Source organism: Bufo bufo, chromosome 2 (genome assembly GCF_905171765.1).
Source record: "Bufo bufo chromosome 2, aBufBuf1.1, whole genome shotgun sequence".
Classification (NCBI taxonomy): domain Eukaryota; kingdom Metazoa; phylum Chordata; class Amphibia; order Anura; family Bufonidae; genus Bufo; species Bufo bufo.
This window is the reverse complement of record NC_053390.1, coordinates 80628761-80700849: the sequence shown is the minus strand read 5'-3', so window position 1 is coordinate 80700849 and position 72089 is coordinate 80628761.

Below are 72089 nucleotides of genomic sequence, written 5' to 3'. Positions count from 1 at the left end.
TTAATAAAATGTTTGGTAAAGACAGAGTAGAAAACGAAACATCCATGCTTCGCCATCAGCTGGTCAGCATGTGGGTGACTGTAGTAGTGAAAATAGCTTTTGCAGCACAGTTGGCATCACCCGTCCGGCTAGTAGTAGTAGTAATAGCAGCGGGCCACAGTTCTTCCCCGCTTCTAGTAGGCACCGGAAGCTTATTGAGGACAAAAAGTATGTAACTGTGGATGACTTACTCATCCTCTAATTCATAGCAGGATGATATTGATATTCAAAAGAAAGGGCTGGGCACTCGCTATATCTGGTAGCCGTGGTACTTTATTTAATAATATAAATAAAATTTTATATTAAAAACATATATTAAAGTTCAAATACATACACAACACTCATTAAAATAGTACCTACAATCTATAATCACTGAAACACAATGGTATTCAAAAGACCCAATACATATAAATATATAATATCGGATATTACCAATTGATCACATGCAATAGAGTATTATCAATAAATCGCAAGAATTGGAAAAAGAGTATCCGATAATATCCAAATATTCGACCCAAGTTTTTAGTCCAATGTCTGAACTCTATTATGTGCAAAAATCGCAAGGAGAAAAAATCTAATAGTTCTCGAATATTCAATTGAAATAATCGATCCAATATCCTGGGCTCTTATACAAGAGCTAGTAGCCTGTCCAATTATAATCGTAGGCTCGATTATTTCTAAACAGTTCAAGGTAGCAACAGTGTCTTCCAAAAGGATTAATTGTCGATTATATTTTTCACCGTAGAAGATTATTCCATTTATAATTATTTAGTCTACTCACGTATTGGATATGCTTAGGCGGCTCCGATCAACAGTCTGCTGCGTCCCGCGTGGTAATCAGAGTATGCTCTCCGCTATGACTTACATGTGTGAGTATCGACTTCAAAGTGGAATAGTATACGATGTCTCCCAATGGATTTTTCTGAGGGATTTCGACAAACTGTCCTTTAAATGAACACTCCAAGTTCCTCCCTTACTGGCGCCAGAAGTTTCTTTATGGTCCACGACTCTGCAGATACACACGATAGACCTTCAATGTATTGTCTCCAAGGAGGATCGGAACTGCAAAGGTTGGTGGTCCTTGAGTTGAGTCGGGGGGTCCAGTACCAGACGCGTTTCGGGGCTCTTAATGGCCCCTTCCTCAGTGGTTGACCTCCCCTCACTAATGCCTCTCCTTTTATAGAGGACTTCAGTAATTAGTAAAAATTGGGAATAGATCAGGTTTTCCTCAAATTCTGTAGTGGATCAGGTTTTCCTCAAATTCTGTAATGGATCTCGATTCTAGGGTCACTTTAAATCAAACAATGTTAATATCCACAATAAAGGCAATATAAGATGGTATCCTTAATAGTATTCTTCACTGTGCATACTCTTTACATATTTGAATAGTATTATACCAAAAACGCACCAAAAATAAAAAAAACGCATATGCGGTATTGGTGCGTTTTTGTTGCGTTTGTATCAGAAATCATAATTTAAGTTATATTAATATGTAAATACCTCATAAATGTATACAGAGATTTGCAAAGTTATAGACGTCAGATATTTGATCCCATCATATTGGACTATATTATATAAACTTATTGTGATCTACAGATGATTTCTCAAAAAAAACGCATATGCGGTGTTGATGCGTTTCCATTGCGTTTCTTCTAAAAAACACTAAAAATATTATACAATGCATAAATAACCCAAAATTATATACTTACATACATTAAAAATATATATAAGGCATAAAATCTATATTTGTAAATATACGAAGATTGATGTCTCCATGTCCATATTGTGGGGAGAACTGGATACTTAAAAACAATATATTTATAAAAATTATTCATAAAAATATATTAAAAAGTCTCCATAAAGAGTTTTTTTTACAAAGATCCAAAAATATTCTTAAATTCCATTTAACAGTTATATATATATATATATATATATATATATATCTCTTGTAGTGGCTTTCTGTATCAGATTCAAATTTTATTGTAGTGTATTAAGGGTGAGCGTCAGCGGCAGAGAGGGACCAGCCACCTTAAATATGGCACGGTCCCTAGTCGGCCGATGGCGCTCACCCCTACAGGAAGCCAAACAATTCAAATTCAGAGTTTAATCCCATTGGGAGGAGTGTGTCAAATTCAAAAATCTTTTGAGTTTCCGCTCTTGACATCCTTGCTATGTGATCACCTCCCCTCCAATCTCTATGTATCTTTTCAAGGGCTGCAAACTTAAGGCCTGAGGGATCTCGATTGGGAGTGATTTTCGAAGGGCTTTTTAATCTTACCAATATGCTCCGCTATCCTTTTCTTTAATAATCTTTGTTCTCCCAATGTACTGTAATTTACAAGGGCATTCAATGACATATACAAGATCACTTGTGTCACAGGATAAAAATTCTTTGATCATATGTCTATATCCGTTTGAGGTCGAGATTATTTCCATTGTCTTTTTAGGAAAGGACGTGGACTTGCAATTATTGCACTGTCCACACCTGAAGAAACCCTTGATATCAGCCCATTTCTGTATCGTTTGTACTCCTTTTGATGATATTGATATCACCTCCCGGTCTGACACTGACTTTTAGCCAGGGCTCAGTGCATTCCTTCTTTTCTTTCTCCTTGTGACCCAAGAGAAGCCTTTCACTTGCATCATCTCTGTATTCACTGCCCCCTCCTAGTGTGGCGCCTTATTTTTTTCTAAAAAGAGTCCACAATAGTCTCCCTGTTGATGAGTTGTGTGAAAACAGTCAGCTTTTGGACTGCCATGAGGAGGAGTTTAGGCAGTTGAAGGGGACCTGATGCATAGCTTTGATGGTGTTGGTAGTAGTAGTAGTAGGGGCACTTGTAGCCACTGTGATATTGCCAGGGGAAGTGCTAGCTGTGGCAAAGGGTTACTTGGGGGAATACAGAGGAGTAAATTAAGAGGGGGGCCAGGGAGCCCAAAATGACATATCAGTCTGATAATAGTTTATGGGAAGCTGAGGACTATGATAATGATTGTGTGTTGGACAGGACCTTAGAACTGGATCAGGGTGCTGAGGAGCAGGTGACATCACAGGAGGAAGGTTGTGGCTGCAGAGGCAATAAAGAGCAGAGGCAACATACTACCCAAATGTCCCAAAAGCTGCCAGGCCTAGATCTGGATGTATTGTGGTCAGCTCAGAAACTGGTGATGCCACTGAAATTGTAAATGCAGGCTCAAAGTGTGCCAGATCTAGGCGAAGCTTGTATCTACTGTATGTCAGTTTTTTCAAACATAGGCACTAGTGTTGAATGAGCATGCTTGGCCAAACACCAGTTCGGCTCGAGCATCGATATGCTCGGCAGATCCCGAAGTTAGGCTGAACACCGCATGTGATCGTGCTCGAGTCAGTGTATTTAAAGGGAGTCTGTCACCACCATATGGACTTATACAGTGCTTACATTGTCCTATAGAACACCTATACATGAATGTAATGGTACCTTTTTTCTTTAGACTTGCAGAAGCTGGAAAAACTAAGTGTAATTCATATGCAAATGAGCACACGCAAGTGCCCAGGGGCGGCGTTTACTGTGTTGGAGCCCAGGCTGCTCTGCCTTTTTTCATTGATTCCCCGCCCCAGCCTCTGCATATGCCCGCCGTCCTATTCCCTTGCGTCATCCTTCGGCCCGGCCGAGATCCTGCGCCTGTGCACTGCCTCGCCAGGCCGGAGCATGCACACTTTGATGCCCATTGTGGGCACAGCATCGCTGTAACTACTGCGCATGCGCCGGAAAATGCCACATTGCAGCTGGTTTTGCCACAACAGAATGGCTTAAACAGAAGAAAATACACCTTCTGGAGTGGCCCAGTCAGAGTCCTGACCTCAACCCGATTGAGATGCTGTGGCAAGACCTCAAGAAAGCGATTCACACCAGACATCCCAAGAATATTGCTGAACTGAAACAGTTCTGTAAAGCGGAATGGTCAAGAATTACTCCTGACCGTTGTGCACGTCTGATCTACAACTATAGGAAATGTTTAGTTGAAGTTATTGCTGCCAAAGGAGGTTCAACCAGTTATTAAATACAAGGGTTCACATACTTTTTCCACCTGCACTGTGAATGTTTACATGGTGTGTTCAATAAAAACATGGTAACATTTAATTCTTTATGTGTTATTAGTTTAAGCAGACTGTGATTGTCTATTGTTGTGACTTAGATGAAGATCAGATCACATTTTATGAGCAATTTGTGCAGAAATCCATATCATTCCAAAGGGTTCACATACTTTTTCTTGCAACTGTAGCTGAGTGGTTAAGTGCCTTGCCTCTAATACAGAAGGTTGTGTGTTTGAATCCTGGCAGAAACTTTTCAGAAATACAGGCTAAATTAGATTTAAATACACTGGGGTGTCCCCAAGCACTGACTCCATATACAGACATAGCTATATATGGAGTCAGAGCAGGGACTCCTAATCCGAACTAGAGTCCCGACACCCTCCCCTAGAGCAGGGCGTGCCTGGGGTTCTCCCATTGACTTCCATTGTGCTCGGTAGAGCACCCGAGAATTGCGAAGTGTTCTACTTGAGCACATGAGCACTTTTATGCAATATCAACACTAATAGGCACCACAGCTGTATTGGAGCACATGAATTGGCATCACCAGATACAATGTCAAAATAGAACTGGCCACCTGCAATTGAAACAAGACTGTCCTCTTTCTCCTGGATGTATTTGCGGCAGTCAGGCCACATCCACATGTGGTATAGTGTCCTTGTCATCATTATCATCGGTCACTGCTTCTCCAAATTAGACCACTCTTCTTCCTCCTCTTCTTCAGACATCAATCTGACCAAGAAACAACTGTATGAGTCCAGCAATCCATTGGTGTGCAATGTGAACTCCCAACTGGCCAAGTTGCTGGTGGTGCAGTTTCTGCCGTACCAATTAGTGGATTCCGCTGTGAACTCATGGCATGCACTCAGCCTCAATATAACATACAGTATATAGCTGCCATTATTTCTCCAGAAAAGTAATTCCTGCCTTGTACTGTTAGGTGGCAAGGAACGTGGGCTACTCATTGCAATTGTTGCTGTTCAGCAAGGTGCATACCACCATCAGCACCTAGAGCAGCTGTTACAGACAGGGACTATACATGCAATTCACTGCTCAATGTTTTGCTTGGCAGCGGCGACGTAGCACTGCAGCAACGAGGCCAGGCCCTATTGACTCCTTCACGTTTGTGTCGGTCTGGTTCCTTACCTAATATAAATTAGAGATGCTTGGCAAATACATTTTGTATAAAATTATTTGAGCCCGTCTGCCGCACGTCAAGGCGATCTCTGTAAGACGGGTTCCTAACACAAAATTCTACCTGTTATGTGCCATAATGGCTACCATACAATTGAGGGAGTGTAGGTTCCACATGCATGCTGGGCCTGCTTAAACTTCTGTCATCTTTGGTGCCAAAATGGCCTCCATTCTATGCAAGGAATGCAGGTACCAACATGCATGCCGAGCCCACTCCACACCTCTCCTGGTGCCAAATGGCCACCAAAGAATGCAATGAGAGTCCACACTATACCTCTCCTTGGGCCAAATGGCTTCCAGGGAGAGCAGGCTAAGCTATATACTCACACTAATTAAAATCAGCCTATGGGGCAGACGAGCTGGTCAGGAGTGCACGACTGAGGTGTCAGCCACACCTCCAGTACAAACTGCAAAGAAAAAGGGGGTCAGTCAGCACATCCCAATGCGCAGGGGCACGTTGCTATGGCTGAAAACAACACTGTAAAACAAAACATGCAATGCAACAGCTCTCTGCAAACCAAACAAAGTAAAAAAATGCATTATAATTGCTAATGCTATACTTATAAATTAGAGATGCTTGGCAGGGGGGAGTGTCGATAGCCCGCCCACGACACTTAGCAGGATCTGCCAGGAGATGGGCCTCACGGATGTGTGGCAGTTTCTGTATGGGAAAAAAATCGCCTTCTCCTGTTTTAGTAGATCTTGCAAGGCTATGTCCAGGATAGATCTGTCCCTGGCGAGCTCAGAATTCCTGGAACAGATACAAAAAATGAAGTACGAGCCACATGGTATCTCTGATCACACTCCAATGTTGTTGTCGAAGGGCTGACCCAGTGTCTTTAGATGGTAGAAAACCATTCAGGTTAAATCCACACTGGATCCATTTAGTTGGTGACCAAGAAAGGATTGGGAAAGACATCTTAGAATTCTGGGCGCTAAACTATGGATCCACACATGTACATTTCGTGTGGGATTCCCTGAAGGCTATGATAAGAGGGATATACTGTATGAGGATCAGAAGAAAAAGGACAGAATATGCTAAGACTGAAAAGGAACTGGCAGAAAGGGTTGGGGAGTTGGAGGCAGATCTGGCTAGACAGAATGTGGAAACTGTTCGACTATCATAAATGGAGGCTAAGAGGAAATACCAGACTTTCCTATATGAAAAAGCACAACATAAGTCTTTCTTTGCGGGACAGCAAGCCTTTCTTGAAAAGGGTAAAACAGGTAGAATGCTGGCATCGGTGATTGCTAATCAAAAGATCCAAACTCCAATAAAGCAAATTAAGCTGCCTTCCGGTGTCTTAATTAATAACCATATAAATATTAAATCAGCCTTTACAGAACATTTCACTAAGCTATATCAGTCAGATCTTGGAGTTGACGACGGAGCCCTGGCTCTCTTTTTAGATAGCATGGCTCTTCCTCGTCTTTCCGATCCAGACTGTTTTAAATTAAACCTACCAATTACCCTCGATGAGCTAGAGATGGCTGTCGATAGTATAAAAAGTAATACGGCCCCGGGCAGAGACGGCTTACCCTTTGAATTCTATAGAGTACATCGTAAAACGGTACTCCCTCTCCTCCTTCAAACGCTTAATGAATCTTGGAGTAGTGGCTCACTCCCTCCTTCTTTGAGGGAGGCTTCTATTTCTTTAATCCTGAAGAAGGATAAAGACAAGAATGAAATTGGGTCATATCGCCCAATTTCATTACTTAACACCGATTACAAGATACTAGCCAAACTGCTTGCTAACAGGTTGAGGGGGGTCATTCATTCCCTGATCCACCCGGATCAGACGGGTTTTATCCCAAACAAAATATACAATCCAATATTCGTAGGGCCTTTCTTAACATCTATACTGGGGACGGGGAGGACCGCTCCATCCTGTCTCTGGATGCTGAGAAGGCCTTTGACAGGGTGGAGTGGCCCTTCTTGTGGGGAACCTTGGACAGAATGAACTTGGGTGAGCACTTTATCAAATGGATACAATTGCTCTATCGTGGATCTACTGCTAGTGTTAAGATAAATGGTATTGACTCTGAACAGTTCCCCTTACAGCGAGGCACTCGGCAGGGATGTCCCCTCTCACCTCTGATTTTCACCCTGGCCTTAGAACCCCTTGCATCCAGAATTCGACAATCTAATCAGATTGCTGGCTTTGGAGGGAGAGGAGAGGAAGATAAAATCAGTCTGAAGCGGACGATATTCTTGTTTTTTTGAAGCAGAGGTGGAAAGCAGTTCCACCTGTCATGAGTATCTTGGAAGAATATGGTTCACTATCAGGATATAAAGTAAATTGGGATAAATCCGAACTCCTCCCCCTTGTTCGACCACCCCCCGATAGCTCTTTAGGCATTAGGCCACTTGGACCTACTGATTCTATCCGATATCTGGGTATTAGAATTTGTGCGGATTTGACTAGATATAATCAGCTAAATATTATCCCCATGATTAATAAGGTGAGGGAGAAGATCCGCATTTGGCAAAAGTTGCCTTTGTCACAGGCAGAAAGGATTGCATTGGTTAGAATGGTGGTCCTCACTATCGTTCTTTACCCCCTGACAGCGTGTCCGATATGGATCGATGATTCATATTTCGGGCTGCTGGATAGACTGTTGAATGAGTTAATCTGGGGGAGGGGAAGGGTTAGGTATAAGCAAAAATATCTTTGGCTGGGGGTCTGTCCCTCCCCTACCTTCAGGGATACTATATTGCAGCTCAGATAATGTGGTGGGTGGGACGGGGGGGGGGGGGGGCCCCCAGTCTGCCTTATTGTTAAATATTTTGTTAAAGGACTTCAAGGGGCCATATGGGGATATTTTTTCAATTTTGGAGACTGGTCACCCAGGGAAAAGAAAAAAACAGTGCTTAATCAGCGACACGTTAATTATGGTTTGGAATAAGATAAAAAAAATTATTGGGTGTAATAGGCCCTACTCACTTTACCCCACTTTGGCACAATCATAAATTAAAAGAATTTATGTTAATTGTAGATTATAAATACTGGAATTCACGCGGTATCAACCGTTTAACTCATATAATATCACATGGTAATATCTCCCCCTTAGATGAATTAATAAAGGGCCCAACTGTCACGCCTTTAGATAGATATAGATATGCACAAATCAGGCACGCATTTATGAGCACTCAGGATAAATCCCTTTTGACTATTAGGGCAAATTCCTTTTTGGATTATTGTTTTAAGTTTAAGGATACACAACTTACACTTTCTCAAATATATCGCAGATTGCGGGACTGTCTTGGGGAAATAACAACATTCAAAAGTGAGAGAGGCTGGGAAGGTGAATTGGGCGATGGGAGTTGCCTAGATTGGGATATAATATACCAAAATATAAAAAAAGTATCGATTTCCCAAAAATATACATTGATGCAGTTCAAGATTGTACATCGCCTATACTACTCCCCAGCCTTCCTCGACAAAATATATAAGGAAAAGAGGGATGTGTGTTGGAAGTGCTCAGCAGAAAATACTGATCTGAGTCATCTACTATGGAATTGTCCAGAAATAAGTCGTTTTTGGATCAGTATTTATGAGGAACTGTACAGAAGACATAAGATCAAAGTGAATCAATGCTTTATGCAGGCAATACTGGGTCTTTTTTCCCCTATTGATTTAACTCCCTCCGAGATACGTATTTGCTTGGAGGGGTTCATGGCCGCAAAGGCCTTGATTGTTAAATATTGGGGCACAAAAAATAGCCCTACCTTCTCTGAGTGGAGGGCTTTGATGGATACCATCGACTCCTATAGAAGAATAGCAGGAAAATAGAGTGACTTTGAAAGGGTGGGTTCTCCGCTCCAAAAATCCCGGTTACAGATAGAGTAATATGGGGGTGGGTAAAAAGGGTTAATTGTATTAGTCTGTGTATAATTATATCACATTATTTATCATTCTCAAACTGTATGTTATGGAATTTTAAACACTTGTATTAGAAAACAATAAAGAAGAAATTAAATTTTAAAAAATAAAAAATAAAACACACTGGCTTGCAACTGGGATTATATCACAGAAAAATATTAAATTGAATAAAAAAGAGATGCTTGGCAAATACATTTTGTACAAAATTATTTGAGCCCGTCTGCCGCCTGTCAAGGCGATCTCTGTAAGACGGGTTCCTAACACTAAATTCTACCTGTTATGTGCCATGATGGCTACCATACAATTCAGGGAGTGTAGGTTCCACATGCATGCTGGGCCTGCTTTAATTTATGTCATCTTTCGAGCCAAAATGGCACCAAAGTTGCAAGAAAAACTATGTGAAACCTTTGGAATGATATGGATTTCTGCACAAATTGGTCATAAAATATGATCATCTAAGTCACAACAATAGACAATCACAGTCTGCTTAAACTAATAACACAAAGAATTAAATATTACCATGTTTTTATTGAACACCATGTAAACATTCATAGTGCAGGTGGAAAAAGTATGTGAACCCCTAGACTAATGACATCTTCAAGAGCGAATTGGAGTGAGGTGTCAGCCAACTGGAGTCCAATCAATGAGATGAGATTGGAGCTGTTGGTTACAGCTGCCCTGCCCTATAAAAAACACACACCAGTTCTGGGTTTGATTTTTACAAGAAGCATTGCCTGATGTTAATGATGCCTCGCACAAAAGAGCTCTCAGAAGATCTACGATTAAGAATTGTTGACTTGCATAAAGCTGGAAAGGGTTATAAAAGTATCTCCAAAAGCCTTGCTGTTCATCAGTCCATGGTAAGACAAATTGTCTATAAATGGAGAAAGTTCAGCACTGCTGCTACTCTCCCTAGGAGTGGCTGTCCTGTAAAGATGACTGCAAGAGCACAGCACAGACTGCTCAATAAGGTGAAGAAGAATCCTAGAGTGTCAGCTAAAGACTTACAAAAGTCTCTGGCATATGCTAACATCCCTGTTAGAGAATCTACGATACGTAAAACACTAAACAAGAATGGATTTCATGGGAGGATACCACAGAGGAAGCCACTGCTGTCCAAAAAAAAACATTGCTGCACGTTTACAGTTTGGACAAGAGCACCTAGATGTTCCACAGCAGTACTGGCAAAATATTCTGTTGACAGATGAAACCAAAGTTGAGTTGTTTGGAAGAAACACACAACACTATATGTGGAGAAAAAGAGGCACAGCACACCAACACCAAAACCTCACCCCAACTGTAAAGTATGGTGGTAGGGGCATCATGCTTTGGGGCTGCTTTGCTGCATCAGGGCCTGGACGGATTGCCATCATCGAAGGAAAAATTAATTCCCAAGTTTATGAAGATATTTTGCAGGAGAACTTAAGGCCATCTGTCAACCAGCTGAAGCTCTACAGAAGATGGGTGTTGCAACAGGACAACGACCCAAAGCATAGAAGTAAATCAACAACAGAATGGCTTAAACAGAAGAAAATACGCCTTCTGGAGTGGCCCAGTCAGAGTCCTGACCTCAACCTGATTGAGATGCTGTGGCATGACCTCAAGAAAGCGATTCACATCCCAAGAATATTGCTGAACTGAAACAGTTCTGTAAAGAGTAATGGTCAAGAATTACTCCTGACTGTTGTGCACGTCTGATCTGCAACTACAGGAAACGTTTGGTTGAAGTTATTGCTGCCAAAGGAGGTTCAACCAGTTATTAAATCCAAGGGTTCACATACTTTTTCCACCTGCATTGTGAATGTTTACATGGTGTGCTCAATAAAAACATGGTAACATTTAATTCTTTGTGTGTAATTAGTTTAAGCAGACTGTGATTGTCAATTGTTGTGACTTAGATGAAGATCAGATCACATTTTATGACCAATTTGTGCAGAAATCCATATCATTCCAAAGGGTTCACCTCCTTTTTTTTGCAACTGTAAGTGTTCAATTAAGCACATTTTAGTTAGTCAATATCAGAGTACAGTCAGGGGCTGTGTTTCTTAAAAAAAATAAAAAATTGCAATTTTTCTACCGGTTATAAGTGTGCATGCAGTATAAGCATCAATACCAGTGTTTATTATTATTTTTTTTTCCTGATGGCACAGTTTGTTTTTAAACAGGCTGTTTGTTAACACCAGCAGCCATGCATTTACCTATAGCTATATATGAGTCACTCTGACATTATTAATTACAATTGCTATCATTGTTTAAAAGAGCTGAAAGGGGTGGGGGCAAGAGAGAAAAATAAAATAAAAAAGAGAAAGACAATAGAGAAAAAATATTAGTCCTAGAAGAACTCCTATTGTCATATGGCAATTTTCAGGCCAGTTGGCACAGCATTGATTTGGTTGGAATTGATTCGGACCTTAATCATATATGTATTTTTTTTTTTTATCAATTCTTTAGAATTGTAACCAAAACTAATTTCAAGAAATTCACTCAAATTCATTTCTAGGTGTCATGCACTTTATATAGCCATCAGCCAACAGCTATTTCTCCTGACTGCCCCCAAGACACATTTTGCACCTTATATAGCTACACTCTTGTTTTCTGCTTTGAACAGTTTTTAACCTCTAGTGTATTATTATTATTATTATTATTATTATTATTATTATTATTATTATTTGTGATGAGTAAAATTTTAAAAACTTAGACTCGCGAACTTTGACAAGAAAATTTGATTCGTAAAGAATTAATTCTTCGCAAATCTCTATAAATCCTGTATACCTGTACATCAAGATGGCTGAGGTAATGTATTGAGCAGGCTGCTGCTTTGAGCCCATTCCATAAGCAGCAGGTGCCGGTTGTATCATACAGCAGACACCCAGTCCCAATGACGGGTTAAAAGTTGCCACTGTAAAAGTAAAAAAATAAAAAATTTAAGTTTAAATCACCCCTCTTTCCCAATTTTGCATATAAAAATATATATAAACAAAAAACAAACATATTAGGTATTTGCTCATCAAAAACATCTGAACTATTAAAATATTAATAAAAATTTGATGTACCATATTTTTCGCCCCATAAGACACACGTTTTCCTCCCCAAAAATGGAAGGAAAATGCCCCTGCGTCTTATGGGGCGAATGCTGACAGTTTAACATCGCTGGATGCGATGTACGGAGCGGGGGCCGGGGGAGGGACTGAGAGGAGGAGCTGGGGGCCGGCAATAGCGGTGGGGCGGTGCGGTCACTGTACTATAGCCCCGCCCCACCGTTTCGGTATACTAATATAAAATGTATTATTGAATTAAAAGTTATTAAACATGCCCCCCTCACTCCTAATAGTACCGTATATCCTAATTTATTCTGTATAATGCCGGCAGGCAGGACGGGCGGGCGGCAGCGTAACTCCCTGATGTCACGTGCCTGCGCCGCCTGCTTTATGAATGAAGCAGGCGGCGCAGACAAGTGACGTCACTGAGGGATGCACCGGCCGCCCGGCCCACCTGCCGGCATTATACAGCATAAATTTGGATATACAGTACTATTAGTAGTGAGGGGGGCATGTTTAATAACTTTTAATTCAATAATACATTTTATATTTGTATGCGGCGGGGGCGCGGCGGCGGAGGCGGGGCACACGGAATCTGTGGATGGCACAGTTAAGGGGTGGGGGTCTGTGGATGGCACTGTTATAGGCTGGGGGGGGCACTGTGGATGGCACTGTTATGGGGTGGGGGGTCTATGGATGGCACATATATAACAGTGCCATCCACAGATCCCCCCCTGTAACAGTGCCAGCCACACATCCCCCCCTGTAACAGTGTCCATCATCCACAGATCCCCCCATAAGTGTCCGTTATCCACAGATCCCCCATAAGTGTCCGTTATTCACAGATCCCACCATAAGTGTCCGTCATCCACAGAACCCACCATAAGTGTCCGTCATCCACAGATCCCACCATAAGTGTCCGTCATCCACAGATCCCCCCATAAGTGTCCGTCATCCACAGATCCCCCCATAAGTGTCCGTCATCCACAGATCCCCCCATAAGTGTCCGTCATCCACAGATCCCCCCATAAGTGTCCGTCATCCACAGATCCCCCCATAAGTGTCCGTCATCCACAGATCCCCCCATAAGTGTCCGTCATCCACAGATCCCCCCATAAGTGTCCGTCATCCATAGATCCCCCCCATAAGTGTCGGTCATCCACAGATCCCCCCATAAGTGTCCGTCATCCACAGATCCCCCCCATAAGTGTCCGTCATCCACAGATCCCCCATAACAGTGTCCATCATCCACAGATCCCCCCATAACAGTGTCCGTCATCCACAGATCCCCCCATAACAGTGTCCGTCATCCACAGACCACCATTAGTTCCAAACCCACCAAAAGCATACCTTTTGGTTAAAAAAAATAAAATCTTATTTTCCTTCCCAAAAACCTAGGTGCGTCTTATGGGCCGGTGCGTCTTATAGGGCGAAAAATACGGTATGCTGATCGCCCGAATGGAAAAAAAATTTAAAAAGCGTATTTTTTGGTCAATCGCCCCACCCTCAAAAAACTAAATTTGAATAACAATGATCAAACCACATACAAACGGTATCACTAATCATTAATAATTATTCTTTATCAATTATTGGAATTAATATAATTATTGTGCTGAATTCTAAATTATGCAGTTGAAATGAATGTAACATTTTTTTAGATTTTATTTCTAAAATAAATATAATTTGCAAATACTTTTCTAGCTGCCACTTCTGATATATAAAGGTCAAGTAAATGGGCTGCAATATCAGACACAACACATAAACATTAGTACCCCTGTCTCTGAGAAATACTCAAACCCTTTGGCCCCTTTCACACAGGCGAGAATTCAGCGCGGGTGCAATGCATGAGGTGAACGCATTGCACCCGCACTGAATCCGGACCCATTCACTTCAATGACCTTTGGCGTCACCAAATGTCCTTTTGCAGGTCCTGAAAGAAGAGGATGCCGGCTGCGTGATCAAGTGAATAAGGTAAGTTAATTTTAGTTAATTTTTTTAACACCTCAATCTACATTTTATTAGGCATTCTGTATTAAGAATGCTATTATTTTCCCTTATAACCATGTTATATGGGAAAATAATAAAATATACAGAACACAAAACCCAAACCCGAACTTAAGTGAAGAAGTCCGGGTTTGGGTCTGGGTACCACAGTCAGTTTTCTATCACGCGCGTGCAAAACGCATTGAACCCGCGCGATAAAAACTGAACATCGGAATGCAATCAGTGTCAAAACTGACTGCAATTGCGTACCTACTCGCACAATTTTCCGTGATCGCAGATGCAACGCATCCGGACCTAATCCGGACACGCTCGTCTGCAAGGGGCCTTTCTACTAATTTCATTGAACCCTATAAGTGGGTTTGGAAATGTCTGATCACGGTAAGAACAAGTTGAACAGTCAAGACCATTAGGATTTTAGAAGTTTAGGAGATCTTCATACGGAACTAAATGATTTTTAATGTTCATAAGGACAAAACCCAACTGGGACTTTTTTTTTGTTATCATTTGAACATACAACATTCACATCACCCTAAATGCCATAGTATTTCTATTCACAACTGTCCACACATGACCTATTATGTCATTTATTTTTAAACTGACAGCCCAACACTTACCTAGCTGCTTTTACATTTCCTTCAAATGACTTTACCTAAAACCTAAAGCCGTTCCATATACTGTTGGCATAGCAACTACAAGGAACTCTCGCCGCCATCATGTAATTTTACACTTTTTAACATACTAAACAGCAACATAAAAAAATGGACATTTAAAAGGAACTCAAATGAAATTCAAAGCATGCCAGGGTCCAGGATAACTGGATAAAAATCAGTTAAAGAAGACCTGTAACCTCTCCTGAAATGTCTGTTTAGTAAGTTCGGCACTTGCATTCTCCATGGAGCATCTCTTCGTATGACCCTATGTTGTGACATTACTCTTTTTTCCTTCTAGAAGTTTATGGTGGAATTGCTAGCATTTTGCAATGAAGATCCAGATTTGGGATGCATCTCTTCATAGTGTGAAACAATCTAATCAGTGCTGCCAGTGTTATACTGTGCAGGGACACACCCAAAAAATGGTGACTATGGCATGTGGGCTGGCTTCCCCTGAAAGTAATGTGATCCTGGGTCCCAAACGGCTCCATCATGCCAAATTCTGGGGAGCTGTTTGTTCCCTGTGCCTTCTGAGCCTGTGGCAGGGCTCCATAGGAATGCATTAAATCTCCCATAGACTGCAATAGTAATTAACTGCATTCTATGGGAAAAGCAATCTAGTGATCACATATTTAAGACCACATGAGGGAATTAAAAAAGTGTTAACAAAATTACAAAATACCCCAAAAATACAAAATATATAAAAATTTTAATCACACCCTTTCCCCATAATAAAAGTAAATAAACAATAAAATTAATTTACACTGCTACGTCCCAAAATGCCCATGCTATTAAAAAGCTAATGTTTTTATCACATACAGTGAATGACGTTTTTTCATTGCTTCACCTCTCCTAAACAAATAATAATAAAAGTGCTCAAAAATACATACACACTCTAAAATGGTATCAATAAAAACCATAGCTTACCTTGTATCACCATATTCTGACCCCCATAACTTTTCATATCTTTGGGTTTCTGGGAAAGATAGTAAAATTTGCTCTCCTTTCAAAAGATAAATAAAGGTAAGGCTGTCTGATATGCAAATTACATACATACATTTTACCCAGAAACCCATAGGAGCAGTTTCTGACTTACAATATTCCTCACACATACTAGGCACTCTCCATAATGGAAAAAAAAAGAGTAGCCCCAGACCCTAACAAAGGCTAACTAAGCATTATGCCTCATTCACAATGTTTTGGTCAGTAATTTCCATCATTGACTGTGAGACAAAACCAGTTGTGGCTCTAGACACAGATCAGGTGCAGATCTTTCCCGTATTTCTGTGGAGGCTCCAATCCTGGTTTTGGCTCACAAACACTGACGTGTTAATGAGGCCTTACTCTGCTAAAGGGTAATCAACACTAAAGACCTGTGTGTAGATGAGAAGCTGGCTTGGCTATTATCCAAGTTATACTTTAAGGCTTGTTTAAAGAGCTAAGCATTAACTTTCGATAACTATATTAGGTAAACACTAGGTTTTCCTTTACATTTAGAAAAAAAAGTACCGTATTTTTCACCCTATAAGATGCACCTCCCCCCCCAAAGTGACGGGAAAATGTCAGTGCATCTTATGAAGGGAACACTTTAGAGCACTTCCATTATGGAAGCACTCATTAGTTCAGGAGGACCGGGGAGCAGTAAATGCAGTGCTCCCCGTGTGGGCTCTGTACTGACCACTTCCTTGTGTTACCCTACAGGCACCACACACTGTGCTGTGACCTGCACACAGCAAAAGGATGTCAACACACTTTGTGACCTCACGCTGTGCAACGGCGGGTCACAGCATAGCAGGGCAATATGCAAAATAACCAAGTAGCCACAGTTATGGGTCTTCAACACAGTGAAAGCCAGATATCCCTCCAGGGAAGAAAAGCCAAACAAAAGAGTGTTCTGTTTTAGAGATCACTGAATCCACCATATTAAGGGATCTCTATGTCAAAATCCAACTAGACTGTTACGAGTCTTAAAGATGTGACAAAGGAAAATGCCTAAGATAGTTATCCATCTGCAGACAGCTTTTTAAGGGTGTTGTTGCCCTTCATCAGTATGGAGTAAGATTCTGGCTAACCAGAAGCAATACCTAGGAGACTACTCAAACGAAACAATAGCTGATCTTGGGGAAACCAGCAACAAAAAAATACTGCGGAGCCTCATTTAAGAGTCTCAGTGTAACAATCCAAAGTTCCCTGGAAAACTGTAATATATAAAATAACCGTGGAGCCCAAGCATAGCATGGCAGGAAGAGCACTGGATCTCCTGAGTGATGGCATAGTCCAGAACAGGAGAGGTGAGTTGATTTATTTATTTAGTTTGTCTGATCTGAGGTCTGATTAACATGGGGGTCTAATCTGAGGTCTGATTGGGGCTTTTATTAATATAGGGTGTCTGATTGGGGGGGTCTGATCTGAGGTTTAATGGGGAAAAAAAAAATCCTTTATAAATATTCCTTTATATTTTCCTCCTCTAAAACCTTGGTGTGTCTTATGGGCAGAGGTATCTTATAGGTTAAAAAATACACTAATTTGCATATCTTTTTCTCAAGGGAATGTCGGATGGCAAGTTCTGGCTCAGAGTAATGGTGCAGAACCCCAAACAACCATACAGAGTTTAAACAATGGTGGATTTATTAAAAGACAGCAGTACAGTCCAGACCAGAAATCATATGCAGGTAATCAATCCAAATAATAACTTGTGCAGGAAAACTCACAAGGGACAGCCAGACCAGGCCAAAGTTCATATGCACAGAAATAGTCTGTGTAACGTAGTACCTAGGGACGAGCCATTTCCAGGGTCCGATCTGAGGTCCAACACGAGACAATCTGTTCCGCATAGAAGTTTCCCACAAGCAGTCTCTAGAGATGGATTGAAGAAGTCAGAGGTCATGCACAGGTAGTCTGAACAGCAACATACGCCTGGGTTGTCAAAACAACAGTGGGCTCTGACCAGCCAGGGATATCACCTCTTAAACACCTGCTTGCCAATCACAGAGTGCCATGTGTCTATTCCTCATAGGCCATATGATTATCCTAATCCCTGACACTTGGGCGGCCTTGGCTGGTCATTGATCACTTAACCTATGCCTGCCCTCTAATCTACTAGAGTTTATGTACATGTATATTCCCTGTCATCGGCCGGCGTAGCGCATAAGATACGCATACGTTCGGCCACGCAACCCTTTGCGAACCTCCTCTCAAGTGTGCACGCGGACGCTCAAGCGGCCCAGCATGGATACGCGATCGCGTCGGCACGGACGCCGAAACCATGTCTGCCCGCAAAGGAGTCTGAACAGAAGAGTCCGCAGGCACATGCGTGACCTGTCCCGCTACTCCAATAGGGTCCCCCACAGGCCTTCCTGGGTCCTGGGGGCCCCAGTGGACCGCGAAACAGGAAAGTGTCTTACATTCTGTCTGTCTTTTGCCCAAAAATAATCTCAAGAAATTTGGGGCAAATTACAAATTGTTTTGCTCATCTCTAGGCTAGATTGTTGTTTGATAGTATTCCGGTTGTTTCAAGTTATCCCCTATCCACAGGAGCTTTACTTGGCTATCTCTGGAACTCCCATAGAAATGAATGTAGCGGCCACTCCTGTCATTTCAGGGGCGCTGAACAGGGATAGGGAATAACTTGAAATAGCTGGAATACCCCTTTAAGGGATATCATCAATCTTTGCAATTATTGATGCATTATTGCTGTGAGAAAGGTTGAACTTAATGGCCGTGTTTATTTTTTTCAGGTTATGTAACTATGAAGGCAATGTTGGTAACTTTGTAAGGCAATGTTGGTAACTACTAGAGAAGTAGAATCACCAGCTAGGTACTGGATCTGCTGGAAATTAGTGTGATTATCACTCCACTCTTTTAAATATCATCTCATATCATAACCAGAAATCAGTGTGTATATGTTGTTGTGTGTAAGATATTTGAAATTAAGTAGTGATCATAAATTCCCAAATCTTTCTTAATGTCTTGTCCTGTAAAAGACCACAGACAGCAATACATTACATAAGTTTAGGCTTGAGCACAAACCACAGATCAAATAATGTGAAAAAGGAGTCCCTGTAGGTCCACCATATGACCCCCCAGATACTTTGTTTCAGCCCTTATAGCAACATATTCTGCAGAACATGAAATGTTGCAGAGCAGAATACCTATGTAATACAGTACAGATTTGTAAAACAGCATTATGCATGAGGCCTTATCAATAATGAAAAGTTAAACAATAAAAGATGAACGGACTAGGGGGGACACTTGAATAGGATATTGGTTATTCTTTAACCTTTTAGTGATCTGCCTATTTAAAGGCCTTAAACACCTGGGATTTTTCTATATATATATTTTTTTTATTTGAATAGCTTTTATTATTTTTTTATTTTTTTGGGGGGGGGGGGTGTAAAAAAAGTAATTTTTAATTTTTAATGCAGAAAAATAATTTTCTTTTTTAATTTTTTTAAACATTGTACTTAACTGGTTTTAAATTTGTATAGTTCCACTGGGGGTTTGGACACTTATATTACACTGCAAAACATCTGCACTTCAGACAGGCATCCTATTAGGCCCTGCCTCTCCCATGTACAGGACAGACCTTGGAGCCATTTATAGGCCCTCAGGTACAACAGCAACTATCCTGCATCACCCCGGTCACTTCTCAAGAAGAAAGTTGGATAATAGGGTACCAATGGCCCCCTCATCCTGGAGTAGATTTGTCGGGTCCCCCCCCCCCCAGAGCTGAGACACACTGTTCATAGCTATTATCAGAATTCCTCATAATAAGTCTTCAAAACCAGTCAACTCCTTCAAGATATCAGCTGTTGCAGCCTAAGACTATAAGGTATTGCCACCTACTGGCCATCTAAAAGCACATGTTGCAAAAACAGTGCAGTCAAATTTATTATTTTATTTTATTTTATCCAACTAAGCAACCTGATTGGATAACTGAAGCAAACAAGAAGTGACATCAATTTATCTCAAATTCACAAAATGAAGAAAAATTGACATCAATTGAGATACAGTTGCAAGAAAAAGTATGTGAACCCTTTGGAATGATATGGATTTCTGCACAAATTGGTCATAAAATGTGATCTGATCTTCATCTAAGTCACAACAATAGACAATCACAGTCGGCTTAAACTAATAACAAACCAAGAATTAAATGTTACCATGTTTTTATTGAACACACCATGTAAACATTCACAGTGCAGGTGGAAAAAGTATGTGAACCCTTGGATTTAATAACTGGTTGAACCTCCTCTGGCAGCAATAACTTCAACCAAACGTTTCCTGTAGTTGCAGATCAGACGTGCACAACGGTCAGGAGTAATTCTTGACCATTCCTCTTTACAGAACTGTTTCAGTTCAGCAATATTCTTGGGATGTCTGGTGTGAATCGCTTTCTTGAGGTCATGCCACAGCATCTCAATCGGGTTGAGGTCAGGACTCTGACGGGGCCACTACAGAAGGCGTATTTTCTTCTGTTTAAGCCATCCTGTTGTTGATTTACTTCTATGCTTTGGGTCGCTGTCCTGTTGCAACACCCATCTTCTGTTGAGCTTCAGCTGGTGGACAGATGGCCTTAAGTTCCCCTGCAAAATGTCTTGATAAACTTGGGAATTCATTTTTCCTTCGATGATAGCAATCCGTCCAGGCCCTGACGCAGCAAAGCAGCCCCAAACCATGATGCCCCCACCACCATACTTCACAGTTGGGATGAGGTTTTGATGTTGGTGTGCTGTGCCTCTTTTTCTCCACACATAGTGTTGTGTGTTTATTCCAAACAACTCAACTTTGGTTTCATCTGTCAACAGAATATTTTGCCAGTACTGCTGTGGAACATCTAGGTGCTCTTGTCCAAACTGTATCATATGCCAGAGACTTTTGTAAGTCTTTAGCTGACACTCTAGGATTCTTCTTCACCTCATTGAGCAGTCTGCGCTGTGCTCTTGCAGTCATCTTTACAGGACGGCCACTCCTAGGGAGAGTAGCAGCAGTGCTGAACTTTCTCCATTTATAGACAATTTGTCTTACCATGGACTGATGAACAGCAAGGCTTTTGGAGATACTTTTATAACCCTTTCCAGCTTTATGCAAGTCAACAATTCTTAATCGTAGGTCTTCTGAGAGCTCTTTTGTGCGAGGCATCATTCACATCAGGCAATGCTTCTTGTGAAAAGCAAACCCAGAACTGGTGTGTGTTTTTTATAGGGCAGGGCAGCTGTAACCAACACCTCCAATCTCATCTCATTGATTGGACTCCAGTTGGCTGACACCTCACTCCAATTAGCTCTTGGAGATGTCATTAGTCTAGGGGTTCACATACTTTTTACATCTGCACTGTGAATGTTTACATGGTGTGTTCAATAAAAACATAGTAACATTTAATTCTTTGTGTGTTATTAGTTTAAGCAAACTGTGATTGTCTATTGTTGTAAATTAGATGAAGATCAGATCACATTTTATGACCAATTTGTGCAGAAATCCATATAATTCTAAAGGGTTCACATACTTTTTCTTGCAACTGTATAAAAAAGGATACACCTATTCTGTGATACAGCCCAATATACTGGAGGAGAATTATTAAGACTGGTGTTTAGTACACTGACCTTAAACTGTGCTGTGTTGGTGTGAGATGCTCCACAATCATTAAGATTATTAATTGTGATGCATCTCAAGCAGCCTGTGCACGTGGACCAACCCCTTCCACCCACATTTTACAAAAGTGACAAGAGTATTGGGAAGGGGGGAAAAGTCACTAATGGTCGAGCACACTGGGACTTGTTACAAAACTCCAGAATTTTCTATGCCAGAAAAGTTGTGTAGATGGTTAATAAATCTCCCTCACTGAGGGCTCATTCACACATTCGCATGGTCGCAAACAGCTGTCCTTAAAACAATGGCACTGGCCTTGTGAACTCTGTGCGGCGGTGTGGACGAGTTGACATGAATGGGTCAGCGATCCACAAAATATAACAAAAGATGGACATGTCCTATCTTTCACGGTGCGGAGGCACGGACCTCAAAGCTCATGGAAGGGCTTCTGAGTGTTTCCATGGGCTTCTGATTCATGCCTCCGCCCCACAAAAAATAGAACTTGTCCTATCTTTTGTCGTATCTTGCAAATCACTGACCCATTCAAGTCAATGGGTCCGTATCCACAGCATGGAGTTCACACTGTGGGTGACCATGTTTTGCGGACCGAAAAATAGCATAGGCAATGCGACCATACGGTCGTGTGAATGTGCCCTTAGGATATGAAAAAAAGAACAGGTACTGAACAAATACAGTATCTCACAAAAGTGAGTATAAACCTCACATTTTTGTAAATATTTTATTTTATCTTTTCACGGGACAACACTGAAGATATGACACTTTTATACAATGTAAAGTAGTCCGTGAACAGCTTGTATAACAGTGTAAATTTGGTGTGCCCTCAAAATAACTTAACACACAGCCATTAATGTCTAAACCGCTGGCAACAAAAGTGAGTACACCCCTAAGTGAAATTAGCCAACAACCTTGGCTGTGCTTTTGACACTTTTTGAGTACTTTTCCTTTTGTGGGCTATTACCTCAGCGCCTGTACAGAACATATCCCTGAGGCAGGCACCGGAAGTGCAACAGAGGGCGCCTTTGTGAGATTTGGAGCTGCATCCACTGTCACGGCAAGGGAGAAGGGAGGAGAAGATATTGGAGGAAGGCGGTGTACTTGGGCACTTTGAAAAGAAAAGTCAGCCCAGCTGGGCACTTGGCAGTCAATCTGCACACAAATAAAAATTATTTTCTTGGACATTCAATGACCAGTAAAATGTCATACCAGTATGATTTGTTACCTACGTGCTGGTAGTTTTATTATTAAAAAGTCAGTGACAGACTCCCTTTAAAGGGAATATGTCATCAGAAAAGTAGCTATTATTTTAATCACCTTTTTATGTTTAACATATTTGTACCAAATTTTTCATTATGTTATTTTAAATTTTCCAAGTCAATATCTATATTTAAACAAAAAACATAAAATCCTGCAGTTTTCACACTGGCCCCTAAGACTAATTAAAAGGCATCACTTCTTGGTCTGTACAGATCACTTTAATGCAGTTATCTGGTTATCTATCATTCTAATCCTGCCTGTAATAATATCACCTCTGTGTATAGATAAGACAAGATCCTCCATTCACAATAGGTGATTGTCAGAGGTTATCTATTCCTTCCTTGTACAATGACCTCTGCACAGGTCACAGATCATGCCTAGAAAACTCTCCCATAAAAGTCAATGAGGTCCCTTCCTGACCATTGTGTCTTTGGACATTTTCCTGATGCTATCTAAATGCTGTTAAGAACAGCTCAGGCAAGATGGCCGCACTATAATAATGTTCAGGAAAAAGAATAAAAAAAATCTACAATCAGAAAATAAAAACAGATTAGAATTTTAGAAAATAAAGGAGATGTGCTATCTGATTTTAACTCGTAGATAAAATGTTTGGTGACACATTTCATTTAAGGACTATAAGAAAGCATGAATATCAGGATCTCTTTCTTTAATATCACTCAGTGGTGGATCATAAGACAATAGAAGATGACAAAAACAGATCTAATAATATCCAGTGCTAACCAATGCTTAAGTCTCTGTGGAACTAATACTGCACCCATGGAGGTTTAATAAGTAGAGTTGAGCGAATCGAATCCAAAAAGTGGAATTCGATCCGAATTTCAGGATAAATTTGATTCGTCGCGAAGCCGAATTTCCTTGTGCTTCGTGGTAGCGAATCAATTTAACCTGAAATGGTGTAAAAAAACAAAAAATAAATCATACCTCCTCCATTTGCTTGTGAGGGGCCAGCCACCCCCATCTTGATTGAAGATATCAGCCGAAATCCTGTGCGTAGTGATGTATGACATCACCACATCAGCCGGCGCAATGACGTCATCTCGGGCTGCGCGAGATTTTGCGCCAGATCTTCAAGCAAGATGGTGGAGGCGGGCCCGTTGCGAGCAAATGGAGGTTGTAAGTATGACTAAGGCTACTTTCACACTAGCGTTCGGGGCTCCGCTTGTGAGCTCCGTTTGAAGGCTCTCACAAGTGGCCCCGGATGGGATCAAGTGACCCCGGATGCGGATCCGCTCAGAATGCATCAGTCTGGCAGCGTTCAGCCTCTGCTCCGCTCAGCAGGCGGACACCTGAACGCTGCTTGCAGCGTTCGGGTGTCCGCCTGGCCGTGCGGAGGCAAATGGATCCGTCCAGACTTACAATGTAAGTCAATGGGGACGGATCCGTTTGAAGTTGACACAGTATGGCTCAATTTTCAAACGGATCCGTCCCCCATTGACTTTCAATGTAAAGTCTGGACGGATCCGTCTGAACTACTTTCACACTTAGAATTTTTTTTAAACTATAATGCAGACGGATCCGTTCTGAACGGATCCAAACGTCTGCATTATAGGAGCGGATCCGTCTGTGCAGACATCGGACCCGCTCTGAACGGTAGTGTGAAAGTAGCCTTAATTTATTTTTCTGTTCATTTTACACAGTTTTTACTCTCAGATGCCGCGATCATGTATGAAAGCAGCATCTGAGGGGTACAATGATGGGGGGCGGCATTATCGCAGCTCACTGTCATTGCACCCACTATTTACAAAGAAATGTGCATCGTGACAAAGTAATTTGGCACAAAGCAATTTTGTTATTTATTTGGTGAAGCAGCCAAATCGAATTTTCCAAATCTTTGCTCATCTCTCGTAATAAGGGGCTGTATAGAGGCGCCACAGAGCTTGCAAAATAAAACGTAAAGATAGAAATATACATACAGTATATAATTTTTGGCACTGGCAGATGTTATTGATCCAGGATTTATCCAGACGGGGACAAAGTGACGGTTTTATGCAACAAAAGGCACAGTGTCATGTCAGCTGAGTTAAATCTTGTACAAAGTGACAGCCTTACAAAAAACCCTTTCAGGCTTAATTTTCTGCTTCATATTTTTTTGCCATCAATACATAAGTCAGTGCAGTAGGTGACACAAATTAGGTGGATAGAGCAAGCGCCCGGGCAGCCTGCCCCCTCTCCTCCCCAACTCTTTTCCTGCACTTGACTTCTTTCAGCTAATGTACTGGGCTATGAAAGAGACGAGTAGCTTATAGCAATTGTCCTTCTCTATAGGAAAAAGATGCATCCTTTATTGCTATTATTTCTATGTTTTTCTTAGGTTGCTTTTTTTTTTCTTTTTTCTTTTTTATGCTGGGAGATTAAACAAAAAAGAAAGTCCCCCATCTGCTAGGTCATGCCTACAAGACGCATTCTGTCTGGTCTTAAAAGCCGAAACAGCCTTGCCTGTGGGATACCCATAATTATTATGTGAAACAGCCTTGTGCCTGTTGTAGCTTATTGTTCTCCTAACACAAGCCTGAATGAGAACAGTGGCTCCAGGCTGTGAGTTGATAAAGTGCAACTTTTCGATTTTGCTCCAGTATTATGCTGGATCTGTGAGTGACATCTTTGGCCTTCCTTTGGGCTCAGCAGATTGAATCTGTCAAGCTGAGTTAAACAATGAATAAAGGACATAACCTTAGCGGAGCCTGTCATTTTTCCTTACTAATTCAAGCTACATTTAATCAATGGGAAGTCATTTCTTGTTTGTTTAAGTCTTATATACAACAGATACCAAGAATCCTCCTGAAATTTGTCTCCGTCATGACCCTTTAGCCTTTCTTGGCCTTCGGAACAATAAGTAAAGCTAAAAGGTTCACAATGAAATTACAAGGTGACAAACCTTGTGTGAGGTCTATAATATTTCTGCTCTCGCTAGCTGAACTCTAATAACCTGAAAGATGGAGAAGATCTAAATGTAGGCGTGGACTAAAGTGATGTTCACGGGAAAGCGAAGTGCGTAATAGCTATGACATCCAGAGAGAAGAAACTAAAGAAATAGTATTGCTTTTGTAAGTTTTAGAGAAAATTAAATTGAATCCTAGTGCCTTACCCCAGAAAAGCTTGTAAAAGAAGGCACTTATAGACTGAATGATTATGGTCATTGACAGAAATCTTCATCTAAACTAAAATACTAGATTAAATCAGAAAGCATAGAATTCATAAACACATCCCATATTAATACACTTAAAGTGGTTAAATTTAAGTGCATACCTAAGTTGAGCACATGTTAAATCCATGAGGTATCAACCCCAATAGATACTCAAAACAGTAAGCATTATACAGTTGTGGAACCCCAAAACCTCACATACCAAGCCAAAGCTCATCTATCGCAACGTCACAGCTACCCCACAGAGATCTAAACTCCCAACCCATCCATCCCCTCCAGGTAGCTATCAACTACCTTGTCCAACCTTTGTGACTACCCAAGCTGATCCAAATAGTGACCTACCACACAGAATAGTGGTATGCTCACTGTGATCATGACCCTGAGGACAAGTGGCAGTAATGCAGTTCTTACCCTAATCATCACATTATATGGCTCTTATGTCATTGATTCAGTCCACTTCCTGGAGCTAAATAATCTGTGATGACATATTCCAGTAATGGTAGACAAATTCTGGTGTCCAGTACACTGACAATATTCAATACCTGATGGCATTTCAAGGTGCAGCATATTCAGATAACACACCGCATTCCTCTATATATGCGTTACTAATTAAAGTTTCTAGAAAGAAAAAAAAATGCACAAATTATGGCACCATAAAAGACTATATTGCACACCATATTACTGTTAGTATTGTCCATATTGGTGTCATAAAATGCACTTAAAGGGATTCTGTCACCTCGTTTTAAGTTATAGAGCTGCGGACATGCACGGCTAGATCGCCGCTAGCATGTCCGCAATATACCGGTCCTATAGGGCTATGTCCTTTTATTTTGTTTAAAAAATGATTTTAGAGATATGTAAATGAGCTTTGTAAGGTGCCCAAGGGGCTGTACTAACCTTCTTGGTGCCCAGCCACGCCCCTCTAGGCAGGAGCCCAGCACCGCCTGCATCCTCCAAATCTCCTCCTTTCTTCACAGTTAGATTGCCGTAATCTCGCGATGCGCGAGCTCGCGCATGCGCAGTTCCTTTTCTGAGGCTGATGCCATCACAGGGAAGGAACACTATACCGGCACTGCGCATGCGCGAGCTCGTGCATCACGACATTACGGCAATCTAACTGTGAAGAAAGGAGGAGATTCGGAGGACGCAGGCGGTGCTGGGCTCCTTCACAGGGGGGCATGGTTGGGCTCCAAGAAGGTTAGTACAGCCCCTTGGGCACCTTACAAGGCTCATTTACATATCTCTAAAATAATTTTTTAAACAAAATAAAAGGACACAGCCCTATAGGACCGGTATATTGCGGACATTCTAGCGGCGATCTAGCCGTGCATGTCCGCAGCTCTATAACCTAAAACAAGGTGACAGAATCCCTTTAATTTCCCCCAAGAAACACTATTTAATCTATGGGTTTATATATTGCCTTACTTATACCAAACCTGATGGAACATGCTTCATGCTACATATAAAAATGATATATAATGCTTGTTTTTGGCGTAGAGTAACATCCACATATACCAACAGCCTGGCAGCCACAAATCTTAGGTAAACTACTGTATAGAGTTTATTGCCACATATAAGTGAATTTATTAAAATTAGTTTTGGGTCCGATTCATTTGAAAGGACCATGTGATTTCATTTAAGTACCAATCACTTCTACCTCAATCGAAAATGCTTTGAATGTCTGAAATAGACTTTCACCCTGCCACCCCCCCCCCCCTCTCTCTCTCCTCATAAAAATTATCCAGAATTTAATCTCAAGAAATTTTGATTCTAACAATTGTTATGAAAAATTTGGGTTGAATTTTGAGTCACTCATCTCTAGTGCCAAACCATCCATCCATCAGGTTCTGAGACTGATTTCTCCCTGAATAGCATTCTGGCACCAGGCCCCTCACTAATGTTACACTATAAAGTAAAGATGCAAATTCATTCATTAGAATTGATATTCAACCTGAATTTTTGAAAAGCGTTCTGATTCGGTAGAATAGAGAGAGAGGGAGAGAGATCTACTATAAAACCAAAGAATAAGGCTCCATTCACACGTCCGCAAATGGGTCCGCATCCGTTCCGCAATTTTGCGGAACGGGTGCGGACCCATTCATTTTCTATGTCAATGGAATGGATGCGGACAGCACACAGTGTGCTGTCAGCATCCGCATTTGCGGAGCGCGGCCCCGATCTTCAGGTCCGCAGCTCCGTAAAAGATAGAACATGTCCTATTCTTGTCCGCAGCTTGCGGACAAGAATAGGCATTTCTATAGGGGTGCCGGGCGGGTGTGTTGCGGATCCGCAATTTGCGGGTCTGCAACACACCACGGACGTGTGAATGGAGCCTAATACTGATTATGGATTTTGTGAGCAGGATATTTGTGTCTTACCCCAATCTTAACCCTATCATGACTGAGCCTAAAAAAGGCCTGAATGGCCAGGCAACTTTTTATGATTTTGTGCCTGTGGTGGTTTAGGGACTCTAGCTTTTTTAATTTATTTTACTACCAAAATATTTTTAGCATTTTTTTTTACCTGACACTTAGGACTTTTTATTACTTTTTTCCATTTTTTTTTAGGTTTAATTAGAAGGAAAACCGCAAATTTTTATTAAAAAGTGTTTTTTTTTTGTTAATTATAGCTTTTTATTTCTTAAATATTAAAACTGACACAAAAGTTAATTGCAATGGGTTCCCCATTTTCTGCCAATCATTTTCATATGTAATACATATAGGTTTGAGTGAACGGGGCGACTATGGTGAAGGTTTGTTAGCGACTGCATTTTTAATTAAAAAAAAAAATTATTTGCATTTCTTCTTCTTATTATTTTTTTTTAACTTATATTTTAATTTATTTTTGGCACATAATATGGCCACCAGGAGGTCCTTAAAAGACCTCTGGGGCATCCACAGGAGCCCCAGTTATAGAAGAAAACAGCCCCCTGTGGGGGCATGACACACAGGCAGAGCTGATCAGGGTCTCCTTAGACCCTGCAGCTCTGCTCCTGCCCCTGCCCCAGACACCCCCGGCGGTCACGTGGCTCTGCCTCTTCCTGCTCTCCCCCCTGCTCTCGTGCAGTGCTGTCCTTCCAGCACAGGAGAAGGCAGAAGCGGTAATAAACCACTCCTATCTCCTCCTCAGGGTCCATGCTGTGGCTAGATTGCAGGAGCAGGAGCTTTAATCCCAGCACTGATCAGCGCTGGGATTAAAGAGCTTCCTGCAGATAGGACATATATAGCCAGTGGGCAGTCGGGAAGGGGTTAAAGGGTTTCTGTCACCCCACAAAACTCTTTTTTTTTTTTTTGGATAGTTAGATTCCTTATAGGGCGATATAGGAGAATATAATAGTCTTACTTACTTTCATGCGGCCGATTCTTTATAAAACAAAGTTTTATAATATGTAAATGAGGGCTCTACCAGCAAGTAGGGCGTCTACTTGCTGGTAGCCGCAGCAGCAATCCGCCCCCTCGCCGTGTTGATTGACAGGGCCAGCCGGGATCTCCTCCTCCGGCCGGCCCTGTCAGTAATTCAAAAATCGCGCGCCTCTGGTCATTCGGCACAGGCGCTCTGAGATGAGGAGGCTCGTCTCCTCAGTGCGCCTGCGCCGATGACATCACCGAAAGAGAAGACGTCATTGGCGCAGGCGCACTGAGGGAGTGCTAAGGAGACGAGCCTCCTCATCTCAGAGCGCCTGCGCCGAATGACCAGAGGCGCGCGATTTTTGAAATACTGACAGGGGCGGCCGGAGGAGGAGATCCCGGCTGGCCCTGTCAATCAACACGGCGAGGGGGCGGATTGCTGCTGCGGCTACCAGCAAGTAGACGCCCTACTTGCTGGTAGAGCCCTCATTTACATATTATAAAACTTCGTTTTATAAAGAATCGGCCGCATGAAAGTAAGTAAGACTATTATATTCTCCTATATCGCCCTATAAGGAATCTAACTATCCAAAAAAAAAAAATATTAGTTTTGTGGGGTGACAGAAACCCTTTAAGGACCAAATGGAGAGATAGAACCCTTTGAACAGTTTTCACCAAAACCAACAATAACATAAGGGTGGGGCCAATAATGGAAGTGGAAATTTGAAGTATTGGAAGTGATACAGACTCCTGTGGGTCTGTAGAAAATAATAGGGTTTTTTCACATGGGTATATGAACTACAGTCCATCTTGAAATAGGTGCCCAATACTGGTTGGCAATTCAATCAAAGATAAAGTCTTGTGCAGTCATTTCCTCTTCACAGGGCATTAATAGGGAATCAACCCAAGGGTCATGGGAAGGAGATTGGAAACAAATATTGCTAGTTCCCCTTTCCAAGCTTGTAGTGTGTTTAGTAGAGTAAAGAAGGGATACGACATGACAGTCATCTCAAGATGGGGGTAGCCAATACTGGTTGACCATATCACTTATTTTAATGGGTGCTGAGTAGGGTTGAGCGAACCAGAAACTATAAAGTTCGAGTTTGTACCGAACATTACGATTTTTTGACCCCGGAACCGAACCCGAACATTTCCGTAAAAGTTCGGGTTCGGTGTTCGGCGCTTTCTTGGCGCTTTTTGAAAGGCTGCACAGCAGCCAATCAACAAGCGTCATACTACTTGCCCCAAGAGACCATCACAGCCATGCCTACTAATGGCATGGCTGTGATTGTCCAGAGCAGCATGTGACCCAGGCTCTATATAAGCTTGAGTCACATATCGCTGCATGTCACTCTGCTGTTACAAGTGTAGGGAGAGGATGCTCCTGGGCTTGTGATTTCAGGGAGAGAATAGGAGAGAATCTAACTCAGCGATCTACCTAGAAATAGTTGTGTGGGTGCAGGACACAATCGTTTTACCCTTCCCTGAGGCCATTGACCAAAAAAAAAAAAAAAACTTTAATAATTCTGATAGTTAGGTGGGTGACGGCCATTTTATGCAAGCTCAGTGCACCAGCACTGCATCTGAGCTTTTGGGACATTGCAAATCACAATTTTTTTGTACAAACTACAACATCTGGATTAGTCATTGTGCAATTTAAGGTCAAAATACACCCATCATTTTCTGGGGTTTTAAAAACACACAATTTTTTTTTTCAAAAAACAGTATTTTCCAGATCTGCAAGTGTTGTGCAAAGATATATTTACTTCAGGACTACACTGGTTCAGACCGTGTGAGATATCCCCTCTACATACAGGGGTTTGAATCAGGGATTTGATATACAGCCATTTGAAATACAGCCGTTTTGTGCAAATAAATATTTACTTCAGGCCTACACTGGTTCAGGCCCTGTGAGATACTCCCTCTACATACAGGGGTTTGAATCAGGGATTTGAAATACAGCCATTTAAAATACAGCCATTTTGGGCAAACATATATTTACTTCAGGCCTACAGTGGTTCAGGCCCTGTGAGATACTCCCTCTACATACAGGGGTTTGATTCAGGGATTTGAAATACAGCTATTTTAAATACAGCCATTTTGGGCAAAGAAATATTGAATTCAGGCCTACACTGGTTCAGACCGTGAGAGATACTCCCTCTACATACAGGGGTTTGATTCAGGGATTTGAAATACAGCCATTTTAAATACAGCCAATTTGTGCAAAGAAATATTTACTTCAGGCCTACACTGGTTCAGGCCCTGTGAGATACTCCCTCTACACACTGTAACGGGGTTCCGAAGGTGCACTCGGTCTCCCATTAGCCGCAGACCTGCTGCTTAGCTTCGGGAGCGAGGATCTGTGTTTGACCTCGTTCCCAGGGCGGCTTTACTAGCTGGGTGGCTCCCTGCTCCTAAGTCTGCCTTGAGCACCGAGCTGATCACTCGGTGCTCGACTGGTTGGTCTGACGGTCATGTGACGATGGCCACGTCACATGACCCTCACTCCCCATTATAAATACAGGCAGCCTGCTGGCCACAGGTTGCCTGTATATTTAGGTTCCACCTGTGGTTTTGTCTTTCCTGGCGTACTTACCTCCTGCTGAATTCCTGACGATCCTCTGCCTGCTCCTTGTGTACTTTGCTGCTCTCCTGGTATTCTGACCCCGGCCTCCTCCTGACGATCCTCTGCTGACTCCTTTGGTGCTACACAACTCTCCTGGTATTTATGACCCCGGCTTCTCCTGACAATTCTCTGCTTGCTCCATTTGTACTCCCTCGACATACAGGGGTTTGATTCAGGGATTTGAAATACGGCCATTTGAAATACAGCCATTTTGTGCAAAGAAATATTTACTTCAGGCCTACACTGGTTCAGACCGTGTGAGATACTCCCTCAACATACAGGGGTTTGATTCAGGGATTTGAAATACAGCCATTTTGTGCAAAGATATATTTACTTCAGGCCTACACTGGTTCAGGCCCTGTGAGATACTCCCTCTACATACAGGGGTTTGATTCAGGGATTTGAAAAACAGCCATTTTAAATACAGCCAATTTGTGCAAATAAATATTTATTTCAGGCCTACACTGGTTCAGGCCCTGTGAGATACTCCCTCGACATACAGGGGTTTGATTCAGGGATTTTAAATACAGCCAATTCGTGCAAAGAAATATTTACTTCAGGCCTACACTGGTTCAGACCGTGTGAGATACCCCCTCTACATACAGGGGTTTGAATCAGGGATTTGAAATACAGCTATTTGAAATACAGCCATTTTGTGCAAAGATATATTTACTTCAGGCCTACACTGGTTCAGACCGTGTGAGATACTCCCTCTACATACAGGGGTTTGAATAAGGGATTTGAAATACAGCCATTTGAAATACAGCCATTTTGTGCATAGATATATTTACTTCAGGACTACACTGGTTCAGACCGTGTGAGATATCCCTCTACATACAGGGGTTTGATTCAGGGATTTTAAATACATCCATTGAAATACAGCCATTTTGTGCAAATAAATATTTACTTCAGGCCTACACTGGTTAAGGCGTCAAATAAGGGACGTGGCCTAGGTCGTGGTGCTGCTGTTGGAGCTCCTGTTGCAGGGAGAGGACGTGTTCGATCTGTGCCAGCTACACGCACAAGTGAAACCCCTTCCTCAGGTGCGAGTAGGCGACAAAACCTGCAGCGGTATTTGGTCGGGCCTAATGCTGCTCTACGAATGGTGAGGCCTGAACAAGTACAGGCAATAGTAGATTGGGTTGCTGACAGTGGATCCAGTTCCTTCACATTGTCTTCCACCCAGTCTCCTGCTGAAACACCACAGTTGGCACCTGCAGCCGATGTCCATCAGTCTTTCACCTCACCCCCTTGCAAATCAGCCAAGCATTCTGAACCCCAAGTCATGCAGCAGTCTCTTCTTTTTGATGACTCTGTTAGCAGGGTTTCCCAGGGCCATCCACCTAGCCCTGACCCAGAAGTGGAAGAGTTTGAGTGCACCGATGCCCAACCACTTATTTTTCAAGATGAGTACATGAGAGGACCATCGCAGCACGTCTCGGATGATGACGAAACACAGGTGCCAACTGCTGGGGCTTCCAAAACTGTGCAGACCGACAAGGAAGGCAGGGGTGAAGACTGGGTAGAAGATGATGTGGAGGACGATGAGGTTCTCGACCCCACATGGAATCAAGGTCATGCAAGTGACCTATGTAGTTCGGGGGAAGAGGCGGTGGTCGCACAGAGCCACCAGCACAGCAGAAGAGGGAGCAGGGTGCAAAAGCGGAGCGGCCGTCCTCTAGACAGTACGCCTCCTACTGCCCACCGAAGCAAGGGACCGAGCACACCAAAGCCAGCTCCAAGGAGTTCCTTGGCAAGGCAGTTCTTCAGACAATGTGCTGACGAAAAGACACGAGTGGTTTGCACGCTGTGCAATCAGAGCCTGAAGCGAGGCATAAACGTTCTCAACCTGAGCACAACCTGCATGACCAGGCATTTAAATGCAAAGCACGAGCTGCAGTGGAGTAGACACCTCAAAAACCAAGAAAGGTCTCTGGCTCCTCCTGCTTCCTCTTCTGCTGCAGTCGTGGCCTCTTCATCCACCTCTGGAGTGACAGTGCCACCTGGCACTCCACAAACAGAGGATCTGCCAGCAACACCAACACCTGGGTCACCAAGCATCTCCACAATGTCCCACGGAAGCGTTCAGCTCTCCATATTCCAAACGCTGGAGATGAAGAGGAAGTACCCCCCTACCCACCTGCGATCCCTAGCCCTGAATGCCAGCATTTCAAAATTATTTGCCTTTGAAATGCTGTCATTCCGTCTGGTGGAGACGGATAGTTTTAAAAGCCTTATGGCGGTGGCTGTCCCACAGTGCGTCGTTCCCAGCCGCCACTACTTTTCAAGGCGAGCCATCCCTTCCCTTCACAACCAAGTAGGGGACAAAATCAGGTGTGCACTGCGCAACGCCATCTGTGGCAAGGTGCACCTGACTACGGATATGTGGACCAGTAAGCAAGGTCAGAGCTGTTATATCTCCATAACAGCACACTGGGTAAATGCAGTGGCGGCTGGGCCTGAGGCGGATAGCAGTTTGGCGCATGTCCTTCCACCACCGAGGATTGCAGGGCGCTTCAGTTTGCCTCCTGTTGCTTCCTCCTCCTACTTTGCTTCCTTATCCTCTACCAGCTCCTCTTCCGGTCAGCGTAACACCTTCACCACCAACTTCAGCACAGCCAGGGGTAAACGACAGCAGGCAGTTTTAAAACTTATCTGTTTGGGGGACAAACCCCACACCGCGCAGGAGCTGTGGACGGGCCTTGAACAACAGACCGATGAGTGGTTTGTGCCAGTCAGCCTCAAGCCCAGCCTGGTGGTGCGATAATGGGCGAAATCTCGTAGCAGCTCTGGGACTAGCCGGTTTGATGCACATCCCTTGCCTGGCTTATGTGCTGAATTTGGTGGTGCAGAGATTCCTTAAAAATTACCCCGACATGTCAGAGCTGCTGCATAAAGTGCGGGCCATCTGTGCGCACTTTCAGCGTTCTCACCCTGCTGCTGCTCGCTTGTCAGCGCTGCAGCGTAACTTCGGCCTTCCCGCTCACCGCCTCATATTCAACGTGCCCACAAGGTGGAACTCCACCTTGCACATGCTGGCCAGACTGTGCAAGCAGCAGCAGGCGATAGTGGAGTTTCAGCTGCAGCACGCATGGGTGACAAGTGGCTCCGAGGGTGGGTTCCTGCACCCACAAACCCAAGGTACACAATTGTCCAGCCAGGGCACAGTTCTGGAGGATGAGGAGGTGGAGGATGAGGAGGAAAAGATGGAGGAGGAGGAACCATGTTCACAGCAGGGTGGCACCCAGACCAGCTTATGGCCATCACTGGTGCGTGGATGGGGGGATACAGAGGACACAGACGATACACCTCCCACAGAGGACAGCTTTTCGCAGCCTGGCACACATGAGCGATTACATGCTGCAGTGTCTCCGCAATGACCGCCGAGTTGCCCACATTCTAACTTGTGCTGATTACTGGGTGGCCACGCTGCTGGATCCCCGTTACAAGGACAACGTACCGTCCTTTATTCTGTCACTGGAGCGTGATTGTAAGATGCACGAGTACAAGCGCACGCAGGTAGACGCGCTGCTGGTCGCATTCCCACCTGACAGCGGGGGCACAGTGGAAGCACAAGGCGAAGGCAGAGGACGATGAAGAGGTCGCCAACGCACCTCAGAAGGCAGGGTTAACGCCACAACAACCAGCACCACCAGCTGATATGGAACGTCTTAGCAGGAGGCAGCATTTCACCAACATGGTGGAGCAGTATGTGTGCACACGCCTACACGAACTGAATGACGGGTCTGCCCCCTTCAATTTTTGGGTCTCCAAATTGGGCACATGGACTGAGTTTGCCCTTTACGCCTTGGCCCTGCAGCCAGTGTATTATCTGAATGTGTGTTTAGCACGGCAGGGGGCGTCATCACAGACAAGCGCAGCCGCCTGTCCACAGCCAATGTGGACAAGCTCACGTTCATTAAAATGAACCAGGCTAGGATTCCTTTAGGACTTGTCCGTACCTTGTGCAGAATAGACATGTTTACCGGCACTAAGCAGCCATTGTTATACTGCAGCGCAATTGCTCATGTTTGTATTTTGGATATTTCACACTTTTTTGTAGTGTACCTTAATTTTACAAAATTAAATTAAAACCAAAAACCTGTGTTGGCTATCTCATCCTCCTCCACCACCGCTTCCACCTACTCCGCTACGTCCACTGCCTCCTCAAACTCCTACTCCATATGGAACTCCACCTCATAAATCCATTTTTTTTTTTTTTACGTGTTTTATTTTATATAATTTTACTACTTTGTCATTTACATTTTCGGGTGAAACTCACCAATTTTTGGGTGTATAGTACCAATGCTATACCTAGTAGACCGGTAAAAAAATATATATAATTGTCAGTTACATTTTATGGTGAAATTAACAAATTTTTGGGTGTATAGTACCACTGCTATACCTAGTAGACAGGTTAACCGCTTTACGTCCGCCCATAGGATATAAACGTCCTATGGGTGGACGTCTATTTCTGAAAGCACGTTTTAGAACGTCCTTTCAGAAATAGCAGCTGCACGCTAATCGTGCAGCTGCTGATCGGGTTGCCCGCTGTCAGTGACAGCAGGGCAACCCAGAGAGGAGGCAGGGACAGTTCCCAGGTGTCCCTGCCTTCCGGATCGCTGCAGACACAGCGCTCACCGAGCGCTGTGTATGCAGAGCAGGAAGCGCTATGTGCTTCCTGTTCCGGCCCGGCGGTCATGTGACCGCCGGGACCGGAGAGTGCAGGGGCTGTGTGAGGTCTCTCAGAGACCTCGATCAGCCCTGCTCTGAGGCTGTACAGCGCTGGATTGCTGCTGTACAGCCTCTCTAGGGGTGCATTTCTTCTGTAACTGGGGCTACTATGTCAGCCCCAGTTACAGGAGAAATCAACAGTGAAAAAAAAAAGAAAAAATGAAGCAAATGTCCCCCAGAGGTCCTGTATGACCTTATGGGGGATGAAAAGTGTAAAATAAAATAAAAAAAAATAAAGGGTTGAAAAAATAAAATAAAAAAAAGTTTCACATGTAAAAAAAAAAAAAAGTTCCCAAGTAAGGAATAAAAAAAATAAAAGAGACATATTTGGTATTGCCGCGTCTGTAAAAACCAGCTCTATAAAAATATCACATGACCTAACCCCTCAGGTGAACACCGTAAAAAAAAAAAAAAGAAAACTGTGTCAAAACAAGCAATTTTTGTCACCTTGCATCACAAAAGGTGCAACACCAAGTGATCAAAAACACGTATGTCCCACAAAATAGTACCAATAAAACAGTCACCTCATCCCGCAAAAAATGAGCCCCTACATAAGAAAATCTCTCAAAAAATAAAAAAACTATAGCTCTCAGAACATGGACACATTAAAACATCATTTTTTTGGCTTAAAAAATGCTATTATTGTGTTAAAGTGAAACAAATAAAAAAAGTATACATATTAGGTATTGTCGCGTCCGTAAAAACTAGCTCTATAAAAATATCACATGACCTAACCCCTCGAATGAACACCGTAAAAAAAAAAAAAAAAAAAAAAACTGTCAAAACAAGCAATTTTTGTCACCTTGCATCACAAAAGGTGCAACACCAAGTGATCAAAAACGCGTATGTCCCACAAAATAGTACCAATAAAACAGTCACCTCATCCCGCAAAAAATGAGCCCCTACATAAGAAAATCTCTCAAAAAAAAAAAAAACTATAGCTCTCAGAACATGGACACATTAAAACATAATTTTTTTGTTTCAAAAATGCTATTATTGTGTAAAACTTTAATAAATGAGAAAAAGTATACATATTAGGTATCGCCACGTCCGTAACAATCTGCTCTATAAAAATGTCACTTGACTGAACCCCTCAGGTGAACGCTGTAAAAATAAATAAATAGAAACTGTGCTAAAACAACCAATTTTTTGGTCACCTTGCCCCATAAAGTGTTATAATGAATGATCAAAAAATCATATGTACCCAAAAATAGTACTAATAAAACTGGCACCTTATCCCCTAGTTTCCAAAATGGGGTCACTTCTTGGGAGTTTCTACTGTAAGGGTGCATCAGGGGGCTTCAAATGGGACATGGCATCTAAAAACCATGTGGAGTTCCTTTTCTTCTGCGCCCTGCCGTGTGCCCATACAGCAGTTTATGGCCACATGTGGGGTGTTTCTGTAAACCGCAGAATCTGGGTAATAAATATTGAGTTTTGTTTGGCTGTTAACCATCGATGTGTTAAAGAAAAAAATTGATTAAAATGAAAAATCTGCCAAAAAAGTGAAATTTTAAAATTTGATCTCCATTTTCCTTTAATTCTTGTGGAACGCCTAAAGGGTTAACAAAGTTTGTAAAATCGTTTTTGAATACCTTGAGGGGTGTAGTTTCTACAATGGGGTCATTTATGGGGGTATCCACTATGTAGGCCCCACAAAGTGACTTCATACCTGAACTGGTCCTTAAAAAGTGGGTTTTGGCAATTTTCTTAAAAATTTGAAGAATTGCTTCTAAACTTCTAAGCCTTCTAACGTCCTAAAAAAATAAAATGACCTTTCCAAAATGATGCCAACATAAAGTAGACATATGGGGAATGTTAAATAATAAATATTTTATGAGGTATCACTTTCTGTTTTAAAAGCAGAGAAATTGAAATTTAGAAAATTGCGAATTTTTCAAATTTTTGGGTAAATTTGGGATTTTTTCATAAATAAAGGTGAAATATTTTGACTCAAATTTATGACTATCATGAATTACAATGTGTCACGAGAAAACAATCTCTGAATGACTTGGATAAATAAAGGCGTTCCAAAGTTATTACCACATAAAGTGAGATATGTCAGTTTTGCAAAATTTGGCCTGGTCAGGAAGGGGGCAAATGGCCCAGATGGCAAGTGGTTAAACAAAAAAACATTGTCAGTTTAATTTTTTGGTGAAATTCACAAATTTTTGGGTGTAATATACCCCTCCTCTACCTAGTTGACAGCTTAATAAATTTCAATAATTATTGTGTTACATTCTTGGGTTGACATTATACAATTTTAGACGTGAATAAACACCTGCTATGCAAAGGTGAGAGGGAATAAAATTTTATAAATTATTCAGTAAATAATGCGCACTACATCCTTTCATTCAATGCTTAAAATTTGAAAAGTTGTCACACTTTTATGCTTTAATAATTTCTCCCATATTTCAACTCTAATTTTAAATTTGAAAAAATGAATCCTCCCTTGGATGTGGTCTCTTTCTCACGCTCCCTCTTTGGCCTGGAACCCTGATTCCCCGCCACTCATGATCACCATGGTAGGCGCATAAAAGAACATCAAAAGTTGATAGAGCACATATCAAATTGGATCGTGAACATCACGCGGACGTGCGACATGGTGGGGCAGTAAGTGTGCACACGCCTACACGAACTGACTGACAGGGTTCAGCAGCCCCTGCAACTTCTGGGTCTCCAAATTGGGCACATGGCCAGAGCTTGCCCTTTACCCCTTGGAGGTGCTGGCCTGCCCTGCAGCCAGTGTATTGTCTGAACGTGTGTTTAGCATGACTGGAGGGGGTTATCACAGGTTATATTTCCCAATGTTTTGGGGTGTACCCTAATTTTAAAAATAAAATTTAAAACTAAAAACCAGTGTAGGCTACCTCCTCCTCCACCACTGCTTCCACCTACACCGCCACATCCACCGGCTCCTCAACCTCCTACTCCATATGCACCTGGTGCTCCTAGATTAAGATTATTATTTTTTATTTTTACCTATTTTATGTTATTTAAAGTCATTTCCTATGCTCTTAACCACATTTTGACGCCATTTGCAGCCCTCTAGCCCTTTCCATGACATTTTTACAGCCATTTTAGTGCTCAAAAGTTCGGGTCCCCATTGACTTCAATGGGGTTCGGGGTCAATTTCGGGTAAAGTTCGGGTCCCGAACTCGAACTTTTTCCCGAAGTTCGGCCAAACCCGTCGAACCCGAACATCCAGGTGTCCGCTCAACTCTAGTGGTGAGATCTTGTGAACAATCAACCCATGAATCATGAAAAGGGGATTGCAAAAGAGATTGTTGGAAGGTAAATAATTGATAAATCCCTTTCCAAAATGGCTATATGGGTGGTAGAGTCAACCAGGAATAATTTCAATCAATGCTATGGTGCCCCTTCTTAACACTGGGACTTTTCCTTTCGCACTCTTCACCTCTCCTGGCAATCAAAAACTGATTGGGAAATTTTGCACTAATGTATGAAAGGTTAGAATTTTATTAAAGAGTGCCTACAATGGCTCCATAAATTCTAGCATAATAATCCACAGTTCATTAATAAGCATTTGTTTCTTTGCAGACGTAGTTTGAACAGGTGATCGGCCGCTGAGAGGACGACGGGAGAAATGTGCGTTTATTAAAACATAACAAATTCAACAAGGGATTAATTTGTGATCTTAAATGGAAACTTAAGCATCAATGCATAAAATAACATTCGAAATAATTACCTATTGAGCCAAAGTAAATCCTTTTAAATTCTCAGCATGAGAAATTAATTATTTTGTTTCATTCCTGGTTTCGTTCTAAATTCAGAAAGTCGTATTTTTCACAGTTTAACATAATGAGATAACCTTACTATGTCAATTATACCTCCTACTTATAACACTTTTTTAATGAAATGACAACTTTAACCTGCTAATGAGTCCCATTAAGTGCAAATCCGACCTAACATACAAGTACCTAACTCGCACAGCTGGAATAGAACTGATATGAGGTGTAAATGAGGAGATTCAATTAACAATCGTCATTTGCTACCTACAAGCTGAGCTAAAGGGGGCTCTTGGGAAATTAATACATTTCTTGATATTAATATTCATATTAATTAATTTTTGAAACAACTCCTTCACACACTTTACCTGTCTGACACCTTAATTTTAGGTGTTTCTTAGTAATACAGATTGTACATAAGGTACCTGTAACCTCGTCTGACATGTCTGTTTTAGAACTATAGCTGTTTGCTATAACAATTCTGCAGCATCTAGTCTTACGACTTACTTTGTTGTGCCATCCCTTTATTATTTCTGCTAGAAGTTCTGAATGAATTACTAGCAGATTGCAGAGGTCCAGATGGGTGTTACCAATTGGGAGGGTGTCCCTGCATACTCTGATACTATCCAATCATTGCTGTCTGAGTCAGACTGTACAGGGACACAACCCCAACTAGTAACACCTCTATAGACCTTCATGGCAAACTGATCGTAATTCATTCATAACTTCTAGTAGAAATAATAAAGGAATGGCACAAGACAGTGACATAAGAATAGAAGCTCCAGAATTGGTATTATATGGGGAATTCGAGTAGTTATTAAAACAATATGTCAGGAGAGGTCCTCTTTAATGAGGTTGTCCAGCTTTTAGATATTGATGACCTATCCTCCCGAAAGGTCATCAATATCAGATCAGTGGAGGTTCAACACTTGACACCCCCACCGATCAGCTGTTGCTTTGGCAGCCAGTCCCACCGATCAGCTGAAGGTTGCAGCTGCCAGCTTTAAAAACTAGCTAATAGTAAACAGCACCAGAAACAGAAGGCTCCATCCACAGTGAAGCGCCCATGCCATTTAGTCCATTTTCCCACGTGGAATTCATGCCAAGGAACAACGATTTATATAAACATAAAAGATGAATGAAGCAACAAATGGAGCATTAATCACATCTTTTATGGTTTTATGACCCTCAATATTTGGTCACTTTTTGCCTAGTTACAAACCATCAGAGGTCCAGGTATTGTAACTCTTATATGGTTGCTAAAAATATGACAATATTACAGCTCGCCTCAAAGCAACCTGAGGTCGGGTGCTGGACTAAAAACGGAACAGCATTTCTTTGAAGCTATTTCATGAACAGCGTGTCCAACTAAAATTGCATGTGATTACACGTCAGTCACAAATAATTTCAGGTGTCTCGTCACATTTTTCCCTTAAGGAAGAATAGAAATCTCTTGCAACTATAATTGTAATGTGACTGTTGTGTGATTTTTTTTTTATCATAAAGAAACAAATGCTTTAGAATCCTAGACTCACCTACTGTTCATTGAAATTTTTAGGTTTTGTATGGATTCAGGATACAAATATTATCATACAATAGGTATACATAGGCATTTAATTAGTGGATTAAACCAATCAGTTGCAATGGTCTTTGGATTACTAGACAAACATATCGTATATGAAAATACATGTGAAATTGAGTTTTTTTTTAATAGATGTTCATATTTTAACATTAGGGAACTTAAAAGGGTAATAATTATGACGCTGTAATTTTGTGATGGTTTTCTTGCACCTTTATTGCTCCTATCTTCCGTTCTGGGTGTGGTTACATGACCATGCCCATGCAGCTCTTTCTTATTTCCTGTGATGTGTCCATGGACATGTCAGGGATTGGAAAGTGTCTATGTAACTAGCTCGGTGGGAGTAGCTGTAAATTAGCTGGACAATGTTAAGTCGTTTGCTGGAGCTGTGGCAGAGGAGAAGTGCATCATAGGTTTTGTTATGCAGTACCCCAGACCTGGGGGTATCTGCAATTGTTTAATATTTCATGTGCAATGTTATGTAACATTATGTTATGTCATGTATTGGAGCAGTGGAGGTAATGGTTGGCAAGAACAGGGTTAACCAACTTGTTTCTCAATTCTTATTAGGAATGGGCTCGTCCTGCTTCCTGCCAGGAGGAAGAGCTCCAGTCTGCAAGAGACAGAGAGAGGAGAGTTCCTGTTCTGATAGTGGGGGAGTGAGGAAGCACATGTCAGAGCTCCCACTCCCAGGAGCCGTGTCTTATTTCCCTGTGAGGGACACTCAGGAATCAGCTATACTTTTCCTGTGAGAACAAGTTAATCTTGCCTCGAAAAACCACTTGAGTGATCAGAGGAATACAGCTTTACAGACACTACTGCAAGGTGAGGGACAAGAGCTCAGACATTACCTTCTCGCTACTGTAACAGTGCTGCTGCAGTACTCCAGGCCTGAGAGTATCTGAAATTGCTGAATATAGTTTTGTATTATTATGTATAATATTGTTGTGTTCACCTTTTTGCTCGTAAGTACCAGTAAAGTAATGTTTGGCATGAACAGGGCTAACCACCCTGTTCCTCCCCTCTTAGGCTGGTCCTGCTTCCTGCCAGGAGGAGGAGTTCCTGACCAGAAATAGAGAAGAAACACATGTCTGAGCTCCTGCTCCTGTTTCCAGAGAGAACAACAGGAGTGAGGGACTTCAGCTAAGACACCCATCACCCAAACTACCATTAGGTAAGTTAAAACTAACGTCTGGATCTAATAGTGGACATCTACGCTTACAAGTGATAAATTCAACATCCAACCATCCAAGCCATCCAACCTGCCTCCATATTCCTTACTGGTACCAGAAAATTGAGCTTGGAATCTGCTGTTATTGAATGTACCTGACGTTCTACTTTGAACTTGTGGAAGTTGACACATCCGAGGTAGGGGTAGGAGCAGTCTTGTCAAAGGGTCCTTCCCCTACTAAATGGCACCCATGTGCATACTTCTCTAAGAAACTCTCGACTGCAGAAAGGAATTTTGACGTGGGTAATAGAGAGTTGCTGGCCATTAAGTTGGCTTTTGAGGAGTGGCATCATTGGTTGGAAGAAGCAATTCATCCTATTAGTGTGCTTACTGATCACAAAAATCTGGCTTACCTGGAGTCGGCTAAAACGACTCAACCTAAGGCAGGCCTGATGGTCGTTGTTTTTTACCAGATTTTAATTTCATCATTGCCCTGGGGTTAAGAATGTCAAGGCTGATGCTTTGTCGCGTAGCTTTCCTGGGGGGGAAGGGGGGTGATTCGGAAGATCCTGGTCCGATATTGTCTGAAGGGGTAGTTATATCCTCCCTATATCCCGACCTTGAGGCAGAGGTGTTGGAGGCCAAGGGAGATGCACCGGATTCTTGTATTCCGGGGAAGTTCCTTGTTCCTTCTGAATTACGTCACAAGGTGTTCGAGGAACATCACTGTACGGTTCTCACAGGACACCCTGGGAGCAGATCCACTGTCGATCTCATCTCTCGTAGATTCTGGTGGCCGGGGTTGCATAAGTGTGTTGAGGACTATGTGTCTGCTTGCAGTACTTGCGCACGTGCTAACGTAACACATACTCGGACTTCTGGACCTTTACTTCCGTTGCCCATCTTGTCCCAACCTTGGACTCATTTATCCATGGATTTTATCACAGATTTACATAATTCTTCAGGAAAAACTGTGATTTTGGTGGCTGTTGATCGCTTTAGTAAGATGGCACACTTTATAGCATTGCCAGATCTACCTAATGCTAAAACTCTGGCACAAGTGTTTGTCGATAACATTGTGAAATTACATGGTATTCCTTCTGATGTGGTGTCTGATAGGGCTCAGTTTGTTTCCAAATTCTGGAAGGCGTTCTGGGGGTACAATTGTCCTTCTCTTCGGCCTTTCATCCTCAGTCGAACGGATAGACTAAACGCACTAATCAGAATCTGGAGACTAATTTGAGATGTTTTGTCTCGGAAAACCAGGAGGAGTGGTCTTAATTTTTGTCTTTAGCTGAGTTTGCCATAAATAACCGTAGACAGGAGTCCACTGATAAGTTGCAGTTTTTTGGGGCCTATGGGTTCTACCCGCAATTTGGCACATTTTCTGGTACAGAGACTTCTGGTTTACCTGAAGAGGAACGATTTTCCTCTTCTTTGTCATCTATTTGGCGGAGAATTCAAAAGAAGAGACAAGAGATGTATGAATGGTCCAGACCTGAGAGTGGGTGATTCTGTGAGGCTGTCCTTCTTGGAAGTTGGGTCCAAGGTTTATTGGTCCATATAAGATCACTGCCATTATTAGCCCGGTAGCCTTTCGTCTTGAACTTCCTCAGGTTTTGAAGATTCGTGTGTTCCATAAGTCGTTGTTGAAGAGATATGTCAAACCTTTTGAACCATTCCCATTGCCTCCTGCTCCTGTCTTGGTGGACGGTAATCTGGAATTTCAGATCACCAGGATAGTTGACTCCCGAATTCTCTGTAGATCCCTCCAGTATCTCATTCACTGGAGGGCTGACGGACCAGAGGAGAGGATGTGGGTTCCAGCGGCCAATGCTAGTCGCCTGGTGAAAGCCTTTCACAAAGTTAATTCGGATAAAGATATTAATGGCAAATAGCTCACTCATCTACAAATCTGGAATGGGTGCTCTAGTCTCAGCTGATTCACTCTATCAAACAAAGAAAGTATTCACAATGTTGTTTGAGACTGACACTCCCACGTGTGAGTAATGGCAATTATGTCTGAAATTTTCACAATATTTATTTGATAACACAAGATAAAACTGATCTTAAAATGTACTAAAAACCTATATGATAGCAGCAGCCGAAATCCTTAATAAATCAATGGTGAAAAAATGAAAAATAAAAATAAAAAGAGTCCAATGATAATGTAAAAAAATGGTGATAAAATCTCTAAATCGTGATAAAATACAGTTCTGAACAAATCAGCCCAATCTATAGTACAGTGTTTACAATCCGTATGATTCTTACACCTGTTTCGGTCTCTTGACTGTATGTTAGGCTGGTTTCCTTGGTGTAAATCGCAAGTATCTGTCCGATATTATATTGATATGGCTGTAAGGAGGAAAGTCCGGTTTTACTCTCGGTATACTTTCAGTATACTTTCTCCGTCCGTGGCTTGGTTTCTCGGCGTCTCACCTTACTCGTGCGTTGCCGCTGTCTCTCGATCGGTGTGCCAAGATCTCGAGTCTGTCACGTGACCTTAGGTGGTGCTCGCGAGAGGTGGACTTGTACAGGCCGAGTTTAGGTAGACGATATTGCGATCTTTATTTCTATTCTTTTGGAGCGCTCCAATTTTTCTATTGGGATGTCGGCACACGGGCTTCCAGTAGAGATATCCGTTGGGAATATGATTGTCAGAACCGAATGCATTTCGGGGATCTCTTTCCCCTTCCTCAGTGGACCACTGATTTATTAAGGATATCTGCTGCAGCTATCATATAGGTTTTTAGTATATTTTAAGATCAGTTTTATCTTGTGTTATCAAATAAATATTGTGAAAATTTCAGACATATTTGCCATTACTCACACGTGGGAATGCCAGTCTCAAACCACATTGTGAATTCATTCGGATAAAGTCGGTCCTGGGTGTCCGGAGGCCACCCGTAGAAGGGGGGGTACTGTCACGGTCTCTCCTTTGACAGTGGTCAGAAGATCTAAGAGACTGCCTGCAAGTGAAGCGATCTGACAGCCTCTTTGGTTTCACTTGTTTCTGTGTTGTTGCTGGGTATGACCACACCTCTTGTCTCAGGTGTAGCTTAAGTAGTCAGGGCTTGGTTTAGAGATTCACTAGGTGGTGACCTTTCCCCTTTCCCTAGTTTCCAGGCCTAGTACCTTTTCCCTTCCCTCTTGTGTTCGGTGTGGAGTTTACTACCCACACCGCGCCGTGACACTGGCATACTATAGATGTGTCCTTCTGGCTCCCTGGTGAAATGGATAGCATTTAGGGGTTTTAGTAAAGTGGGCGCAGGCAGAGGAGCGATTTGGTATGTGAACCTGAATGTTGACTCCACTCCTGGTTTTGGCTTCCAGAACTACATCAGGAAACCTGACCATGTGGCCATACCCCAAGGTCAGTTTCAAATGAATGATTACAAACTCATCCTTCCAAAAACACAGACGAGTTTTATAAAGGACTGTTCATTGGATGGAGTCTGTGTGCTGTCAATTTTTCCTACAAACCCATTCATTTAAATCTTGTGGGAAAAAATAGTCAAACATAAACCATGGGGCGACTGTCCGTGCAGAGAGTCACTGATGTAAAATGTATTCACTTGTATGGGTTAGTGTTCAGTCCAGGTGGTGTCCGTTCTAAACTCAGATAGCACCCAGACAAAAACATTGCTTGTTTAAAAGCAGCCTTGGGCTTCGTTCACATTTCTGTTTTTCATTGACATGTGCTGTCTTCATTTTCCACGGACAGCACACGTATCCATTGATTTAAATGTGTCTGTTCACACATCAGTATTTTTTTATTGACCGTGGGTCTCTGATTCGGCCCAAACAAACCCAATTAAGTTTATGGGTCCGTGAAAATCACGGACACAACACCTGGTCTGTGTCAGGTCCGTTTTTCACTGCGCACTGGTAGGGAATGCTTTTGAAATGAGTTTTCAGGGAGCAGTGTCTGTGGAATACGGATACAACAAGAAGGGCAAAAAATGAACATACGTACCAAAGATGGATCCTTCACAGATTTTTCATGGATGTCAAATGGACATGGAAATGTGAACGAGGACTTAACATTAGGGATAAGCGAACCCATGGAAGTTTTGGATCGCCGGGTTCGACTGAACTTCAGGTCAAAGTTTGGGTTTGGAACTGAAGTCAATGGGGACCTGAACTTCACTTTATTATTTTCTGTTATAACATGGTTATATTGGAATATAATAGCATTCTTAAAACAGATTGCAAAACAATATGGCCATTTAAGGGTAAAAAAACAAAAAAACGAACTCAATTCATCCACTTGATCGCACTGCAGCAGCTTCTTTTATCTTCACTGAACAGGACCTGCAAGGGACCTGCAATGTGCGCGATGAGACGTCACCGCGTCCTCCCACATGGTGATGTTATCACTAGAGATGTCGCGAACATAAAATTTTCCGTTCGCGAACGCGAATTTTCGCAAATGTTCACGAACGGGCGAACCGGGCGAACCGCCATAGACTCTTTCTGGCCACAATAGTGATGGAAAAGTTGTTTCAAGGGGACTAACACCTGGACTGTGGCATGCCGGAAGGGGATCCATGGCAAAACTCCCATGGAAAATTACATAGTTGACGCAGAGTCTGGTTTTAATCCTTAAAGGGCATAAATCATCTAACATTCCTAAATTGTTCGGAATATGGTGCTTTAAAACATCAGGTATGATGTTGTATCGATCAGGTAGTGTAAGGGTTACGCCCGCTTCACAGTGACAGACCAAACTCCCCGTTTAACGCACCGCAAACAGTCCATTTGCACAACCGCAAACTCCCCATTTGCACAAGGTTGGATACCAAGCTAGCCATATCCCGTTCCTTGTCCTCACTGATGTCATTGAAGGTCTCTTCCTCCACCCAGCCGCGTACAACACCAAGGGTCCCCGAAAGGTGACAGCAAGCCCCCTGGGACGCCTGCTGTGGTTGGTCTTCCACCTCCTCAAAGCCACCTTCCTCTTCTGACTCCTTTTCTTCAGACTCCTATCTCTGCGTTGCCTTTCTCTGCGTTAATATAAGGTATGTTAAGTAGTACTATTCCTATCAGTTTAATCCCTGTTACGTCCCCTATCAGGAACGTGAAGATGGAAAAAGATGCTTGGTCGGTCCTCCTACTTCAAATTTGGGGCACTGCGCGTGCAATCTAATGTGCCGCCAGATAGTTGTGGTGTGTTATGTTGTTTTATTCTTATCAGTTTAATCCCTGTTACGTCCCCTATCAGGGGACGTGTATATGGCATTGATTTTAGGAACGGGGAGATGGAAAAAGATGCTTGGTCGGTCCTCCTACTTCAAATTTGGGGCATTGCGCGTGCAATCTAATGTGCCGCCAGATAGTTGTGGTGTGTTATGTTGTTCTATTTTTATCAGTTTAATCCCTGTTACGTCCCCTATCAGGGGACGTGTATATGGCATTGATTTTAGGAACGGGGAGATGGAAAAAGATGCTTGGTCGGTCCTCCTACTTCAAATTTGGGCCACTGCGCGTGCAATCTAATGTGCCGCCAGATAGTTGTGGTGTGTTATGTTGCTCTATTCTTATCAGTTTAATCCCTGTTAGAGACAGAGTGGCGGATGGTTGAGAGGGGGCAAGGAGGACAGCAGTGGTTGACGTGGCTGAAGATGCTGGACCAGGAGAAGGATGGCGGCTTTGAGTTTGTGTGCTGCTTGTACTCATGTGTTGATTCCATAGTTGTTTGTCATGTGCGATCATCGCAAAGCAGTTGTACATAGGTGGGTGTTGGACTTCCCACGACTCAGTTTCTTTTGGCACAGGTTGCAAAAAAAATGCCACACTGCTGAGCTCTGCAATGACGGCATTCTGGTGGTGGCAACAGCATGCGTTGATTGGCGTGCTGTCTGGCTGACCCCGGGTGCCGATGCATGCTGTCTGACTGTGCCACTAGCTCCTTGCGACGACCTCCCCCTGCTTCCAACTCGTCTCCTCCTCCTCTCTGTCTCCCCATCTGAACTTTCCCCCTGTTCTTCTTCTCTTCTAGCAGGCACCCACGTGACATCCACGGACACATCGTCATCATCAACCGCTTCACTTGTATCTGACAACTCAGCAAAGGAAGCAGCAGCGGGTACAACATCATCATCATCATCATACCGTACGTCCATGTGTGTAATGCTGCCTGACTGAGACATATCCCTGTTATCTACATCCTCTGGCAATAATGGTTGCGCATCACTCATTTCTTCCAACTGATGTGTAAATAACTCCTCTGACAGATCAAGTGAAGCGGCTGTGGTGCTAGTGTTGGTGGTGGCGGCAGGCGGGAGAGTGGTAACTTGAGAGGTGCCCGAAGCTGAGCTGGAGGAGGATGGTGCGTCCAGGTTCCGAGCGGAAGCTGTAGAAGATTGGGTGTCCTGTGTTAGCCAGTCAACTATGTCCTCAGAACTTTTAGAGTTCAGGGTACGTGGCCTCTGAACACTGGGCATTATTCTAGGGCCAAAGGGAATCACAGCACCACGACCACGACGGCCCCTGCGGGGTGGCCTGCCTCTGCCTGTCATTTTTTTTTAGATTAGTTAAGTTGTACTATGCGTGCAAGCTACTGTGACACCAGATATGAGTGGCACTGTGCATTGGCAGAATTTGGCAGAGTAGACGCTGTAGGCCTGGCACACACGCTTGCAGACAACTAACTGCTATTCAATCTATTACAGTCCAAATTATTTTTTTTTTTAAATGTGCGCTACTGTTACACCAGATATGAGTTGCACTGGTGTGACACTGTGCCCTTGCAGGCCCTGAAACGTACACTTGTGAAGGAAAATGACTGCTATTATTTCACAGTCAAAAAAGTTTTTATTTTTTTTAAATGCAAGCTATTGTGACACCAGATATGAGTGGCGGCACTGGGCAAGTGGGCACAGTATACACTGTGAGCCTGACACACACACTGGCAGGCAGGCAACTGCAATTAGATTACACAGAAAAAAAAAAAAAAAAGCAGACTGATTATTACAGTCAAAAAAGTTTTTTATTTTTTTTAAATGCAAGCTATTGTGACACCAGATATGAGTGGTGACACTGGGCAAGTGGCCACAGTATACGCTGTGAACCTGACACACACGCTGGCAGGCAACTGCAATTAGATTACACAGGAAAAAAAAAAAAGCAGACTGATGTTCTAGCCCTAAAAAGGGCTTTTTGGGGTGCTGTCAGGACGCTGTCCTTACAGCAGATCAGATGAGTCCTTCAGGACTGTAGTGGACACTGAATGCACTAGCCTAGCTATCGATTTCCCTATTAAATCAGCAGCAGCAGCACTGTCCCTCTTCTCACTAAGAATGCAGCTTCCGAATGAATCTAAAATGGATGCTGTCTGGGAGGGAGGGTCTGCTGCTGATTGGCTGGAATGTGTCTGCTGACTGTGAGGTACAAAGTTTACTCAATGATGACGAATAGGGGGCGGACAGAACATCGGATATGTTCGCCCGCCGCGGCGAACAAGCTATGTTTCGCCGGGAACTATTCGCCGGCGAACTATTCGGGACATCTCTAGTTATCACGCGTATTGAAGGTCCTTTGGCAGGTCCTGTTCAGTGAAGATAATAGAAACTGTTGCAGCGCGATCAAGTGGATAAATTGAATTGTTTTTTTAACCCCTAAATGGCCATATTGTTTTGCATTCTGTCTCAAGAATGCTATTATTCTCCGATATAACCATGTTATAACGGAAAATAAAATCACCCGAACCCAGACATCAGTGAAAAAGTTTGCAGTTCGGGTTCGCTCATCCCCACTTACAGTAACATTTAACATTTAGCTGGTGCAATATATTTAAGGCGTTATCCAATACTATAAAAATGTCCCCCATAAGCCCGGGCCCCTCACAGTGAATATACTTACCCTGCTCCCTGCGCCGCTCCTGGTCCCTGGACCGCCACTGCTGCTTCTCCCCATGCGTGAATAAAGACATCCGGTTTCGGGGGGGAGCAGCCAATGGCAGGCGGTAACGGGGATGAGCCTCCCTAGCGTCACCCGCAATGCGGGGGAAGCAGCAGCGACGGTGCGGGGACCAGGAACAGCGTAGGGATCGGTGTAAGTATATTGACTGTGAGGGGCACGGCATATAGGGGACATTTTTATAGTATTGGATAACCCATTTAATAACAATGACCTGATAACTGATCTGCATGATACCAGACTACGTCTTCTCTCTATTTCAAATCTGCAAAATTCAAGAAATGCACAGGGGAAAATAGTGTCATCTGTTCATTCAGGTAAAATACAGGGAGTGCAGAATTATTGGGCAAATGAGTATTTTGACCACATCATCCTCTTTATGCATGTTGTCTTACTCCAAGTTGTATAGGCTCGAAAGCCTACTACCAATTAAGCATATTAGGTGATGTGCATCTCTGTAATGAGAAGGGGTGTGGTCTAATGACATCAACACCCTATATCAGGTGTGCATAATTATTAGGCAACTTCCTTTCCTTTGGCAAAATGGGTCAAAAGAAGGACTTGACAGGCTCAGAAAAGTCAAAAATAGTGAGATATCTTGCAGAGGGATGCAGCACTCTTAAAATTGCAAAGCTTCTGAAGCGTGATCATCGAACAATCAAGCGTTTCATTCAAAATAGTCAACAGGGTCGCAAGAAGCGTGTGGAAAAACCAAGGCGCAAAATAACTGCCCATGAACTGAGAAAAGTCAAGCGTGCAGGTGCCAAGATGCCACTTGCCACCAGTTTGGCCATATTTCAGAGCTGCAACATCACTGGAGTGCCCAAAAGCACAAGGTGTGCAATACTCAGAGACATGGCCAAGGTAAAAAAGGCTGAAAGACGACCACCACTGAACAAGACACACAAGCTGAAACATCAAGACTGGGCCAAGAAATATCTCAAGACTGATTTTTCTAAGGTTTTATGGACTGATGAAATGAGAGTGAGTCTTGATGGGCCAGATGGATGGGCCCGTGGCTGGATTGGTAAAGGACAGAGAGCTCCAGTCGACTCAGACGCCAGCAAGGTGGAGGTGGAGTACTGGTTTGGGCTGGTATCATCAAAGATGAGCTTGTGGGGCCTTTTCGGGTTGAGGATGGAGTCAAGCTCAACTCCCAGTCCTACTGCCAGTTTCTGGAAGACACCTTCTTCAAGCAGTGGTACAGGAAGAAGTCTGCATCCTTCAAGAAAAACATGATTTTCATGCAGGACAATGCTCCATCACACGCGTCCAAGTACTCCACAGCGTGGCTGGCAAGAAAGGGTATAAAAGAAGAAAATCTAATGACATGGCCTCCTTGTTCACCTGATCTGAACCCCATTGAGAACCTGTGGTCCATCATCAAATGTGAGATTTACAAGGAGGGAAAACAGTACACCTCTCTGAACAGTGTCTGGGAGGCTGTGGTTGCTGCTGCACGCAATGTTGATGGTGAACAGATCAAAACACTGACAGAATCCATGGATGGCAGGCTTTTGAGTGTCCTTGCAAAGAAAGGTGGCTATATTGGTCACTGATTTGTTTTTGTTTTGTTTTTAAATGTCAGAAATGTATATTTGTGAATGTTGAGATGTTATATTGGTTTCACTGGTAAAAATAAATAATTGAAATGGGTATATATTAGTTTTTTGTTAAGTTGCCTAATAATTATGCACAGTAATAGTCACCTGCACACACAGATATCCCCCTAAAATAGCTAAAACTAAAAACTAACTAAAAACTACTTCCAAAAATATTCAGCTTTGATATTAATGAGTTTTTTGGGTTCATTGAGAACATGGTTGTTGTTCAATAATAAAATTTATCCTCAAAAATACAACTTGCCTAATAATTCTGCACTCCCTGTATGTGGATGACATGGTGTCACAGATGAATACACATGACCTCGAGCACTGGACACGGAGAGGACAGAATATTCAGTGCAGATCTGTTACATCAGTGACACATGCTTCATACGACGACTGTGATGAGCGGCGCAGAATGGTTCCATGAAAAATGTAACTGCCGAGTGTATGTCCATTCAGTCCAAGCTCATGTCATTGGAAAAACGCAGGTATTAGGTTACAATAGGAAAAGAGCGCTTCATTAGGTAAGCTATAATTATCAGGTAAATCAAGGAAAACTTGGCAGCGGTAATTTGGATTAATTATAACATGTTTAACAAGGACAATGTTTTATGAGCTGCTTCATTACATCACAGGTAATTATATAACTTTACTAAAATACATTGATTCTGTGAATTCATTACTGTGCAAATATATGAAATCAATGGTCGCCACTGCGCTCTCACCAGCTGATGAATGGGTGAAGAAACATAAAAGTGCTTTATATTGTTCATTGAAATCAGCAGTAATCATAAGGTTAGCTTTACACAATTTAGATTTAGGCACACACAGAAAACCCACGGAAGCACTCCATAGTGCTTCCATGGGCTTCTGATCCGTGCTTCCGTTCCACGCCTCACCATATCATTGGGGTTGCATACCTGTTCAAGTGGTACACAGCCGGTGCCCATATATTGCAGACCCGCTGTTTGCGGGCCACAATACGGGCAGGACCAGGCAAGGGCTATGTGCATGAACCCTAAGGTCTCTTTCACACGGGCAAGATTTCCGCGCGGGTGCAATGCGTGAGGTGAACGCATTGCACCCGCACTGAATCCTGACTCATTCATTTCTATGGGGCTGTGCACATGAGCGGTGATTTTCACGCATCACTTGTGCCTTGCGTGAAAATCGCAGCATGCTCTATTTTGTGCGTTTTTCACACAACGCAGGCCCCATAGAAGTGAATGTGGCTGCGTGAAAAAAGTGCGGATGCGGTGCGATTTTCACGCATGGATGCTAGCAGATGATTGGGATGGGGACCCGATCATTATTATTTTCCCTTATAACATGGTTATAAGGGAAAATAATAGCATTCATAATACAGATTGCATAGTACAATAGCGCTGGAGGGGTTGAAAAAAAATAAAAAATAATTTAACTCACCTTGATCCACTTGTTCGCGCAGCCCGGCTTCTATTCTTTCTTCTTCTTTGCTGTGCAGGAGGAAAAGGACCTGTGGTGACGTCACTGCGCTCATCACATGGTCCGTCACATGATCCATCACCAGGATTTGGTGATGGATCAATAAAGATAGCTGAGACGGCCTCTCCATGAGCAAATGAATGAGGTGAGTATGTTTTTTTTTTTACCGCCATTTCAGGAAAAATTGATTCGTTACCACAAAGCATCAGAAAATTCAGATTTGTGGCAATTTTTCCTGAAATTCAGTTTGAAGTCAATTTGTTTAACTTCGATTCACTCAACACTACTAACCGCTGAGCCACTCCGCTGCCATACATGCATTCCGCGGACCTGTGGAAGAAAGATGGTTCAATAAAAGGGGTTGTCTCACATCATTAAATGTAATTTATTATGTAGAGAAAGTTAATACAAGGCCCTTATTAATGTATTGTGATTGTCCATATTGCCTCCTTCGCTGGCTGGATTCAATTAGTAGGCCTATTTGGTGGCTGGGACCGTGGGAACAGACATAGCCTAGTGCTTTTTCTGATCACCACTGATGGATTACAGAGTGGTCGTAACTAGAGATGAGCGAATCAAAGTTGATGAAGTGGAATTCGATCCGTACTTCAGTTTTTGATTCGCACAGAATCCGAATTTCCTGATTCTTCGTGGTAACGAATCACATTTTTTCCTAAAATGGCTGCTGCACATGTTAGGACATGGAGCAAAGAACTCTGGGATCACTCACAATGCCATGCATGCAGCCAATCAGCAGCCAGCCAGCCCTGTGATATCACACCCCCTTAAATAGCCTCAGCCATCTTGGATTCAGCCATTTTCCAGTGTACTAAGTGCAGGGAGAGACGTCAGCAGGCGCTAGGGACAGTGCTAGGAAAGACTTGAAAACTTTTATTTTGCTGAATAGAAGTTCAGGGAAAGATCATTAGAAATGTAGGGAAAAGACAGGGAGAAATTATTCCACACTATAAAAGGAGAACAGGGTCCAATAGGGGAGCATACAGCCTGGGTAATAGGAACACTCTTATTACACCTTGCTGAGTGACTGGGGATTCAAATTTCCATTATTCTGCTGCTTTCAGGTTTGCAATAAATGATACCTCTGTAATTCCAGCAAACCTTGCTTGTTATTGGGGTGCAAGTGCTGTGTGATACAGCCATTAACAGGGTGTATTACTAGGAAATATTTTTTTATGTCTTATTAGCCCTTGTGCGGTGCAGTTATATGTTCTAAAACCTTTTTTGAGGTGCATTAGTGGAAAAAAATAAGGGCTTATTTGCCTTTCAACGGTGCAGTTATATGTTCTAAAGCCTTTTGTTGGGGTGTATTAGTGGGGGGAAAAAAGGGGGCTTATTAGCCGTTATGCGGTGAAGTGAAAAGATTACAGCCTTTTTGTTGGTGTATTAATTTCCTTTTTATTTACTTATTTGATCTAACAGTATGTCAGACAGAGAAGTGACAGGCCCTGCACAGGGGAGGGGCAGAGGCATAAATGTTTTTGGAGCAGGCACAGGTCGCAGCAGAGAAAGGGAGCATGGCAGCAGAGGTCACTTCAAGAGGCCTGAGCTCCTGGTGTCATCTAGCGGTTGTGTCTTGATCAGCAACCCATCGGTACTTGAATGGTTGACTCGGTAATCCACTTCATTCCAAGTGACATCAGACACCCCCAGCCAAGAGTTGGTGGGTTCGTCAGACACAACCCTTAGTTGGCATGGCCCGTGAGCTGGCCCTGTGCCCTCACCTGTCCTCGATCTGCCTCTGTCCTTTTCTGTTCCCTCACCCAGAGAAGTATTATATGCTGTGGCCTCAGCTCCACTATACAGCAAGGACTAGCTACTAGAGGACAGTCAGCAGCTACTGCCCAGCCAAGATTTGGAGGAGACATCTGCCGCTTCCTCCAGTAGGCGGGCAAGTAGTAATGAGGAGAGTGGCGTGGGAGCTGGTGTTGCCGAATCTGTGGGCAGAAGGTAAAGGGTGGCCAGGGTACCAATGTTGGCACTATGGCCCTGCTCAAACATATGCAGCATCACCACAAAGTGGCCTAGGAGAACCGTGGCTCCAATGTGGTGGTCCAGCCTGCCGCAGCAACCGCTGCATCACCCAGTGGCACGCACCCGATTTCAGGCAGTCAAGGCTCCACCACCTCAGACGAAGAGAGCTGTCTGTCCTTCCCATCATGTACCGGTCCTTCTGCTCCTGCTCCTCGCCCTCCTACTCCTCGTCAGTAATTTCGTTTGCAATCAATCACCAAAGCGATTTTCAAGAGACAACAGTATGCGTGCACTCACCCTATGGCGCAGAAGCTGAGCATGCTCCTGGCCAAGTTGCTGGTGCTGTAGTCCCTCCCTTTCCAAGTGGTGGACTCGGCACCTTTCAGAGAACTGAAGGCTTGTGCAGAGCCGAGGTGGGGAGTCCTATGTCGTCTTTTCTTTGCTAAAAAGGCAGTACCAGCCCTGCACAAATATGTAGAACAGAAAATGGGCCAGTCCTTGAGCCTGTCGGTGTCTGCCAAAGTGCACGGCAGCACCGAGGCGTGGAGCTGTAACTAAGGTCAAAGACAATATATGTCCTTTACGGCCCACTGGGGTGTCACGCTGTTCTGCACCTAGTTTGGCTGGGGGAACAGAGGAACACAGGGGAGGAACTGCTCCGCGTCCTTCATCAAGAAATCGAATCTTGGTTTTCTCCCCGACAACTCAAAATCGGAACCATGATGACTGACAACAGGAAGAACATGGTGTCGGCGCTGTGTCAAGTAGGGATGAGCCATACGCCCTGCATGACGCACGTCTTTAATTTGTTTGTCAAGCGTTTGCTGAAGTCTTCCACCGTTCTGCAAGACATCCTAAAAATGGCCAGGAAACTTTGCATGCACTTCAGCCACTCATGCACCACAAAGCACACCCTCCTTGAGCTACAGCAGCACAACGGTGTCCCCCAATATAGGCTGATATGCAAAGTTTCCACCCTTTATAAGTTGGACTGAGTATACGAACAGAGAATGGCCATAAAAGATTTTTTGATGATACAGGCAGACAGAGGTACTCCCCTGTGTAACTTCGATGTTAGCCAGTGGCAGCTCATGCGTGACACCTGCCGTTTGCTCATGCCCTTTGAGTAGGCCACTTTATTTGTCAGTCGCCAGGACTACGGGATAAACAACATAATTCCAGTGATTCATGTCCTGGAAAAGATGCTGGTAAATCTGGCTGGTTAGGGGACTGGAGACGTGGCTCCTACATCTCACGGCCACATGAGCCCTGTGGGGGCTGAACTGGAGGAGGAGGACATTGGAGCACAAGCAATATGTAGTGAAATAGGTGGATTTTCTACACAGGTGACAGGAGAGGATGAGCAGGAGCAGCCAGAGGAGCAATATGGAGATGAGGAAGAGGAGGCAGAGATCCCAGACACATCGTGGCAGTATGCAGTTGAGATGGAGGCAGGGAGTCTCTCCGAGTCACTTTTGCAAATGGCCAGATGCATGCTCAGTTGCTTGCGTATTGACAGCCGAATTGTCACCATTCGGCAGAGGGATGACTACTGGCTCCCCACCATGTTAGACCCTCGCTACCAGTCCAAAATGTGGGCCTTTTTTTACACCCGCTGAGAGGGAGAACAAACTGAACTACTATCGAGACATCCTATGTAGTCAGTTGGCCACTGTCTATCTGCACCATCGTCCATCATCTCACAGGTCTGACCGGGGGGCAATCTGCGCTCACGTTCCACTGCCATTGCTGCTGTGGCAGGGTGGGAGGGTAGGAGCAGTACCAGCTCCATCAGCATCAACTTGAGACTAGAGTCGCTGATGAGCAGCTTTCTTCAACCGCTTAGTGAAGAAACTACTGAACCAGCAGGTGGTGACATACTTGTTTAACGCACCAGAGTGGCATTACCACCTTTTGTGCCCCTCTTCTATCTCCTACAGTTGATTCTGTGTCAGCCTGTGTATGTATTGCCAGGTCCTGCATAATGTAAATCTGTATTTCTGATTTTGTAACTGTTTAAATGTAATGTGCCTGGTTCAGCAGCAGATGGCGGCAGTTATGGCAGAGTTAGTTTGCCTGGGATGGAACCTTCTTTCCATTCTAGCCCTCTCTAGAGAGGGAGGAGTTTAGTTAGTGAAAGTCAGTCTAGTCTACCCCCTGCAAGGGGAAGCGTGTGCAGCAGGCCCTCGTCCCTGCTGGAGGGGCCCCGCCAAGGCCAGTAGAGCACCATCAGCTCTGCTGGAACAAGAGATAAAATAAGAAAATAGCTTCAGAAGCCAGGAGGAAAGATTCCCTGGATAAAGATAAAAGACAAAGAAAAAAAATAGACATAAAGGTCAAGATAAAGACAGAATTAGATTATAGCAAGCTAAGTTCAGCAGAAAGGAAAAGTTTCTATTTAATCCTATTAGCACAGCAGAGCTAGAAAGTGACATATGTACAAGTGCCAAATACATTTTCCTGCCAAAACTTATGCCAAAGCTTGCTGGTGACCAACATAAAGTTGGAAGATTGTTCTCTGATTCAAGTTTATTCAAGTAAAGCTGTTTTCAACGTTAATAAAAAGTCTGCACTCAATCATTTCTACAAATCCCTCAACTATTCCCCCTGTTTGAACTGCTTTGGAGGACGCCTGCGGTTCCAGAATATCCAGGTAGGAGCACCGGGACAAGTCCACGGCCACACCTAAAGGGGAACCATAGCCTACCCTCACACCACTCTGGCATTCCCACACCTTGGTACTACCAATACCATCTACTTAGGGGGACTCCATCCCTCGTTGCTGAAATGCAACTGGCGTCACAACAAAAATCTTTCACTTTAAGGAAATCCTGGTAGTACCCCGTCCGTTGCACTTGGACAGCACCTTGCCACCACACACTCAGGATCTACTGGACTACTGGGCAGCCAAACTGGATTTCCGGCCGCAACTGGACGAGTTTGCCCTGGAAAAGCTGTCCTGCCAGGCCAGTAGTGTGGCTTTAGAGCGGGTGTTTAGTGCGACGGGTGCCATAGTTAACCCAAGGAGAATTCGCCTGCCCACTAGTGTTGGGCGAGCATGCTCGGCCGAACGCTAGTTCGGCTCGAGCATCGCGATGCTCGGCACATCGCTGTGTTCGGCTGAATACCGCGTGTGCTTGAGCGCGATGCTCGAGTCTCCTCCCCGCACATTTGTTGACTGCTACACAGCCAATAAACATGCAGGTAAGTACTGCTATTCACTGTAATGCCGTAGCCATGTTGGCTGCTGGCATTACAGTGATTGGCTTGCTGGAACGCGTCATCGAGTGCTATATAGCACCCGATGTCACGTGTTCGGCTCAGTAGGGGGGGAGGGGTCAGCACATCCCAATGCGCAGGTGCACGTTGCTGATGTGGCTGCAAATATACATCTGACAAACACATAGTGCAACAGCACTCTACAAACCAAAAGTAGAGTACAAAAGTATATTACATTGCAAATGCTATGCTAATAACTTAGAGATGCTTAGCAAATACATTTTGTACAAAATCATTTGAGCCCGTCTGCCGCACGCCAAGGCGATCTCTATATGACAGGTCCTAACACTAAAGCTCACCTGTTGGGTGCCATAACAGCGACCATGAAATCAAGGAAGTGCAGGTCCCACATGCATGCTGGGCCCCTTTCGATTTATGTCTGTGTGGAGCCAAAATGGCCTTTATTGAATCCAGGGGCTACAAATACCAGCATGCATGCTGAGCAAACAATATACTCATGCTAATTAAAAATCAGCCTGTGAGGCAGAAGAGAGGCTAAGGGAGTGCATGCGACCATAAGAGTCAGCCACAACTCCTGGTTTGTAGAGTGCTGTTGCACTATGTGTTTGTCATGTGTTCGGCTCAGTATTAGTCAGGGAGAGCTGGAGAGCAGAAGGGAGAGATATTGTAGGGAGTGAAATAGCAATATTTTAGTTTTTATACTTGTTATAGACCAAACAGTCCTTTTAAGGACTATTGTGTGTGGCAGCAATATATATTTTTAGTGCAACCTGCACTAAATTGCTAAAACTTGTTAGAGACCCAAACCGAGAGGTATGAATGTTGATTTTGATCTAAAATCATGCCTCGTATGATTATATGAGCTAGTTCTAGGACCATTGAGAGGAGGAGGGAAAGGAGAGTTGATTGGCTGGGAGGGGTCATGTGGTTTGTGATGCAATCGTTGTTCTGAAGGAAAGTAGGTGGGACCTGTGAGGTAGCAGTCTATGATTGGTTGTGACGTTTTATGGGAGTGGATCTATATGAATGAAAATTACTACAGAGTTTTAGAACAATTTTATTTTATGATCTTATACTATTTTTATGGCTTATGATGTAAGTAGATCAACATGTTTTATGTATGTATTGGACTTATTTGTTTTTTAATATATTTTGTGGCTTGAGAGGTGGAGCATACGCCCTCCTGTGATTTAAATAGACCGCCCTGGAATGGGCAGATCAGATGCCCCTGACAAAGCTTTTCGAAGCGAAACCCGGGTCGGGTGTATGCAATTTCATACTGCTTGTATTCTATAATAAATACTGTTATACCATTTATGTGATGGTATTTCACTATTGTGGCTATCCTTTGGTGTCTGACAGAGGCGAATGAGTGGAGACTCTGCTGTTTTCTGTGGCCTTTTGCTTCCCTATATCCACGGATTATTGGAAGGAGTCTAAAGTGGTGTTTTTCCTGCCTTCTGGAGCAGCGCTGTCCAACTGGAAAAAGGATTGAGATTTATGTGGACTGTACCCACTTCACGATTGGGACCTGCGACGCAGAAAAAGGCAACGTACAGAGACTATTTTATTTATTTATTTATCTATAGTTTTATCTGGCAGCAATATATATTTTTAGCGCAACTTGCACTAAATTGCTTGCAATTGTTTGGCCGCTGCAGACAGCGACATTATCTGTGCTACATCTCCTGTCTAACGTGTGCGCAGCCTAAAAATATCTGTGACATCCAGTGTATTTTTCTGTGGACGGTGTCCGCTGCGGACAGTTACTCCTGTTTAACGTGTGTGCATCCTAAATATCAGTGACATTCATTCAGTGTAATTTTTTATTAGACGGTGGTGACAGCGACTTGCGCTATACCTCCTGTTTAACGTGTGCACATCCTAAAAATATCCGTGAAATTCTGTGTACTTTATTTGAACATGCACTTACAAAACCTGTGCTACTGTACGTGTGACATACTTGCAAACATATATACCATTTAATATGCGCAAGTCGAGCAGTAAGGGACGGGGAAGTGGCCATGCTGCTGATGGTGCACGTAGAGGCTGTGGCCCTGGGCGCGGTGAAACTGTGCCTGCTGCCAGAGCACAAGAAACACACTCATCCACGATACTTAGCTTCATGTCCCAGTTTGTATGGAGGCGCAGGACACCACTCTCGAAGTCAGACCAGTGCGACCAGGTGGTCAGTTGGATTGCAGCAGATAATGCTTCCAGTCGGTTAAGCACCGCCCTGTCTTCCACAAAGTCCAGTCTCAGTAGCCAAGGTCAACAGAATCCTCACCCTGATACTCCTTCCACCCACCATGGAGAGTCTTGGCAAACAAGTGATCCCACACTCGGATATTCCGAGGAGCTGTTTTCATCGCCATTTCATAATTTGGGCCTCTCGCCAAGCCCGCTTGAAGAGGGAAATGAGGAGATCTTGTGCCCTGATTCCCAAACTCTGCAGCATCCACAGTCAGAAGAAGATGACGGTGGGAAATGGCAATTATTGTTTTACGAGGTGGATGATGATGATGAGACACATTTGCCAATAAATCATGATGACTAGAGTGAGGAAGTGGAAGAGGAGGTGCTGGACGATGAAGTCACTGCCCCAACCTGGGAAGGTGGCAAGCTGAGCGTGGACAGCCGTACAGAGGAGGAGGGATCCGCAGCACCCCCAACAGGCTGGAAGAGGCAGTGGGGTGGCAAAAGGGAGGAAAGTGCGGATGATACAAGAATTGTCATTTGTAACCTGTGCCGTACCAAAATGAGTGAACACTAGCAACCTCACCACCACCAGCATGATCCGCCACATGGCATCAAAGCACCCTAATAGGTGGGCCGAACGCCTGGGTCCACACCACTGCTCCCTCTTCCCCTGTGTTACGTGCTGGCCAATCCCCTGTCCAAGACGCTGGCTGGGATGCCTCCCGCCATGCACCTGAACATTCCCAAGCACCATCAGCTAGCACATCCACTTCTGTGTCCCAGCGCAGCGTACAGATGTCTATATCCTAGTCATTGGAACGAAATACCCAGCCACAGACCATAGCACTAAATGCGCACCTTTCCACTTAACATATGGACAAGTGATTTTGGCCAGGGACGCTACATTTCCCTGACGGCACACTGGGTGAACGTTGTGGAGGCTGGGAGTGAGTCGTAAACTGGGATGGCACAGGTGCTACAGACACCAAGGATTGCAGGCCCCACTTATTTATTATTTATTTTATGCACTTATATAGTGCTACCATATTAAGCAGCTCTTTTACAGACATTACCATCCAACTGTCCCCAATGGGGCTCACAATCTAAGGTCCCTATCAGTATGTTTTTGGAGTGTGGGAGAAAACCCACACAAACACGGGGAGAACATACAAACTCCATGCAGATGTTGTCCATGATCGGATTTGAACCTAGGACCCCAGCACTGCAAGGCACCAGTGCTAACCACTGAGTCACCGTGCTGCCCATCAGGATTTCTGAGGCCATCTACGTTAGTGGCTGCAACCCCACCTTCTCCTCATCCACCTCCTCCTCCACTTCCACGTCTGAATTATCATCTTGCAGCACCAGTCAGACATCAGTCAGTAGATAGAAGCAGTGTAGCACTGCAGTGGGGAAGCGGTAACAGACGGTGCTTAAGCTGATCTGCTACGGTGACAAACAGCACACCGCTGCAGAGCTGTGGCAGGGGATAAGGGACCAGACTGAGCTGTGGCTCTCGCCTCTCAACCTACATCCAGGCATTGTTGTGTCTGATAATGGCCGTAACTTGGTGGCGACTTTGGAGCTCGGCAAGCTCACATACCATGCCTAGCCCACGTGTTCAACCTAGTGGTTCAGTGGTTTCTCAAAACCTACCCCAATTTGCCTGAGCTACTGGTGAAGGTGCGCAGTGTGCCCATTTCCACAAGTCATTGACAGCTTCCGCCGGTCTGGCAATGGTGCAACAGTGCTTGGAATTGTCAGCTCAATGACTGTTGTGCGACGTGAGCACAGGCTGGAACTCCACCTACCACATGTTAGCCAGGCTTTGTGAGCAGCAGAGTGCAGTAGTGGAATACCAGCTGCAACATGGTCATCGCCTTTCCAGTCAGCTTCCGCTCTTCACAAGCGAGGAGTGGGCATGGAAGTCTGACCTCTGTGAGGTTTTAAGAAACTTTGAGGAATCAACACAGATGGTGAGCGGCAATAATGCTATTATCAGAATCACCATCCTGCTTCTGTGTCTACTCAAACACTCGCTGCTCACAATTAAGGCCGAAGCTTTGCATGTGGAAGAGGTGGAAATGGGGAAGAGAGTACACAGGGTGATAGCCAGACCACCCTCAGTTCGTCTTCTCAGCGTGAATTGGATGAGGAGGAGGAGGATTAGGAGCAGGAGATGGTTGCCTCTGCTACAGAGGGTAGTTTTATTCCATCTGTTCAGCATGGATGGGTAGAAGAGGAGGAAGGGAATGAGGAGACTGAGAGTTATCCTCCTGATGAGGACGGCAAAGTTTTGTCTGTTGGGATTTTGGCACAGATGGCTGACTTTATGTTAGGCTGCCTTTCCCGTGACCCTCGCGTTGTATGCATTTTGGCCAACACCGATTACTGGTTGTTCACCCTTCTCGACCCCTGCTGCAAAGAGAACTTCTCATCTATCATTCCTGTGGTGGAGAGGATGAGCAAAATGGTGCAATACCAGAAGGTCCTTGTGGAAAAATTGCTCCAAAAATTTCCAGTTGACAACGCTGGCTGCAGAGTACGTAGTTCCTTGGCGAACCGAGGAAGGGAGATGAGGGGAACACACAGCAGTTCCAACAGAGGCAAGGCAACACTCTCCAAGGCCTGGGACAGTTTTATGACACCCCGCTAGCACCCTAAACCTGATACGCGGCCTAGTGTCATAAGGAGGGAAACATTTTGCAAGATTGTGAAGGAGTACATAGCAGACCGTGTCAGCGTCCTCAATGATCCCTGTGTGCCTTAAAACTATTGGGTGTCCAAGCTGGACATGTGGCACAAACTCGCGCTCTATGCCTTGGAGGTGCTGGCCTGCCCCGCCACCAGCGTTTTGTCAGAGCGTGTATTTAGTGCTGCTGGGGGCATAATAACTGATAAAAATAAACAAGACCAGGATTGTTCCTGACTTAGTTACTCCACCAAATGAAAGCGGCTGAACATAAAGGCACTCTAATGTGGCTTTTATGGTGTATTGAATACACTGTATTCCCAGGCACCCCTTCCACCACTAAAAGGGTATATGGTTCAATCTACCTTTTCTCGTCCTTCTCCTCCTCCTCTTTCATCATATCAACATGCTTATTAGGCTACCATCGCTCCTAATGTTTTAGAGGGTCAGCTCAGCAGCGGGCCCTCACCCATAATGTTTTTAAGGGTCACCAGCAGGCCCTCAACCATAATGTTTTAGAGGGTCAGCTCAGCAGCAGGCCCTCAAACATAATGTTTTAGAGGATCAGCTCAGCAGCAGGCCCTGGCCCACAAAATGTTTTAGATGGTCAGTAGTATTGGTGTTCGGGTGCTCGGGTCGAACTGCTCGGGTGCTCTACCGAGCACAATAGAATTCAATGAGAGAACACGAGCATTAAACCAGGCACCCCCTGCTCTGAAGAGGGGAGGGTGTCTGGTTCATAGGAAAAGGTCAGAAATTGATGGAAACACCACCGAAATTGTTCAGGAACAGCATAGGGAAGATGTCTGGATGCATCTTGGACTCCCAGGTCACTGCTGGGAACGATGTTGCTCGAGTAGTACGCCACTTTTACAGACTGACAATAATACGCACAAAACCGAAGATAACATTTTTGAGGAAAAATTGTTAGTAAACATTCTTTCCTGTATATTTACTTGTATATAAAGTGCAAGTGCTGCCCAAAATTACAAAGAAGAGGCACTCCGATACAACCTGTATATCACATAAAGGAGGGCCTCATTCACATTGTGGTACAATTGTTCAGGGAGTGGGACTCCTACACTCATAAAGCCTATGCACTAAGGGAAAGGGCTGCCAAAAATTACAAGGAACCGGCACTCAAATACACCCTTTATTACACATAAAGGAGGGCATCATACACCCTTGAAAAATTATGATTGATGGCCTGCTGGTGACCCTCGAAAACATTAGGAACAAGGACCTGCTGGTGACCCTCTAAAACATTACAGGCGAGGTCCTGCTGCTGAGCTGACTATCTAAAACATTAGGGGTGAGGGTCTGCTGCAGAGCTGACTCTCTAAAACATTAGGGGCTAGTGCCTGCTGCTGATCTGAGCATCCAAAAAATTATGGGCGAGGGCCTGCTGTTGAGCTGACCCTGTAAAACATTATGGTTGAGGGCCTGCTGGTGAGCTGATTATCTAAAACATTATATGCGAGGGCCTGTAGGTGATCTGACCCTCTAAAACATTATATGCGAGGGCCTGCAGGTGAGCTGACCCTCTAAAAGATTGTAGGTGAGGGCCTGCTGGTGAGCTGACCCTCTAAAACCATTATATGAGATGGCCTACAGGTGAGCTGACCCTCTAAAACATTACATGTGGGGGCCTGCAGGTGAGCTGACCCTTTAAAACATTGTAGGTGAGGGCCTGCTGGTGAGATGACCCTCTAAAACATTATATGCGAGGGCCTGCAGGTGAGCGACCCTTTAAAAGATTGTAGGTGAGGGCCTGCTGGTGAGCTGACCCTCTAAAACATTATATGAGAAGGCCTACAGGTGAGCTGACCCTTTAACACATTACATGTGAGGGCCTCCAGGTGAGCTGACCCTCTAAAAGATTGTAGGTGAGGGCCTGCTGGTGAGATGACCCTCTACAACATTAGGAGCGAGGGCAGACTAATAAGCATGTTGATATGATGGAAGAGGAGGACAAGAAAAGGAAGATTGAACCATATACCCTTTTTTGTGGAGGAAGGGGTGCATCAGTACATTATAAAAAACACAGTTAAAGTGCCTTTATGTTCAGCCGCTTTCCTCTGGTGGAGTAGAGAAGTCAGGGGCAATCCAGGCCTTGTTCATTTATATAAGAGTCAACCTGTCAGCATTTTCAGTTGACAGGCGGATGCGCTTATCAGTTATTATGCCTCCATCAGCACTAAATACCTGCTCTGACAAAACGCTGGCATCTTCAAGGCATAGAGCGTCAGTTTGTGCCACGTGTCCAGCTTGGGCACCCGGTAGTTGTAAGGCACAGAGGGATCATTGAGGACGCTGACACGGTCTTCTACGTACTCCTTCACAATCTTTCCAAAACTTTTCTCCTTGTGACACTAGGCCGCGCATCAGGGTGAGGGTGCTGGTGGGGTATCATGAAACTGTCCCAGGCCTTGGAGAGTGTTGCCTTGCCTCTGTTGGAACTGCTGTGTGTTCCTCTCGTCTCCCCTCCTCGGTTCGCCAAGGAACTACGTACTCTGCAGCCAGTGTTGTCAGGTGGAAATTTTTGGAGCAATTTTTCCACAAGGACCTTCTGGTATTGCACCATTTTGCTCATCCTCTCCACCACAGGAATGAGAGATGAGAAGTTCTCTTTGTAGCAGGGGTCGAGAAGGGTTAACAGCCAGTAATCAGTGTTATCCAAAATGCGTAAAGCGCGTGGGAAGGCAGCCTAACATAAAGTCAGCCATGTGTGCCAGAGTCCCAACAGGCAAGATTTCGTCATCAGGAGGATGGCTCTCAATCTCCTCATCCTCTTCCTCCTCTTCTGCCAATCCACGCTGAACAAATGGAATTAAACTTCCATGGGTACTACACTCTGCAGCGGAGGCAACCTTCTGCTGCTCCTCCTCCTCCTCATCATCATCCAATTTGCGCTGAGAAGATGAACTGAGGGTGGTCTGGCGATCACCCTGTGTACTCTCTTCCCCCATTTCCACTTCTTCCACATGCAAAGCGTCGGCCTTAATTGTGAGCAGCGAGTGTTTGAGTAGACACAGAAGTGGGATGGTGATGCTGATAATAGCGTTATCGCCGCTCACCATCTGTGTTGATTCCTCAAAGTTTCTTAAAACCTCACAGAGGTCAGACATCCATGCCCACTCCTCGCTTGTGAAGAGCGGAAGCTGACTGGAAAGGCGACGACCATGTTGCAGCTGGTATTCCACTACTGTCCTCTGCTGCTCACAAAGCCTGGCCAACATGTGGAACGTGGCGTTCGAGCCCGTACTCACGTCGCACAATAGTCATTGAGCTGGCAATTGTTAGCGCTGCTGCAGCGTTGCCAGACCGGTGGAAGCTGTCAATGACTTGCAGACATGGGCACACATGCGGCGCACCTTCACCAGTAGCTCAGGCAAATTGGGGTAGGTTTTGAGAAACTGCTAAACCACTAAGTTGAAGACGTGGGCTAGGCATCGGATGTGTGTAAGCTTCCTGTGCTCCAAAGCCGCCACCAAATTACGGCCATTATCAGACACAATCATGTCTGGTTCTAGGTGGAGAGGCGAGAGCCACAGCTCAGTCTGGTCCCTTATCCCCTGCCACAGCTCTGCAGGGGTGTGCTGTTTGTCACCTAAGCAGATCAGCTTAAGCACGGTCTGTTGACCCTAACCCATTGAAGTTCTACACCGCTTCCAGCTACCAACTGATGGCTGACTGGTGCTGCAAAAGCATAATTATGAGGTGGAAGGGGAGGAGGAAGCGGAGGAGGAGAAGTGGCGGTTGGAGCCACTAACGTAGGTGGTGGTGGAAACCCTGATGGAATTAGGGCCCGCAATCCTTCGCGTCGGTAGCACCTGTGCCATCCCAGGGTACAACTCACTCCCGGCATCCACAACGTTTCACCCAGTGTGCCGTCAGGAAAATGTAGCATCCCTGTCCAAAAGCACTTGTCCATGTGTCAGTGGTTAAGTGGACCTTCCCAGTAACTGCGTTGGTCAGGGCATGTGTGATGTTACAGGACACATGTTGGTGTAAGCCGGGCATGGCACACTCTAAAAAATAGAACACAACATACAATGCAACAGCACTCTGCAAACCAAATAAAGTACAAAAATGAAATATATTGCTTATGCTATGCTTATAAATTAGAGATGCTTGGCAAATCATTTTGTACAAAAATTTTTGAGCCCGTCTGCCACACGTCAAGGCAATCTCTGTAAGACGGGAAACTAACACTAAGTTCAACCTGTTAAGTGCCATGACAGAGATTATGAAGTTCAGGGGGTGTAGGTTCTACATGCATGCTGGGCCCCCTATGGCTTTTATCATTTTCGGTGCCAAAATGGCCTCCATTGAATCCAGGGACTACAAGTACCAACATGCATGCAGAGTAAACGAAGCTTTATACGCATGCTAATTTAAAATCAGCCCATGAGGCAAACAGGCTGATCAGGAGTGCACGACCAAATAGGAGAGTCAGCCACACCTCCAACACAAACTGCAAAGGGGATTAGTCAGCAAATCCTAGTGCGCAGGTGCACGTCGCCATGGCTGAAAACATAACATAGAACACAACATACAATGCAACAGCACTCTGCAAACCAAATAAAGTACAACGGATGTCACTGATATTTTTGGGATGCGCACACGTTACACAGGAGAAATACTGCAGATAATATCGCTGATGTCACCAACGGCTAATATAAAATTACAGGGAATGTCACAGGTATTTGGGTTGTGGAAACGTTACACAGGAGATGTACCCCAGGTAATGTCACTGTCCGTAGCGGACACCGTCTATGGAAAAAGTACACTAGATGTCACTGATATTTTTTGGATGTGCACACTTTACACAGGAGATGTAGCACAGCTAATGTCATTGTCCGCAGCGGACACCGTCTACGGAAAAAGTACACTGGATGTCACTGATATTTTTAAGAAACGCTCTCGTTACACAGGAGAAATACCGCAGATAATGTCGCTGATGTCAACAGCGGCTAATATAAAATTACAGGAATAGCATAGGTATTTGGGTTGTGGAAACATTACACAGGAGATCTACCCCAGGTAATGTCACTGTCCACAGCGGACACCATCTACGGAAAAAGTACACTGGATGTCACTGACATTTTTTGGATGTGCCCTACACAGGAGATGTAGCATAGATAATGTCACTGTCTGCAGCAGCCTAACTATTGCACTCTATTTAACGCAGGATGCGCTTAAAATAGATATTGCTGCTGCCACACACAACAATAGTCCTTAAAAGGACTTTTGGGTCTCTGACAAGTTTACTGGGAAAAAAAAAGATTTTACTCCCTACACTATCTTTCCCTTCCTCAGCACAGCTCTCCCTGACTAACACTGAGCCGAACACATGTCATCGGGTGCTATATAGCACGGTATGTTGCGTTCTGGCCAGCCAATCACTGTAATGCCAGTAACCAACACGGCTACGGCATTGCAGTGAAGGGCAGTACTTACCTGCATGTTTATTGGCTGGTGTTCGGCCGAGCATGCTCGATCAACACTAATGGTCAGTTCAGCAGCAGGCCCTCGCCCACAAAATTTATTAGATGTTCAGCTCAGCAGCAGGCCCTTGCTCCTATTGTTTTTGAGGGTCACCAACAGGCCATTAATCATAATTTTTCAAGGGTGTGTGTAATAAAGGGTGTATTGGAGTGCCAATTCCTTGTAATTTTTGGCAGCCCTTTCCCTTAATGCATAGGCTTTATGAGTGTAGGAGTCCCACTACAGGAACAATTGTACCACAATGTGAATGAGGCCCTCTTTTATGTGATATACAGGTTGTATCGGAGTGCCTTTTCCTTGTAATTTTTGACAGCACTTGCACTTTATATACAAGTACATATACAGGAAAGAATGTTTCCTAACAATTTTTCCTCTAAAATCGATTTTATCTTCAGTTTGGTGGGTATTATTGTCAGTCTGTAAAAGTGGCATACTACTCGGACAACATTGTTCCCAACAGCAACCTGGGAGTCCAAGATGCATCCAGATATCCTCCCCATGCTGTTCCCGAACAATTTTGGTTGTGTTTCCATCAATTTCTGACCTTTTCCTATGAACCAGACACCCTCCCCTCTTCAGAGCAGGGGATGCCTGGTTTAATGCTCGGGTTCTCCTATTGACTTCCATTGTACTCGGGTGCTCTACTTGAGCACCCAAGCACTTTGGTGCTCGGCCAACACTACTGTCCACCCAAAATGTGGAGAGACTGACTTTTGTCAAGATGAATCAGGCATGGATCAGTCTGGATTTCCACCCACCAATGCCTGATGCATTAGACTCGATCATCCATGCTGCCTCACCCAAACCTTTATAAAAGAGACCGGTTTCTTCTGGCTACCTGCCTTAGCTACTATTCTGATGCTGCCACCCGCCTGATGCCACAAATCTGATGCCAAGTGCTCCTTCTTACACCCAGCATCAACAGCGGATACTGTTATTGCCACCCACCTCCCCACTCTGTCACTGGGTCACTTGATGCTGCTGCCACCTCACCACTCAGGTGTCCTCATGCTGCTGTTGCCACCTCAACACTCTTTCATTGTGCCACTCTGTGGCCTCATCATGCTGCTGCTGCTGCCACCTCCACACTATGTCACCTTGTCAGTTTGTGTCCTCCTCATAGTGTTGAGTTAGCAGCAGCATGTCACTGGGCCACTCTGTGGCCTCCTCATGCTGCTGCTTCTGCCAACTCCATACTATGCCACCTTGCCACAATGTGGTCTCCTCATGTTGCTGCTATATCAACACTATGTCACTGGGCCACTCTGTGGCCTCCTCATGCTGCTGCTAGCTCAACACTATGTCACATTTTCAGTCTGTGGCCTCCTCATGCTGCTGCCACCTCCACACTATGTCACCTTGTCAGTTTGTGGCCTCCTCATGCTGCTGCCATCTCCACATTATGTCACATTGCCACAATGTGGTCTCCTCATGTTGCTGCTAAATCAACACTATGTTACCTTGCCACTCTGTGGTCTTCTCATGCTGCTGCTAACTCAACATTATGTCACTGGGCCACTTTGTGGCTTCCTCATGCTGCTGTCACCTCAACACCTCAACACTATGTAAATGGGCTACTCTGTGGTCTCCTCATGCTGCTGCTGCAACCTCCACACTATGTCACCTTGTCAGTCTGTGGCCTCCTCATGCTGCTGCTGCTGCCACCTCCACACTATGTCACCTTGCCACTCAGTGGCCTCCTCATACTGCTGCTAACTTAACACTATGTAACTGGGCCATTCTGTGGTCTCCTCATGCTGCTGCTGCCACCTCCACACTATGTCACCTTGCCACTCTGTGGCCTCCTCATGCTGTTCTCCCACCCTCCCCACTCCATGACTGGGCCACTATTTTGCCTTTTTGGCCTGGTTGACTTAATCATTTATTTGACCCTTTTTCTGATCTGTCAGAAGGAAGGAAAAATGAGATGTACAATATATCCTGTCTGTGTAGCAGCTGTAAGGCTTATGATTTGGTATCCAAAAGCACGGTTCTGTATACCTGGCACTAACATCGACCTGTAAGGCTGAGTTCACACTTGAGTTATTTGGTCAGTTTTGGCCCCGTAACTGCCCAAATAAATGAAGTATGCAGTGATTCTAAGAGTGACGCCTGTCATCTGCATGTCATACTGACTAACAGTATTGCAGACTCCCTATGCGTGTGACTGCAAGGCACAGTGTTATACACCACTATACAGGCTCTCTGCACTCAGGAAATAGCTGTTTTTTAACACGATTTGCCGCAAATAAATTCGGATCGAATTGAATCTTTTTGGAAAATTCGGTAAACCGGCTGAATCGAATTTTTTAGAAATTCGCTTATCTCTAGTCATAACCATGAAAATGAGCAGTGTA